At 39.0% G+C, this 60948-nt stretch overlaps 3 protein-coding genes and 1 pseudogene across 3 annotated transcripts; all 4 read right to left on the bottom strand.

Moving 5' to 3' along the window:
• Positions 1–9268: 9268 nt before the first annotated feature.
• Positions 9269–10216, bottom strand: LOC136174922 (olfactory receptor 56A3-like). Its single transcript, XM_065945187.1, has one exon. It carries the CDS (start codon positions 10214–10216, stop codon positions 9269–9271), a length of 948 nt encoding a protein of 315 aa, XP_065801259.1.
• A 15715-nt stretch (positions 10217–25931) lies between these two features.
• Positions 25932–26879, bottom strand: LOC136174925 (olfactory receptor 56A3-like). Its single transcript, XM_065945191.1, has one exon. The coding sequence runs from the start codon at positions 26877–26879 to the stop codon at positions 25932–25934; it is 948 nt and encodes a 315-aa protein (XP_065801263.1).
• Positions 26880–40735: 13856 nt separating this feature from the next.
• On the bottom strand, positions 40736–41695 carry LOC136175887 (olfactory receptor 56A3-like; annotated as a pseudogene).
• An 11242-nt stretch (positions 41696–52937) lies between these two features.
• Positions 52938–53885, bottom strand: LOC136174926 (olfactory receptor 56A3-like). Its single transcript, XM_065945192.1, has one exon. The coding sequence runs from the start codon at positions 53883–53885 to the stop codon at positions 52938–52940; it is 948 nt and encodes a 315-aa protein (XP_065801264.1).
• Positions 53886–60948: the final 7063 nt, after the last annotated feature.

The raw sequence follows: 60948 nt of genomic DNA, 5'->3' as shown, positions 1-60948 counted from the left end.
CCTACACTGCCTTAGAAGTATAGAAGCCTCACCTTCTCCCACTCTACTCTTTCCATCTTTTTTTTTTTTTTTTCAATCAAAACTTGCCAAAGGCAGCACTAGGGCTGAGGACCTGGGGCTAATGGTTACTGGCTCCAGCCAGGGGTAGGAAGAAGCCAGGAAAGTTGAAGGTCCAAGATTAAAGTGCAGACCTAGCCACCCAAGCTTTTTCCCAAGCTGCAGCACCACTGCAGTTCTGTTTGAGAAGTGGAAGAGTTGTCAGGGATCACCTAATTCTATGAAACTCAGGCAGAGTTGTAAGCCATCTCTCCAAACTGCAGTTATAGGCATTATTGAGGGTATCCAGTGATATATCTCATTCATTTTCAGATATAATTTTCTGGTTTTGGCAGTCATGTGAAAGTGAAAGTCGCTCAGTCGTGTTTGACTCTTTGCGACCCCGTGAACTATACAGCCCATGGAATTCTCCAGGCCAGAATACTGGTGTGGGTAGCCTTTCCCTTCACCAGGGGATATTCCCAATCCAGGGATCGAACCCAGGTCTCCTGCATTGCAGGCAAATTCTTTTTTTTTTTTTTCTCATTATTTTATTTATTTATTTATTTATTTTTCCATTTATTTTTATTAGTTGGAGGCTAATGACTTTACAATATTGTAGTGGTTTTTGCCATACATTGACATGAATCAGCCATGGATTTACATGTATTCCCCATCCCGATCCCCCCTCCCACCTCCCTCTCCATCCGATCCCTCTGGGTCTTCCCAGTTCACCAGCCCCTAGCACTTGTCTCATACATCCAACCTGGGCTGGTGATCTGTTTCACCCTTGATAATATACATTTCGATGCTGTTCTCGCGAAACATCCCACCCTCGCCTTCTCCCACAGAGTCCAAAAGTCTGTTCTGTACATCTGTGTCTCTTTTTCTGTTTTGCATATAGGGTTATCATTACCATCTTTCTAAATTCCATATATATGCATTAGTAAACTGTATTAGTCTTTATCTTTCTGACTTACTTCACTCTGAATAATGGGCTCCAGTTTCATCCATCTCATTAGAACGGATTCAAATGAATTCTTTTTAATGGCTGAGTAATATTCCATGGTGTATATGTACCACAGCTTCCTTATCCATTCGTCTGCTGATGGGCAACTAGGTTGCTTCCATGTCCTGGCTATTATAAACAGTGTGCAGGTGAATTCTTTACCAACTGAGCCACAAGGGAAGCCCATAGCTTTTAAAAATTATTTAGATTGACTCAAAATCTGAGGAACTTGTTTTTGACACCTCCCCCTGCTCATTCCCAAATTGTGGTCTCTGTCTTCATTGTGTCAAGTTATTTATAATGGATTTAATTCCTACACCATGATTCCAGCATTTGTGGCAAACACTTTGCCTCCAGTTTCCATATTTTTGTTGAAATCTCCAGTTTTTCATAATTGGACTCTAATGATGTCCAGCTCCTCCCCACACCACTCATTAATCTTCCATTCACAAACTCCATTTTTTCTGCATCTCTGTAACCATCAAGCAAAACACCAGAGAAGATAAAAGGAGGGTGAAGGATAGAATAAGTTCCTAAACAACAGGCTTTCACCTGTGCCTACTCACCTGAGACCAAATGTTTATCCAATACCCTATTTTCAGGTTACTTCAGCAATACTGACTCAGGAATGGAAAAGAACACAGATCTGAACTGAAGAAGTAAGTCTCTCCTTTCTTCTGGTTTTAGTCTTGGAATAGTTGCGTCTCAGCACTATTCACCCACACTCACTTACAGATGTGAAAATACAGTCTGGTTTCACTGGTATTGGAACCTTGAATATTTCCCAAGTACCTGGGGTAGCTCTAACTCTAGAGCTAAGGGACTCTGCCCTCTGAGAGCTTCTCCATAGCTGCTCCCTTTGGACAAACAGGCCATTTTGGAACAGGAAGGCAGGAAGATAGGAGAAGTGATGGTTTTCTTTCTCTGTAAAAGAGAGGACTTCTGGGAATTGGAATCCAAACTTCCACTGATATGTGCTCTGTAGATAGTTTCCAGGCTATGGGTCTTACATTCATCCTTACATGATCATACCATTTTGCATATACACTCCTGTCACTTTTCATAGATTCTATAAACTCACTCAGAAGTTCTCAAGGAATTCCTGAAACATGTTTAATATACAGGGACTTCCAAAATCATGCTATTGAATGGACTGATGTAAATTTATCATGACTTTTATCATGGCATAATAATGATAAAAATGCAAAGGAAAATTAAGAAAATATTATCAAGAAAACACAATGTATTTTTCAGAGAAAAAATACAACAATAATGTTTGGTGCATAAAATATACTTAAAAGGGATTTGTATACAACTGGTTATTAGGAAGCATGATTTGTTCCTTTATTTTTATTTTCATTTTTAACCTCACCTATATTATTCATGCTTTTCAAATTATGGGAGCAAGCATCATCCATTTCCTTAAGATACTTCTTTTGTTTTATTTTTATATCACTTTCTACTGCATATCTCAATATCCTATTTCTTTTCCATTCTGAAAAGTGAAATTTCCATTTAACTTAAAATGTGTCTTATTAATTAATCTCCAGTAAGTTTATTTAGGGCTTCCCAGGTGGCTCAATGGGGTATCTCATCTCCAATGCTCCTGTGTCATGCAGCCGCCGCTTCTGTGCCACGCAGCTGCCTGTGAAACTGCTGCACTCAATATGACAGAAAATTTGGAAAACTCAGCAGTAGCCACAAAACTGGAAAAGGTCAGTTTTCATTCCAATCCCAAAGAAAGACAATGCCAAAGAATGCTCCAACTACTGAACAATTGCACTCATCTCACACACTAGTAGAGTAATGCTCAAAATTCTCCAAGTCAGGCTTCAGCAATACGTGAACTGTGAACTTCCAGATGTTCAAGCTGGTTTCAGAAAGGTAGAGGAACCAGAGATCAAATTGCCATCATCTGCTGGATCATCAAAAAAGCAAGAGAGTTCAAAAAAAATCTATTTCTGCTTTACTGACTATGCCAAAGCCTTTGACTGTGTGGGTCACAATAAACTGTGGAAAATTCTGAAAGAGATGGGAATACCACCTAACCTGCCTCTTGAGAAATCTGTATGCAGGTCAGGAAGCAACAGTTAAAACTGGACATAGAACAACAGACTGGTTCCAAATAGGGAAAGGAGTACATCAAGGCTATATATTGTCACCCTGCTTATTTAACTTATATGCAGAGTATATCATGAGAAACACTGGGCTGGAAGAAGCACAGGCTGGAATCAAGATTGCTGCGAGAAACATCAATAACCTCAGATATGCAGATGACATCACTCTTAAGCAGAAAGTGAAGAAGAACTAAAGAGCCTCTTGATGAAAGTGAAAGAGGAGAATGAAAAAGTTGGCTTAAAGCTCAGCATTCAGAAAACAAAGATCATGGCATCCAGTCTCATCACTTCATGGCAAATAGACGGGGAAACAGTGGGAACAGTGACTGACTTTATTTTTCTGGGCTCCAAAATCACTGCAGATGGTGATTGCAGCCATGAAATTAAAAGACACTTGCTCCTTGGAAGGAAAGTTATGACCAACCTGGATAGCATATTAAAAAGCAGAGACATTACATTGTCAACAAAGGTCTGTCTAGTCAAGGCTATGGTTTTTCCAGTAGTCATGTATGGATGTGAGAGTTGGACTATAAAGAAAGCTGAGCGCTGAAGAATTGATGCTTTTGAATAGTGGTGTTGGAGAAGACTCTTGAGAGTCTCTTGGACTGCAAGGAGATCCAACCAGTCTGTCTTAAAGGAGATCAGTCCTTTGTGTTCATTGGAAGGACTGATGGTGAAGCTGAAACTCCAATACTTTGGCCACCTGATGGGAAAAACTGACTCATTTGAAAAAACCCTGATGCTGGAAAAGATTGAAGGCAGGAGGAGAAAAGGACAACAGAGGATGAGATGGTTGGATGGCATCACTGACCCAATGGACATGAGTTTGGGTAAACTCCAGGAGTTGGTGATGGACAGGGAGGCCTGGCATGCTGTAGTTCATGGGGTCCCAAAGAGTCGGACAGCACTGAGCGACTGAACTGAACTGAACTGAGGTGGCTCAGTGGTAAAGAATTTGCCTGCCAATACAACAGACTCAGGAGATGCAGGTTTGATCCCCAAGTTGGGAAGATCCCCTGGAGGAGGAAATGTCAACCCTTTCTAGCATTCTTGCCTGGAAATTCCCTGGACAGAAGAGCAGTCCATGGGGTCACAAAGAGTCAGGCACCACCTAGCATGCGAACACACACACCTCACTTCATGTATCTAAAAAAACATAAGTGCTGGAATTTTTTTTAGTTATGGCTTATAAACATACTTAAAAATTTTTTTAATGGGCCTAAAGTTGATTTGCAATAATATGCAAGTTTTAGGTGACCCACTTAGTGATTCACAATTTTTAAATGTTATACCCTGTTTTAGTTTGTTATCTATATCTATCGGTCTGTTGCTATTTTGTTATATTCACTAGTTTTACTTTTTAGGTTTCACATACACATGATATCACATGATATTTGTCTTGCTCTATCTCAATTATTTTTCTATGCATAATACCCTACCAAGTCCATTTAATTTTGTTGCTATCTAACTATCTATCTATATATCACATCTTCTTTATCCATTCATCTGTTTTTGATTGGTCTAACAATAAAATATAAATGGATATTGTTATTTATATTAACAAAGTAGAGGGAAAATATATAACTATCTTAATTAAATCAGAAAAACATTTAAAAAAATTCAATATCCTTTCATAATGTGTGTGCTGTGTGTGTACCCTTTGCAGCTAACATTGTACTGGATTTCCTAAGCAGTGCAATAAATGAGAGGAAAAAAGCATATAGTTTGGGGAGAATGAAGCAAAATTGCCTTATTTAAAGAAGACCATATCAAGTATGAGGAAAGTCTTTCAAATTTAATTTTTAAAACTGCAAAAATCTCAGAATACAAGATCAACAAATAAAAATCAGTATTTTTATGTACTAGAAGCAAACCATTGGAAAATGAATTTGAAAAATTGAAAATAGTATTACAGTATAATACTTAGGAAAACTTTTAAAAAATATATGTGAGATCTGCACACAGGACTAAAAATATTGCTGTGATAAATTAAGAAAATGTAAAAAAGTACGAATTCATGAGTTCTAAGTAGCTTCAATGTGTCCAGCTCTTTGCAGCCCTTTGGACTGTAGCTCACCAGGTCCTCTGTCCATGGGATTCTCCAGGCAAGAATACTGGAGTGAGTTGCCATGCCTGCCTCAGGGATTAAACCCCTGTCTGTTATGTCTCCTGTGTTGAGAGGCAGGTTCTTTAGCACTATTACCACCTGGAAACCCTTAAAAAATGTAAATATATGATATTTGCATGAGTTTGAAGGTGCAATATTTTCAGGACATTAATGTTCATCAAACTGATCTGTAGATTCGATGTAATCCTAAATAAAAATCATAGCAGGCTTTTTGTAGAAATTGGAAAGTTTTTTCTAAAATTTCTATAAAAAAAAGGACATAGAAGAGTAAGGACAATTTTAACAAGGAACAACTTCGGAGCACTCACTTTATCTCATTTCATTACATAAAATGTGCTAAAGTAATCAAGACGTTATGTTTCCATGTAAGTATACATAGACTGGAATAATTGAAAAGAATGGAGGGTCCAGAAATAGACCTATACATTAATGAATTATTGCCTTTTGACTAAGGGCCTAAGGTAATTCAATGGGAGAAATTATAGTCTTTTCAGCAAATGCTGCTGGAACGATGTATTTCCATTTGAAAAAAAAAAAGCAGCAGTCATTATCCAATACCACATGCAAACCTTAGGCTATAGACTTACACCTAAAATCTTAAAGTAAAAATTATTAGAAACTGTTGGAGAAGTCTTTATAAACTTGAGATAGGTCACGTGTGCGTGCCCAGTCATGTCTGCCTCTCTGCGACTCTGTGGACTGGAGCCTGCCGAGTTCCTCTGTCCGGAATTTCCCAGGTGAGAATACTGGAGCAGTTGTTCTTTCCTTCTCCAGGAAATCTTCTGACCCAGGGATCTTGCATCTTCTGCACTGACGGATGGATTCTTTACCACTGAGTCACCTGGGAAACCCGAAGACTGGTCATATTTCTTAATTAAGGACAAAAGGTGCATCAAAAGACTTAAGGCTGCTGCTGCTGCTGCTGCTAAGTCGCTTCAGTCGTGTCCGTCTCTGCACGACCCCATAGATGGCAGCCCACCAGGCATACCCGTCCCTGGGATTCTCCAGGCAAGAACACCGGACTGGGTTGCCATTTCCTTCTCCAATGCATGAAAGTGAAAAGTGAAAGTGAAGCTGCTCAGTCGGTCCGACTCTCAGCGACCCCACGGACTGCAGCCCACCAGGCTCCTCCGTCCATGGGATCTTCCAGGCAAGAGTACTGGAGTGGGTTTCCATTGCCTTCTCCTAAAGACTTAATAATGATGTTATAGTTCATCAAAATTTAAAACAACAGCTCTTTAAAAAAATAAAACATGGGAAAATGAGAAAGCAAGCAAACCATAGGTTGTGAGAAATTTTCATGATGGATATTTCTACAAAGTATTCTTTTCTAGAATTTATAATGCTATTATTTATGTATAAAATAAATAACCCAATTTAAAAATAAAAGACTTCAATAGACTGTTTTCAAAACAAGCCATTTAAACAGCCAACTAGAACAACACAACTAGATTTTTGAGCAAACTCCAGGGGATGGTGAAGGACAGGGAAGCCTCACGTGCTGCAGTCCATGGGGTCTCAAAGAGTCAGACAGGACGGTGCTACTGAACAACAACAAAGAGATGCCGCTGCACAGCTACCTGAATGGTTGAATTTTAAAGAGACTGACAACACCAAGTGTTGGCCTGGATGTGGAGGAAGTAAGAACTGGTTTCTCACTGTTGGTGGGAAAGTAAAATGGAACAAAGATATTCAAAGCAGTTTGGCAATCTGCTAGAAATTTAATCATACCCTTACTATACAGTCTTGCAATCTACTTGTAACACCAAGGAGACATAAAACAAATATCCACACAAAGTCTTGACTTCCATGTTCATAACAATTTCATTCATAATAGGTAAAATCTTATATTTAAGTTAGATGATATTATATCTATATTTGTAAGACCTTCACCTTGGTATCCAGTTATACAATTTTAAACCATGACAGTTTTTAATATTGAAATCTTTGAATGAATGAGTTTTGTGGGAGATCTTCGAGTAATAATGAAAAAGGCTATCTACAGTATGAACCAAGTAGTATCTTGACAGATTGCTTTCTACTTTTGAGAATGCATTTTCACCAATAAAATACTGATATATGCTTATACTTATTGCTTCTTATGTAAGTGCACGGTTGTTTTTAAAATATTTTCTCCTCGTGCTAAAGAGGAGCAGAGAAATCAAATAGTGATTTTTTCTTTTTCATTATGAGAGAAAGAAGAAAAAGAAATCGATAGATGTTTACAGGATGAAAGTTTAAGTAGGTCAAGAGATGTATTCTGATGCTTTTAGTGGTGATTGAAAGAACCAGACTTTGGGGATAGTGCTAAACTTTGTGAGATTTTCCTTCCATGGTGAAAATGATATAACACAATTACATGTTGCCACTGAGGCACAACTCTTATATGTAGAAAGGATCTCCTAAACAAATTATTCAGTATTTTCAAGTAATAGAGTAACATGAAACACAGTGAGACCAACTCATTTGTTCCCAGGAAATTAATTTGTGTGTGTGTGTTGTTGTGCAAAGCTTACAACTCATACCTTCTAACTCTGTCCGGTGTTTTCCTGTGTTGCCCAGCACCTTAATGCCCATAGAAGCACATGATTCCATTCTTCAGCCTCTTCATTTGAGAAGAATATATTTCTGGAATTATTATTTATATTCTTCCTAGTCCAACTTTGAACTCCCAAAAGCAATACTAATGTTTGATTTATCTTTTTGTCTTAATAGTTAACAGAATTCCCAGGACATAAATGTACTTGGAAACTGTAAAATTAATAAGAAATAATTTCCATATAATTTGTTATATCGGTAAGTATTATTACTGAGTCATATATTATAGTGCTTAACAATTCTTTAGCTCATTCACATACCTGTGTTTGCATATCATTCACATAGCTGTCTTTGCATATCTTTTGGATTCAAAAGATACATGTCCAAAGCACAGACATTTTGGGGGAAAAATTTAGTAGTCTCTTAAATCTGCTAAACTTTATGATAATTGTCACACACAAGAGCATTCAGAAAAAAACAAACAAACTGTGCCCTCTTGCAATGCACACTGCTGGAGAAGAGAAGGGGAGAGATAATAAGGCAGTGAGAAGGAAGCTTGTGATACGGTTGGAGATTGATAGGAAAAAACCCATTTACATACCAGTTAGAGTAGGAAGTGGCAACCTACTCCAGTATTCTTGCCAGGATAATTCCATGGACAGAAAAGCCTGTGGGCTACAGTCTATGGAGTCGGGAAGAGTTGGACATGACTGAAGTGACTGAATAAGCACACAGAGACCAATAGCAACCTTCCACTATTCAGGGCTGTAGTTTCAGCTCCTATATCTTTTAGAGAGAAATATGTTATATTTAGTGGAAATAAGAATAAGAACACTTTATAAATTATATAATATAGCCCACAGAGCATCCACAATTGTTTACACAAGAATATGAAATATATGGCATATTAAAAGTTGTTTTTCAGGACTTCCCTGGTGGCTCAGATGGTGAAGAATCTGCCTGCAATGCTAGAGACCTGGGTTCAACCCCTGAATCAGGTAGATCTCCTGAAGGAGGGCATGGCTACACACTCCAGTATTTTTGCCTGGAGAATCCCATGAACAGAAGAGCTTGGCAGGCTATAGTCCATGCAGCTGCAAAGAGTGGGACATGAATGCAAAGAGTGGGGCATGAGTGATTAACACTTTCACTTCCATTCAGGAACATAAATCTCTCCCTTTAGAATCTGCTTAAGGACGTTTATTATTTTGCACATTCAGATAAAAAGTGTGGGTAAAGGGGAGAAATGATCATGAAGATTCATTTTTGAGGAGTGGGAGAAAGAGAAACTCTATAAGAAACTAAAGCTTTATTAAAGGAAAAACAAAGACAATTTGTACAGTTTGAGATTAAAATTCATAGATACAAATTTCAATCCACTCATTCACTATTGACTCAAAGCCATCTTATTTTAGGAATGCAGAGATCCACTTATCCTAGTTACCAACCTTTCTTCAGTAACCTCTGGATTCCTTGCTTGATCTCCTGAGTTCGCACCCCATAGACAATGGGGTTGAGGGCTGGAGGGATAACATGGTGGAGGATATTGAGCAAGACGGGCACGTCAGAGGACACTTCCTTTTCTACCACAAGAGTGAAGACAAAAACCAGAAGGACAGTGCTAAAGAAGAGGATCAGGATGACGTGGGAGCCACATGTGCTTAGGGCCTTGGCCACAGCTCCTTCTGACTTGAGTTTCAGAACAGCCCTTAGTATGAGGGTGCAGGAGAGGAAGATGAGGATGAGGTCAAATCCCAGCAGAGTCCATCCACAAGCAAATTGGTAGAGACGATTGATGATAATATCACCACAGGAGAGCCTGGAGACTGACATATTGGCACAGAGGCAGTTCTCAATGACATTTTCCCGACAATAATGGAGACGTCCTGAAAGAATGGGGATGGGTACTGTCAAAAAGATGCTTCTGGCCAAAATAAAAATGACTGCTTTGACTACAAATTGGTCAGTAATGATGGACAGGTATTGTAGAGGATGGCAAATGGCCACATAGCGGTCATAGGCCATGACCATGAATGTGCAGGACTCCATGGCAAAGATACTATTCATGGTGAACATCTGGAGGAAGCAGGTGAAGAAGCTGATGGACCTGAGATCAAACCAGAAGATGGCCAGGACCTTGGGGATGACAGTGAGGCAGAGCGCCATGTCCAGCAGGGAGAGGAGGCTGAGCAGGTAGTACATGGGCTCATGTAGAGAGGCCTCCAGCTGGATGGTGATCAGGAGGGTGGCGTTGGCCCCCATGGCCAGGAGGAAGAGGAGACTAAGGGGCAGGGACAGCCAGAGCTGCCAGCTGGGGGACCTGACAAAACAGTTCAGGAGGAAGTCTGAAATCTCAGCGGAGATGCTGCCATTTTGGTGTGCTGTCATATTTGACAAAATATTCCTACACCTTCCTTTTAGTGATCTGTAAAATCGGGATAAAAATTAGCTACTGATTCAAGATACATAAAGATAGAACAAATTGCTTTACTTAAGTGACTTATGCATCCTGGCAGATTATCCATCACTAAGTGAATTTTTGTGTTTGTCTTATGTAGCCAGTATGATATTCATATTACTTTAAGCAATTCAGAAGGCCGAGGTGCTGTGATTTCTTTGTAGTGTTTGATTTGTTCAAGGTTTATTTATAATATTTTAATAGAGTATATACTTGCTTTATAATATTTGTTAGTTTCTTCTGTACATTAAAATGAGTCAGCTGTTTGTACACATATATCTCCTCCCTCTTGAATCTCCTTCCCTCTCACCACCCCTACTGCTGTCTTACCTAAGTCATCACAGAGCACTGAGCTGAGCTTCCTGGACTATATTGCAGGTTCCCACTAGCTATCTCTTTTACACATGGTAGAGTATATATGTCAACCTCAATCTCCCAATTCATCCACCCACAGCACTCTTGTATCCACATGTCTCTTCTCTCTGACTAGATCTTTATTCATGCCATGCAAATAGGTTCAGCTCTACTGTTTCACCAAGTTTCACACATATGTATTAATACATGATATTTGTGTTTCTCTTTCTGACTCACTTCATTCTGTATTTTTAATAGAGCTGTTAAATCTTTATAGAAAGTAAGAGGAGAAAATTATTTAGGAAGCTTCTTTATAACAGGTGAGTCTAAATTCATACTCATGTTTCTTCACTATTTAAAAATGATTACATGGACTACAATATCTACAGTTTAACTTGAACAATACATGCTAGTAAGCAGCAGAACCTGGCACAACTGAGGGACTCAGATAAATGTCTGTAGACCACTAGCTACCATAATTTGACCTTTCAGCTGTATTTATTATGCTTTAATTAGAGATTTTAAAAATTATGCACTGAAAATAATGTTTGTGAATTTGCATGTGTCTAAAAAGTCATTTTGATTTGGATTATTTGTAAAAAATTGTTTCTTATTTATTCTACTTCTTAGGTTTTTATATTAGTAGGATTCCTAAATTCTGGAAGAAACAACTTTAAAAGGAGAATGAACAATTCCACCCAGCTCTGCTGGACTAATACCTAATAGTAAACAGGAGGAAACTTGATTCTTCTGATTGCATTAGTGTGAGGTTGATGAGATCTACCTTTAAAATCCTTCTATCTCCTTTCCGTTTCCCTTTTTCATCTTCAGTGCAATAATCCAGGTAAACATTCCCTCTTTCCTCCAGCTAGTTCAATGTTGCCACTGTTGTCTCATCATTTAAAGTTTCTCCTTGGCATGCTGTTAGATACTAGGGTCACCAAATTGAGTTAGAAACCATCTCTATTCTGAAGTAGGGAAAACTAAAACCATTCTGGGCCAACAGTAATAGTAATAAGTGCTATGAGCAATGACAGGGTCTTGCGTAAACTATTATGAGAGAGTAGGGGAGGGCTGCTTGGAGAAGGGATTTAGGTTACCTACTCCAGTATTCTTGGGCTTCCCTGGTGGCTCAGGTGGTAAAGAGTCCGCCTGCAATGTAGGACACCTGGGTTCAATCCCTGGGTTGGGAAGATCTCCTGGAGGAGGGCATAGCAACCCACTCCAGTGCTCTTGCCTGGAGAATCCCCATGGACAGAGGAGCCTGGCAGGCTACAGTCCACAGGGCTGGACACGACTATGTGACTGAGCACAGCGGAGCACAGGGGAGTGCTGACCGCCAGGCATGGGGAGTGGGCTGGAGAAAGAGAATGTGAGTAAAGTGATGGGTGCCCTCATGGCACTAGTGATAAAGATCCCGCCTGCCAATGGAGGAGATATAAGTGACATGGGTTTGATCCCTGGGTTGGGAAAATCCCCTGGAGGAGGACACAGCAAGTCACTCCAGACAGAGGAGCACGGAGGACCACAGTCCATGGGGTCTCTAAGAACTGGATAAAACTGAAACAGTTCAGCACCCATCCTCATTTACATTACAGAGGAGGAATTCTAAGGTTCTCCTCCACCTGAATTGTGACAGAGAATCAAAAGAAGTCTGTAACTTGGCAAAATGTATAGGTCAGGACTTTCTGGTGGCCTTCAAATCATGCAGTCCATTGTAGTCAAATCTGTCTTCATAAACAGAGTCTCATATAAAGAGTTATCACATGGGTTTACAAACTTCTTTCCAGGAGTTTTTAAAATTCTCTCTTGATTTCTCACTAGGTTTACTAACATAATATAAATTTTCATACTGTTTAGCTGTTGAACTCTTGTCACTTGCTGAGAATGGAGCTCCAATATCTAGGACTTCATCTCATTTTATCTTTCACTCTCTTGTGAAATATGTTTTATTATCATCACATTACAAACAAGGGAAATGATTCCCAAAATCTTAACCATCTACCCAGTATTAGGCTAATCCTCTTCCTATCTAATCCTTATCAAGTGTGTTAGATTCAAACAACTTCCAGTTTCTCTCTGACCCTAAAAACCAATTCTATGATAATGTACTTAGCTCATCAATACTATAAAAGAGTAATCAAAAACCACCAATGATACAATTAGTAGTTCTGAAAACAGAACTGATAGACGAGAAATAGCTTTGGGATAGGGGGCAAAGTAGCAAGGGAAAGGAAGCTTTAATCAAACTGTGAACCCAGAACTAGACAGTATTTTCATATCAATGGAAACCAACTTTTGATTCTGTAGTGTTTCAAGTTGTGTTCTTGTTTCCAGTTATGAATTCTAATCTCCAAATGCAGTTTCAGTCCTCCTCAGCTCCCAAATTCTCCTCACCAGAGACTCCCTGTTAGTGACCAGGGTGGACTTGCAGAGGAAGGAGGAGGGCTGTTCCTTCCTAGTCTCCTCTCTTCCCTCCTCTTGGTTCTCTGCTTCCCCAGACAAAGGGTCCTGTCTAGCTGTGACATGCCAGGCATGGCCTTTCCACCTGATACATAGATGAGATTAAATGATCTTCCAAATTTTTTCCTCTTGTTAATAACAGAATACATTAGTAGTGATATTGACAATTTGGGGATGAATTGTACACATATCATGTCATATAATGTTAGCCATACTCTGAAGAAAGTGCGTCAAGTTGACTATCTTAATAATTTACGTCTTCAAATGGAAAAATTTTTTCAGTGGTATTATATGTCTTTTGCTCAGTTTAATTGCTAGGGTTTGGATGTGAAAGAAACAAACGTCAGGCCATGCCATTGAATATATGTATACAGCTGTGTCCTGTGTCATCACAGCGAGGTAGAAATGCATATCTTATTTGCCATGTTATTTTATATATTTGAGTGTTAAGGTTGTTAGGGTTCACCTAACTCCACAGAACTCAGACAGACCTTTAAGACATCTTGAAGTGTAGTTACAGACATTATTGATGATATCCAGTAGCAGATACTTTGGGCATCATTTTCTGGTTTTGGCAGCTGTAGTTTTTAGATATTATTCAGATTGAACTGACATCTGAGGAGCTACTTTCTGACACCCTCTGACCCCCAAGTGTGATCTCTGTTCTCACCTTAAGTTATATAGAATAAATTTAATTCCTACTCCATGATTCCAATACTTTTGCATGAATACTTTGTGCCCAGTGTCCATACTCCTTGTTGACACGTTTGAAATTTTCATAAGTGGGGTCCAGATGATGTACTTTCAAGCTCCCCACCACTCGTCTCCTATGGACAAACTTCACCTCCTCTGCATCTCTGTCATCACCAAGAAAAAAATCATAGAAAAGAAGGGCAAAGGAGAGAACAAGGTTCCAGCACAGAGCTTTCACTTGCACTTACTCACCTGACACCGGAGGCACTATCAAATACTGGTTTTCAGGCTACTTCAGCAGCACTGTCCCAGGAATGGAAACGAACACAGACCCCTGATGAAGAGATAAGTCTTTCCTGTCTTCTGGTTAATGCTGGTCTATCTTTCTTCACTCAGACTCAGGGATGACATTAAGCGTGGGCTCTGGTTCCACTGATACTGAAGCCTTGGAGCGTTCCCAAGTACCTGGGGTAGGTATACCTCTGGAGCGTTAGGGACTCTGCCTTCTGGGAACTCTCCATTCTGCTCCCTTTGGCCCTTTGGCCCTTAAGGCCATTCTGGGAAAGGAAGGCAGGCAGATGAGAGAAGAAATTACTTTCTTTCCCTGTAAAAGAAAGGACCTCTGGGAATCCAGTCCTACACTGCCATGTCTCTCTTGGCAGTTAGTCAGTCTCCTAAATATAACTGTCTTACATACATCTTTACATGTCTATTTGTGTTTGTATATAAATTTTTGATGTCTTCTATCGATCCTTTAAACTCACTCAGATACTCACATGGAATTCCTGAACATGCTTAACAGATGATAGTGACATCCAAAATTGTGTTACTGAATGAATTGATGTTAATATATCATCACTTTTATCACGGCATAATAATGATAAAAGTGCAAGTGGAAGTGAAGAAAATATTGAGAAAACACAATATATTTTTCAGAGAGAAAAGCAACAGTCATTTTTGCTGATTCAAATTTTTTAAAACGGGATTTATATGCTAGGAAAGAAAATTTGTTCCTTTATTTTTTATTCATTTTAAACCTCATATGAATTATTCATACCTTTCAAGTTATGGGCACAAGCATCATCCATTTTTCTCAGGTCCTTCTTTTGTTTCAATTTTATTTCACTTTTTTTTTTCATATCTCAATATTCTTCCTAGTTCTCCTCCCTTCGAAAAAGTGAAATCTCTAGTGTATTTAATATATGTGCTCCTAATTAATTTCCAGTATGCTTATTTAGCTATATATTTGTGTAAGGAATACAGTTGGATATTGAATTTTCATAAATGTCATTGTGTCATAAATATGATGCTAGTTTTAATTTTTCTCACACTAAATCTTAAAAATATGTCATATGTTGCTTTGGGTGATTTGACTTTATTATTTTTGAGTGGGGCTCATTTTCCATTGTGCCCATTATCCCCTTTGGCTCACATCCATATGATCTGTAATAATTATTCAAATCAGTTGTTTCGTCATGTCCGACATTTTTCACCCCCTTGGACTGCAACATGCCAGGCTTCCCTGTCCATCACCAACTCCTGGAGCTTACTCAAACTCATGGCATTCGAGTTGGTGATGCCATCCAACCATCTCATCCACTGTTCTCCACTTCTCCTTCTGCTTTCAATCTTTCCCAGCATCTAGGTCTTTTCAAATGAGTCAGTTACTCACATCAGGTGACCAAAGTATTGGAAATTCAGTTTCAGCATCAGTCCTTCCAATGAATATTCAGCAATGATTTCCTTTAGGTTGGACTTGTTTGATCTCCTAGCAGTCCAAGGGACTGTCAAGAGTCTTCTCCAACTCCACAGTTCAAAAGCATCAATTCTTCAGCACTCAGCTTTGTTTATAGTCCAACTCTCACATCCATACATGACTACTAGAAAAATCAAAGCTTTGACTAGATGGACCTTTTTCAGCAAAGTAATGTCCTGTTTTTTAATATGCTGTCTAGATTGGTCATAGCTTTTCTTCCAAGGAGCAAGCATCTTTTAATTTCATGGGTGCAGGTATCATCTGCAGTGATTTTGGAGTCCCCCAAAATAAAGTATCTCATGGTTTCCATTGCTTGCCCATCTATTTGCCATGAAGTGTTGGGACCAGATGCCATGATGTTAGTTTTGTGAATGTTGAGTTTTAAGCCAGCTGTTTCACTCTCCTCTTTCACTTTCTTTCTTTTTTTTTTTTTTAAATTTTTTTATTAGTTGGAGGCTAATTACTTCACAACATTTCAGTGGGTTTTGTCATACATTGACATGAATCAGCCATAGAGTTACACGTATTCCCCATCCCGATCCCCCCTCCCACCTCCCTCTCCACCCGACTCCTCTGGGTCCTCCCAGTGCACCAGGCTCGAGCACTTGTCTCATGCAAAACAGAAAAAGAGACACAGAAGTAGAGAACAGACTTCTGAACTCTGTGGGAGAAGGTGAGGGTGGGATGTTTAGAAAGAACAGCATGTATATTATCCTCTTTCACTTTCATCAAGAGGCTTTTTAGTTAGTTCCTCTTCACTTTCTGCCATAAGGATGGTGTCATCTGCGTATCCTAGGTTATTGATATTTCTCCTAGCAATCTTGATTTCAGCTTGTGCTTCATCCAGCCTGGCATTTTGCATGATGTACTCTGCCCATAAGGTAAACAAACAGGGTAACAATATACAGCCTTGATGTACTCCTTTCCCATATTGGAACCAGTCCGTTGTTCCATGTTCGGTTCTAACTGTTGCTTCTTGACCTGCATACATATTTCTCAGGAGGCAGGTAAGGTGGTCTGGTAATCCCACTTATTGAAGAATTTTCCAGTTTGTTGATAGCCACACAGTCAAGGGATTTAGTGTAGTTAATAAAGCAGAAGTAGATGTTTTTCCGGAATTCCCTAGGTTTTTCTATGAACCAATGGATATTGGCAATTTAATCTCTGGTTTTCTGCCTTTTCTAAACCCACCTTGAACATCTGGAAGTTCTTGCGTCATGTACTGTTGAAGTCTCAGTTAAGTTCAGTTCAGTCACTCAGTCGTGTCCAACTCTTTGCAACTCCATGAATCCCGGCATGCCAGGCCTCCCTGTCCATCACCAACTCCCGGAGTTTACTCAAACTCATGCTCATCTAGTCAGTGATGCCATCCAGCCATTTCATCCTCTGTCGTCCCCTTCTCCTCCTGCCCCCAATCCCTCCCAGCATCAGGGTCTTTTCCAATGAGTCAACTCTTCCCACTGGCCAAAGTACTGGAGTTTCAGCTTCAGCATCAGTCCTTCCAATGAACACCCAGGACTGATCTCCTTTAGGATGGATTGGTTGGATCTCCTTGCAATCAAAGGGACTCTCAAGAGTCTTCTCCAAAATCACAGTTCAAAAGTATCAATTCTTCAGCACTCAGCTTTTTTCACAGTCCAGCTCTCACATTCATACATGACCACTGGAAAAACTTGACTAGACAGACCTTTGTTGGCAAAGTAATGTGTATGCTTTTTAATATGCTATCTAGATTGGTCATAACTTTTCTTCCAAGGAGTGAGCGTCTTTTAATTTTATGGCTGCAATCACCATCTGCAGTGATTTTGGAGCCCTCCAAAATAAAGTCTGACACTGCTTCTACTGTTTCCCCATATATTTCCCATGAAGTGATGGGAACAGATGCCATGATCTTAATTTTCTGAATGTTGAGCTTTAAGCCAACCTTTGCACTCTCCTCCTTCCCTTTCATCAAGAGGCTTTTTAGTTCCTCTTCCCTTTCTGCCATAAGGCTGGTGTCATCTACATATCTGAGGTTATTGATATTTCTCCTGGCAATCTTGATTCCAGCTTGTGCTTCTTCCAGCTCAGCGTTTCTCATGATGTACTCTGCATAGAAGTTAAATAAGCAGGGTGACAATTTACAGCCTTGACGTACTCCTTTTCCTATTTGGAACAAGTCTCTTGTTCCATGTTCAGTTCTAACTGTTGCTTCCTGACCTGCATATAGGTTTCTCAAGAGGTGGATCAAGTGGTCTGGTATTCCCATCTCTTTCAGAATTTTCCACAGTTTATTGTGATCCACACAGTCAAAGACTTTGGCATAGTCAATAAAGCAGAAATAGATGTTTTTCTGGAACTCTTGCTTTTTCGATGATCCAGAGGATGTTGGCAATTTGATCTCTGGTTCCTCTGCCTTTTCTAAAACCAGCTTGATACTCTGGTTTCTCTTCAGATCATATAAATCTTTCACCTTTTAAAATCAGCTTGAACATCTGGAAGTTCACGGTTCATATTGCTGAAGCCTGGCTTAGAGAATTTTGATCATTACTTTACCAGCATGTGGAATGAGTGCAATTGTGCAGTAGTTTGAGCATTCTTTGGGATTGTCTTTCTTTGGGATTGGAATGAAAACTGACCTTTTCCAGTCCCTGGCCACTGTTGAGTTTTCCAAATTTGCTGGTATATGGAGTGCAGCACTTTCACAGCATCATCTTTCAGGATATGAAATAGCTCAACTGGAATTCCATCACCTCCACTAGCTTTGTTCTTAGTGATGCTTTCTAAGGCCCACCTGACTTCACATTCCAGGATGTATGGCTCTAGGTGAGTGTGAGTGATCACACCATTATGATTATCTGGGTTATGAAGATCTTTTTTGTACAGTTCTTCTGTATTGAAGCCTAGCTTAGAGTATTTCAAACACTACTTTTTAGCATGTGAAATGAGTGCAATTGTGTGGCAGTTTGAGCATTCTTTGGCATTGCCTTTCTTTGGGATTGGATTGAAAACTGACCTTTTCCAGTCCTGTGGCCACTGTTGAGTTTTCCAAACTTGATGGCATATTAGTGCAGCACTTTAGCAGCAATGTCTTTTAGGATATGAAATAGTTCAGCTGGAATTCCATCACTTCCACTAACTTTGTTTGTAGTAATGCTTCCTAAGGCCCATATAACTTCGCATTCCAGGATGTCTGGCTCTAGGTGAACGATCACACCATCGTGGTTATCTGGGTCATGAAGATCTTTTTCATCTAGTTCTTCTGTGTATTTTGGCCACCTTTTCCTAATATCTTCTGCTTCTGTCGGTCCACACCATTTCTGTCTTTTATTGGGCCCATGTGTGCATGTAATATTCTCTTGGTATCTCTAATTTTCTTGAAGAGATCTCTAGTCTTTCCCATTCTATTGTTTTCCTCTATTTCTTTGCATTGATCACTGAGGAAAGCTTTTCTCTCCTTGTTATTCTTTGGAATTCTCTGTATTCAGATGGGTATATCTTTTCTTTCCTCCTTTGCCTTTAGCTTCTCTTCTTTTCTTGGTTATTTGTAAGGTCTCCTCAGGCAACCATTATCCTTTTTCATTTCTTTTTCTTGGGGATGGTCTTGAGTACCGCCTCCTGTACAATGTCATGAACCTCCATTCATAGTTCTTCAGGCACTCTGTCTATCAGATCTAATCCCTTGAATCTATTTGTAACTTTCACTGTATAATCATAAAGGATTTGATTCAGATCGTACCTGAATGGTCTAATGGTTTTTCCTACTTTCTTCAAAATAAGTCTGAATTTTTCAACAAGAAGTTCGTGATCTGTGCCACAGTCAGCTCTTGGTTTTGCTTTTGCTGACTATATAGAACTTCTCCATCTTCAGTTGCAAAGAATATAAACAATCTGATACAAATGTTGACCGTCTTGTGGTGTCCTTGTGTAGAGTCTTCTCTTGTGTTGTTGAAAGAGGGTGTTTGCTATGACCGGTGCATTCTCTTGGCAAAACTTTGTTAGCCTTTGCCCTGCTTCATTTTGTACTTGAAGGGCAAACTTGCCTGTTACTACAGGTATCTTTTGACTTCCTATTTTTGCATCCTAGTCCCCTATAATGAAAAGGACATCTTTTTCTGGTGTTAGTTCTAGAAGGTGTTGTAGGTCTTCATAGAATGGTTCAACTTCAGCTTCTTTGGCAATAATTGTTACCAAGTAGTAAAAGAATCTGCCTGCCAATGCAAGAGACTCAGATAGGAGATATGGGTTTGATCCCTTGTTGAGGAGCTCTGCAGGAGGAGGATATGGAAAACAGCTCTGATATTCTTGCCCGGAAAGCCCCATGAATAGAGGAGCCTGATGGGCTACAGTCCATGGGCTTGCAAAGAGTGGACACAAAATAGTGCCTGAACACACACACACACACACACACACACACACACACACACACACACACAAATACTACTACTGTTTATTTCCTTGTACACATTTCTTTTCTTCAAGGCTTCCCTTGTGGCTCAGCTGGTAAAGAATCTGCCTGCAATACGGGAGACCTTGGTTTGATCCCTGGGTTGGGAAGATCCCCTGGAGAAGGGAAAGGCTACCCATTCCAGAATTCTGGCATAGAGAATTCCATGGACTATATAGTCCAGGGGTTTGCAAAGAGTTGGACACGAGAGATTGACTTGCACTTTCACACACTTCTTTGAGGGTCTAGAAAAAATAGAATTTTTTTTTAAAATTATGGCTTAAAAACTTATTTTAAAATTTTTCATGGTTGTTGTAGGTTTAGGTGATTCTTATAGCAATTCTCAATTTTTAAAATAAAGGTTTTACTCTATCTATAGTTTGTTATCTATGAATATGAGTTTGTTAATTGTTTGCTATATTTACTAGCTTGTTTTATTTTTGAGATTTCACATAGACTTGATAACCACAATATTTATCTTGCTCAGTCTGACTTATTTCTCCAAGCGTAATGCCCTACAAGTCCATCCAATGTTGTTGCCATATATAAATATACACATATATACACATACACACATATGCACAGACACACACACACACACACACACATATACACCACATGTTCTTTATCCATTCATCTGTTGTAAGTTGACTTAATAATAAAATATAAATCGACCTTGTTATTTATATCAACAATATAGAGTGAAAAATATATAACTATCTCAATCAAATCAGAAAAATATTTAACAAAATTCCATATCATTCATGATAATACTAAAGAAAAAAAGATAAAAAGGAAACTTTTTCAAATTGATGCTGAAGAGCTGAAATAGTACTTAATGATATTTTTCTCAGTGTAAGACAAAAGATAAGGATGTCCCCTCTCACTCATCATTTCCAGTTAACATTGCACTGTATTTCCTAAGCAGTGCAATAAATTAAAGGAATAAAAAAAAATAGTTTGGGAAGAATGAAGGAGCAAAATTGTCTTTATTTAAAGAAAACTGTATCAAGTATGTGCAATGTCTTACAAATTCAATTTTTAAAACTGCACTAACTAACTTGTCAATATCTCAGAATATAAGATCAACAGATAAAAATTAATATTTTTTATATTATAAATAAGCCATTGGAAAATGAAGTGGAAAAATGTTGAAAATAGTATTAAAGTATGTAGGAATACTTTTTAAAAATATGAGGAAGATCTATACATGGAAATGAGAAGTATTGCTGAGATAAATTAAGAAAATGTAAAAAATGTAAAATTTGCACATGTTTGAAGGGGTAATATTATTGAAACGTTGGTGGTGGTAGTTTAGTCGCTAAATTATGTCTGACACTTGTAATCCCATGGACTGTAGCCTTCCAGGTTCCTGTGTCCATGGGATTCTTCAGGCAAGAATACTAGAGTGGGTTGCCATTTCCTTCTCCAGGAGATCTTCCCAATCCAGGGATAGATCCCATGTGTCTCGCATTAGCAGACAGATCCACCAGGGAAGCCTTTCAGGACATTAATTCTCATTGAATTGATCTGTAGATTCAATGGCATCCTAATTAAAATCCCGGCAGTCTTTTCTGGAGAAATTGACAAACTGCTTCTAAAATTTATATGAAAATGAAAGGGATGTAAAGAGTAAGGGCAACTTTAAGAAGGAACACCGTTGGAGCACTCACATTGTCTCACTTCATTACATGAAATATGATAAAGTGATCAAGACATTGCACTTTCTGTGTATGTATACATAGACTGGTGTCATGGAAAAGAATAGAGGGCCCAGAAACAGACCTACACATGAACAAACATTGCATTTTGACTAAGGACCCAAAGTAATTCAATGGGAGAAATGATAGTCTTTTCAGCAAATGCTGCTGGAAACTTCCAACTTGATTTCTACTTGGAAAACAACAATAACAACAAACTCTAGCAATTATCCAATACCACAAACATACCTTAGGGTATAGACATATCTAAAATCGAAAATTAAAAATTCTTAAAAGTTGTTGGAAAAAATATTTATAAGCTTAAGACAGGTCGGCATTTCTTAATTAGCGCAAAAAGAGTATGCCTCAAAGGACTTAATAATGATGTTATATTTCATGAAAATTTAAAATCACTTCTCTTTAAAAAATTAAAATGGAAAAATGAGAATGCAAGCAAGACACGGATTATGAGAAATTTTCATGATGCATATTTCTGCAGAGTACTAGAATATATAATGCTATCACTTAACTATAAAATAAGTAACTCAGTTACAAAAATAAAAGAACGAACAATTTTTTTAAAAAAAGAGCCATTTAAATGACCAATTGAAGCAATGCAAATTAAAATTATAATGAGATGCCACTGCACAGCTAGAAGAACGGCTGACATTTAAAAAATGACAGCAAGTGTGGCATGGATGTGGAGGAAGAAAGAACTGGAATTCTTACTGCTGGAAGGAAAGTAAAATAGGGTAAGCACTGTTCAAACCATGATATTTTGCCAGAAATTTAAGCATACCCATACTCTACAATCTTGTGATCTACTTCTAACATTTACCAAGGAGAATTTACAACATATATTCACACAAATTCTTGACCTGCTTGTTCATAACAGTTTCATTCATAATAGATAAAAACTTATATTATATTTGTGTTAGATGGCTATTATATCTGTATTTGTAAGACCTTCACATTAGTATCCAGTTATACAATTTTATGCAGTTTTAGACCAAGACATTTTATTTATATTGAAATCTTTAAGTGAATAAGCTTTTCGGGAGACTTCTTCAAGTAATAAAGAAAACTGTTATTTATGGTGTGAACCAAGCCATCTGAACAGATTCCTTTTTACTTTAGACAAGTGCATTTTCTCAATGAAATATTGATATACACTTTTACTTATTTCTTTTTATGTGAGTGCATGCTTATTTTTCAAATAGTAGTTCATAGTGCTATACAGGAGTAGAGAAATCAAATAGTAATTTATGTATTCTTTTTCACTGTGAGTGGCAGAAGGAAAAGAAATGGATAGATCTTTGCAGGATGAAAGCTTAAGTAAGGCAAGAGATGTATTCCTGATGCTTTCAGTAAAGACTGAAAGAACAAGACTTGGAGAAGGGTATGGAGAAGGAAATGGCAACCCACTCCAGTATTCTTGCCTGGAAAATTCCATGGACACAGCAGCCTGATAGGGCTACAGTCCATGGGGTCGCAAAGAGTCGGACACGACTGAGCGACTTCACTTCACTTCTTCATTGACTTTTGGTAGATATTTCCTTTCATGGTGAAAATAACATAACACACTTATATGTTGTCACTGAAGCACAGGTCTTATGTGTAGAAGGGATCTCCTAAACAAATTGTTTACTATTTTCAGGTAACAGAGTAACATGAAACACAACAATACCAACTCACTTGTTTCCAGAAAATGAATTTGTGTGTGTGTGTGGTTGTGCAAGGCTTACAACTCAGACCTTCTAACTCCATCTGATGCCTTTCTATGTTTCTCAGCATCTTAGTGCCTGTAGAGACACATTGTTTAATTTCTCAGCTTCTTCATATGAGAATAATATATTTTTGAAATTATCATGGAAAGGTTGTTTGTATTAGCCATAAACAATGCCAGGATTCTTGGCCTCCGGAGGAGAGAAATTCGATCCGGGGCCATGACGAGGCTTGATTGCTTAGAGCTTTTGTGTAGTAAAGTTTTATTAAAGTGTAAAAGAGAGAAAGCTTCTGACATAGACATCAGAAAGTGGCAGAAAGAGTTCCTCTTACTAGTTTATAGCAAGAAGTTATACACCTATTAGCAAGCTGCTAATTAGAGAAAGGGAATGTCTCAAAATGGGAGAGTTGCACCAGGCCCCTCACCCACAATGTGCATTTTGAGATAGCATTTGTACAAGGTGAGTCATCCCAGACCATAAAACAATTGACATGAATCTTGAAGAAAGGCAGGTTTCCAAGCAAATACATAATTTCTTTAACACAGCTTAAGATAACATTTCCATGAGTAAAACATACTGATTTGTTTAGCCATTTTCGGTCCTCAGTCTTAGGTGGAACCAATTTGAAGAAAGGCAGATTCTAAAGTAAATACACAGTTCATTTAAATAGCTTAAGAAAAACATTCCCATAGAAAAACACATTGGTTTCCTCAAGGGTTGATAAAAGTTCAGTTCAGGCAGACTCAGATGTTGTCATCGTAACACAAAGTTTTAAAAGAAACCTCCTTTTTATTTTGTACAGAGAAGGAAAAAAATGTGACTTTTGTAGTTTCTTTCCTCCTGCCTCTTAAGAGAGAGAGAAAAAAGTCTGACACTTGCAGTCTATTTCCTCCACTTGGGGACCCCAACCTTCCTGCCTGATATCGTCTCATTATTTATATTCTTCCTAATCCAACTTTTGGAAAAGAGAATGGCAACCCACTCCAGTATTCTTGCCTGGAGAATCCCACGGGCAGAGGAGCCTGGTGGCCTACAGTCCATGGGGTTGCAAGACTTGGATATGACTGAATGACTAACACACATACTTTCTAAACCAACTTTGAGCTCCTGAAAGCAGTGGTGGCAGTATTTTAGTGGCTCAGTTGTGTCCAACTCTTGTAACTCCAAGGACTGCAGCCCGCCAGGCTCCTCTGTCCATGGATTTCCCAGGCAAGAATACTGGGGTGGGTTGCCATTTCCTTCTCCAGGCAATCTTCCTGACCCAGGGATTGAATCTACATCTCCTGCATTGCAGGCAGTTTCTTTACTGACTGAGCCACCAGGGAAACCTGAAAGCAATTCTAATGTTCTATTTATTTTTGTACCTTAATAGCTAATGGAATCTGCAGAACCCAAGTGTGCTTAGAAACTAAAATTAATAAGAAATAACGTTCATATAGTCTATTGTATCTTTGAGGATTATTACTGAATCGTATATTATGTTGCTTAATTTCTTTAACTCATTAGCATACCATGTGTTTGCATATCATTCACCATGGAGCCCTGGATCCAAAAGATATGTGTTCAATGCACAGACACTTTGGGTCATACAGTCGATAGTCCCTTAAATCTACTGAAACTTTATGATAATTGTTACACACGTGAGCATTCAGGGAAAAAACCTGCCCCTTTCTAATAATGCACATTGATGGAGAAGTGAAGAGAAGAAAAGAGAGACAGAGAGACAGTGAGTTGAATAATGCCTGTGACATCATTGAAAGTTGAGAGAAAAAGACAATTCCAGACTATTAGTAACTTTCCAGCATTCAGAATTGAAGTTTCAACTCCTATTATCTTTGGGCTTCCATGGTGGCTCAGCTAGTAAAGTATCTGCCTGCAATTCAGGAGAAGCAGTTTCAATCTGTGGGTGGGAAGATTCCACTAAAGAAGGGAATGGCAACCCACTCCAAGAGATTCTTGCCTGGAGAATCCCATGGACAGAGGAGCCTGGTGGGCTAGAGTCCATAGGGTCACAAAGAGTCAGACACAACTCTGTGCCTGACACTACTACTACTATCTTAGTCTCCAATATACTCCCTTCAGTGGAAATCAGAATTAGAACACATTACAAATTACACAACCCAGCCCACCAAATAGACACAGTTGTATCCCCAAGATAAGAAATGTATGATATATTAATAGTTGTCTGTTCAGGAGCATAAATCTCTCACTTTAGAACTTGTTTAAGGAATTTTAGTATTTTGAACAAAATAGGATAAGAAGTGTGGGAAAATGGGACAAATGGATCAGGGAGATTCCCTTTTCATAGTTTTAATTTTTTAAAAGGAGATTGCTTTTGAAGTGTGAGAGAAAGAGGAACTCTGGATGAGACTGAAGCTTTATTAAAGGGAACACAAAAACGTTTACACAGTTTGAGATTAAAATTCATCAATATGAACTTCAGTCCACTCATTGATTCAATAATCGATTGAATAATCCATTCAAATACCATCCAATTTTAGGAAAGAAGAGATCCAGTTGTTCTAGTTACCATTCCTTCTTCAGTAACCTCTGGATGCCTTGCTTGATCTCCTGGGTTCGCACCCCATAGACAATGGGGTTGAGGGCTGGAGGGATGACATGGTGGAGGATATTGAGCAGGATGGGCACGTCAGATGACATTTTCTTTTCTACCACAAGTGTGAAGACAAAAACCAGAAGGACAGTGCTGAAGAAGAGGATCAGGATGAAGTGGGAGCCACATGTGCTTAGGGCCTTGGCCACAGCTCCCTGTGCCTTGAGTCTCAGCACAGCCCTCAGTATGAAGGTGTAGGAGAGAAAGATGAGGAAGAGGTCAGATCCCAGCAGAGTCCAGCCTGCAGTAAATTGGTAGAGACGATTGATGGTAATATCATTACAGGAGAGCCTGGAGACAGACATATTGGCACAGATGCAGTTCTCAATGACGTTTCTCCCACAATAATGCAGACGTCCTGAGAGAATGGGGATGGGCAGTGTCAAAAAGACACTTCTGGCCGAAATGAAAATGGCTGCCTTGGCTATAAATTGGTTAGTGACGATGGATGGGTACCTCAGAGGATGGCAGATGGCCACATAGCGGTCATAGGCCATGAACATGAATGTGCAGGACTCCATGGCAAAGAAACTATTCATGATGAACATCTGAAGGAAGCAGGCGAAGAAGCTGATGGACCTGAGGTCAAACCAAAAGATGGCCAGGACCTTGGGGATGACAGTGAGACAGATCACTGTGTCCAGCGAGGAGAGCAGGCTGAGCAGGTAGTACATGGGCTCGTGCAGAGAAGACTCCAGCCAGATGGTGATCAGGAGAGTGGTGTTGGTCCCAAGGGCCAGGAGCAAGAGGAAGCTAAGGGGCAGGGACAGCCAGTGCTGCCAGCTGGGGGACCTGACAAAACAGTTCAGGAGGAAGTCTGAAATCTCAGTGGAGATGCTGCCATTTTGGTGTGCTGTCATAGTTTGTCATATAGTTCCACAGCTTCCTTTTGGTGATCTATAATTTTAGGGTAAAATTAGTTACTAATTCAAGATATATAGCGACAGAAGAAATTGCTTTACTTAAGGGACTTGTGGATTCTGGCAATTTATCCAAGCATAGTGAATTTACATGTGCATCTTTTGTGCTCTGCTGGGAATAGTCACATTACTTTAAACAATACAGAAGAGTGAGATGATGTGATTTCTTTGTAAATGTTTGATTTGTTCAAAGCTTATTTTTAATTTCTTTGGGGGTGCTGTTGTTTCACAATATTGTGTTAGTTTCTGCTGTACAACAGAATTAATCATCCCTATGTAAACATATGCCATCGCTTGAGCCCTCCTTTGACTCTACCCCCGCATACTACCCCTCCAAATCATTACAGAGCACTGTGCTGAGATCCCTGTGTGATATTGCAGGCTCCCATTAGTTATCTATTTCACACAAGTTAGTGTATATATGTCAGTCCCAAACTATTATTTCCTCTCCCCCACACCACTCTTATTTCAAAGTCTGTTCTCTACATCTTGTCTCTATTCCTGACTTAGAAATGGTTCATCTGTACCATTTCCCCATATTCCACACGTATGAATTAATATATAATAATTATTTTTCACTTTCTGACTTACTTCACTCTTTTTAAAGTTCTTTTTTTTTTTTTTTTGGCTGTGTTGGTTCTTGTTGCTGCATGGGCTTATCTCTGGTTGCAGCAAACAGGGACTACCCCAGTTGTGGGCCATGGGTTTCTTATTGTGGTGACTTCTCTTATTGTGGAGTATGGGCTTTAGGGAACGTCAACTTCAGTAGTAGAGGCACATGATCTCAGTAGTTGTGGTTCCCGGGCTCTAGAGCACAAGCTGGGTAGGTGTGGTCCACAGGCTGAGTTGTTCCATGGCATGTAGGATCTTCCTGAATCAAGGATCAGCTCCATGTCCCCTGCATTGGCAGGCAGATTTTTTACCACTAAATCACCAGGAAAACCCCTTTGCTCTCTGTTTTTAATAGAACTGCTAATTTTTTGCAGAAACTAAAGAGAAGGGGAAAATTACTTAGAAAGCTACTTTATAACAAGCATCTAAATTTGCATTCATATTTCTTCTTCATTATTTAAAAATGATTACATATACTCTGGGTTTCCCTGGTGGCTCACACAGTAAAGAACATGCTGCAACGAGGCAGACCCAGGTTTGAATCCTTGGCCCAGAAGACCCCTGGTGAAGGGAATGGCTACACACTCCAATATTCTTGCCTGGAGAATTCCATGGACAAGGAGCCTTGTGGGCTACAGACCAGGCATCTCAAAGAATCAGATACGACTGAGAAATTAGCATTCACTTTTTCACTCTTCACATAGACTGATATCTGCAATTTAGCTGGAACAACACATGGAAATAAGTAGCAGAGCACAAACTAGAGACTCAGATAAATGACTGTAGACCTCCAACCACCAAAATCTGACCTTTCAGATGTATTTATTTAAAAAAGTACACTGAAAATAATGTTAGTGAATTTACATTTTTCTAAAGTCATTTTAATTTGGTACCTAGGGATTATTCCTAAAAATTGCCTTTTGTTCACTCTATTTCTTAGGTCTTCATATTGGTTGGAGTCCTAACTCCTTGATGAAACAACTTTAAAAGGAGAATGAGCAATTCCACCCAGTTCTGCAGGACTGATACTTAATAGTAAACAGGATGAAACTAGATTTTTCTGATTGCATTAGAGTGAGGGTGGTGAGATTCACCTTTATTCTTTCCATCTCTGATTTCACTTTCTTCGATACAATAATCTAGATATACATTCCCTCTTTCCTCCAGGCTAGTTCAAAGTTGCCATTGTCTTCTCATCATTTAAATTCCTCCTTGTCCTGGAAATACTAGGGTCACCAGTGTGGCACTAGGATCACAGAATTGAATTAGAAACCATCCCTACTCTGAAGCAGGGAAAACTAAAGCCATACTGGGGACAACAGATAATAAGTGCTATAAGAAATGACAGAGTCTTGAGCAAACTATCAGAAGAGAGTAGGGGAAGGCTGACTAATGGGCATGAGGAATAGATTGGAGAAAGAGAATTGTGAATAAAGTGATGTGATACCCTCATTTACATTACAGACAAATGATTTTAAGATTCTCCTCTCCTTGAATTGTGAAAGTGAAAGTCGCTCTCTCGTATCTGACTCTTTGCGAGTCCATGGACTGTATAGCCCATGGAATTCTCCAGACCAGAATATGGAGTGAGTAGCCTTTCCTTTCTTCAGGGTATCTTCTCAGCCCAGGGATTGAACCCAGGTCTCCTACATTGCAGATGGATTCTTTACCAGCTGAGCCACAAGGGAAGTCCAAGAATCCTGGAGTGGGTAGCCTATCCCTTCTCCAGCAGATCTTCCTGACCTAGGAATAGAACCAGAGAGTGAAAAGAAGTCTGTAACTTGGAAAAATGTGTAGGTCAGGACTTTCTGGAGACCTTCAAAGCAGTGCATTTAGGAATCGGGTGGAGAGGGAGGTGGGATGGGAGACCGGGATGGGGAATTCGTGTAACTTTATGGCTGATTCATATCAATGTATGACAAAACCCACTGAAAAATAAAAATTAAAAAAAAAAAAAATAAAGCTGTCTACATAGTCTCATATAGAAGGTTATCATGTGGGTTTAGAAAATTTTTATCAGGAGTTTATGAAATTTCCTCTGTATTTCTCATGAGGTTCATTAACATAATATAAAATTACATATTGTTTAGCTGTTGAACTCTTACCACTTGCTGGGAACAGTGCTCAAATATTTAGGGATTCATCTCATTTAATTCTTCACCTCCTGTGAGATATGTTTTATCACCACCACATTACCAAGGAGTGGCTGATTCTCATAATCTTAACCATTTGCACAGTATTAGGCTAATCCTATTCCTGTCTAATTCTAATCCAATGTTTTAGATTCAAATACTTTCTAGATTCCCTCTGGCCCTAATAAATAATCCTATGATAATGTAGAGGCCTCACCAACATTGTGGAAATGTAAGCAAACTTCACTGATGATACAATGAATAGTTCTGAAAACAGAACTGATACAACAGAAGGACATTTGGAGTGGGGGCAGGGTAGGAAGGGAAAGAGCATTTTAATCAAATTGTGAAGCCAGAAGTGAAAAGTATTTTCATACTATTAGAAACCTACTTTTGCTTCTATAGTGGTTCAAATACTGTTCTTGTTTCAAGTTATGAATTCAAGTTATGAATTCTAGTCTCCAAATGCAGTTCCAATCCTCCTCCTCCCAGGTTCTCCTCACCAGGGAGTCCCTCTTCATGACCAGGGCTGGTTTCCAGAGGAGGGAGGAGGGGTGTCCCTTCCCATGACTCCTCTCTTCACTCTTCCTTGTCCTCTGCTTCCCCTTACAAATGGTCTTGTCCAGCTGGGGTTTGCCAAGCATGTCCTTTCTACCTGATATGTAGAAGAAATCAAATGATCTTCCAATTCTTTTTCTCTTGCTAATAACAGTACATTAGTAGTGACGTTAACAATTTGGGGAAGAATTGTACACATGTCATGTCATATAATAGTAACCATACTCTGAAGTAAAGTGTGTCAAGGTGACTATCTTAGTAATTTACCTTTTTCAATGGACAAAGTTTTCAGCAGTATTATGTGTCTTTTCTGCTGCTTAACTGCTAGAGTTTAGATATAGATGAAACAAAAGTCAGATCCAAAGCTGTCGAATATATGCATATAGCCGTGTCCTGTGTCGCTGCAGTGAGGTAGAAATGCGGATCTCATTGGCTCTATCACTTTCATATTCTCATCTCTCTCCCTGATCTTAAGGGCACTTCCCCAGCCGTCTGGCATCTTCTTTTTCCTTTCAGTTGGAACTCTGACTCCTGCTTCCTACTGCTCATGGAGTCCCGTTTGGTTCTTAATAAGTATCATACTGTGACTCTTGTTATTGCTTTCCTGAGTCTGTCCTCTAAATGGCAGATACCTAAGGATTCAATAAAGATTCTAAAACAATTTCCAGAGCCATATCCTCTTTTTTGAAAAAATTTTCATAACCACACACTCTTCAGTTCTACTCAGTTCATCTTGTCTGGTACTCAAGGCTTTGCCTGATGGAGTTGCTCACAGGGAGAGAGAGATACTGGAAGTATAGGATGTCCTAAAGAGGAACGTCCTTATGAATATAACATCCAGTGTTGTTGTTGTTCAACAGCTCCGTTGTGTCCAACTCTTTGTGACCCCATGGACTGTTGCATGCTAGCCTGGGCTTCACTATCTCTGATTTGCTCAAACTCATGTTCATTGAGTCAATGATGCCATCAAACCATTTAATCCTATGTTGCCCCCTCCTCCTCCTGCCCTCAACCCTTCCCTGCATCAGAGTCTTTTCCAATGAGTTGGCGCTTTGGTTCAGGTGGCCAAAATATTGGCGCTTCAGTTTCAGCATCAGTTTTCTCAATGGATATTCAGGGTTGATTTCCTTTAGTATTGACTGGTATGATCAACTTGTTGTCTGAAGAACTCTCAAGAGTCTTCTCCAGCAACACAGTTCAAAAGCATCAGTTCTTTGGCACTCAGCCTTCTTTATGGTCCAACTCTCACATCTGTACATGGTGAGTTGTAACCAAAGGACCTTCTACATGTTCTGGGCACTACATTCAATCAACTCTACCTTTTGCTACCTCTTTTTCTTAGAATACACTCACTCACTTATAAGTGTGAGGCAAAAAGGAAAATCTAACAAGCATACCACTGTCACAATGATTGAGCTCCTATTAACTCTGCTTGTACCACACAATATAGAACTCCAGGCTGCCCAGTTCCAAATGTCCCCTCTAAATACCACCTCCATCCTTCAGATTCTGTCAACGGATCCTTTCTCCTTTCTTCCTCTGAAACAGTTTTACATTTAAGTTTTACAAGTCACAGCCCCAAATCTCACTATCTTCAGGATGCTTTTGTTAGGTAGGAATTTCAAAGTTCTTCCTTAAAGAATCAAGAAACCCATGCATGGAAGCAGAAAAAATGTTTAAATAGCCTTAAGAGGGTACAGCTAACTGGAACAACTGGTGATTCAGACATGAGTGTCCATGGGTACCTGAAGAAAGATGCATGGTTTATATTTTTTCTCAAGAGATTTGGAGTTATAATTTCTAGAAGTATGATGAAATTTCTAAGAAAGAAGCAAGATTAATTTGTCTCTTTACTCCACTCTCTGATCCTTATTTTCTCTGGAATATTTGTTCCTATGTGTTCTTCAATGCATATGTCACTCAAGAAACATTAAAAAACCCACTGAGCCTTAAGTATAAAGATGCATTAATTTCTGTTTTTGTTCTCTTTCAGACTTTGCCATTAGAACTTGCCAGTAAGAGCACCATAGCTGAGAACCAGGAGCTAATGGTTACTGGTTCCAGCCAGGGGTAGGAAGAAGCAAGGAAAGTAGAGTGTCCAAGTCTAAAGTGGATGTGAAGCTACCCAGGCTTTTCCCCAAGCTGTAGGAGAGGCCACAGATAACACTATGAAAGCCCTGTTTCATGAAGTGTTAAGGTTGTTAGCATTCACATAACTCCACAGAACTCAGACAGACCTGTAAGACGTGTCTCTGAAATATAGTTACAGACATTATTGACGATATCCAGTGGCAGATACCTCTTTGATCTTTGGGCATCATTTTCTTGTTTTGGCACCTGTAGTTTTAGATACTATTTAGATGGAACTGACATCTGAGGAGATACTTTCTGACACCACCCTGGCTCCCAATTGTGATCTCTGTTCTCACCTTCCTAAGTTATATAGAATAAGTTTCATTCCTCCCCCTTGATTCCAGTATTTTTGCATGAATACTTTGTGCCCAGTGTCCATACTCCCAATTTTCATAAGTGTGGTCCAGATGATGTACTTTCAAGCTCCCCACCACCCGTTAGTCTCCCCTGGACAAACTTCACCTCCTCTGCATCTCTATCATCACCCAGAAAAAAAAGATCATAGAGGCGAAGGGCAAAGGAGAGAACAAGGTCCCAGAGCAGAGCTTTCCCCTGCACCTACTCGCCTGACACAGGAAGCAGTGACTACTACCTGCTTTCAGATTGCTTCAGCAGCACCATCCCAGGGATGGACAGGAGCACAGACCTCCAGTGAAGAGATAGGTCTTTCCTATCTTCTGGTTTATGCTGGTATATCTTTCTTCACATGGACTCACTGAAGATGTAAGCACAGGGTCTGACTCCATTGATATTGGAGCCTTGTATAGTTCCCAAGTGCCTGGGGTAGGTATACCTCTTGGGACTCAGAGATTCTGCCCTCTGGGAACACCTCCATAGCTGCTCCCTTTGGGGCTTAAGGTCATTTTGAGACAGGAAGGCAGGGAGATGGTAGAAGAAATTCTTCCCTTTCTCTCTTGACGAAAAGACCTCTGGGAATCTAGCCGCACATTGACATGTGCTCCTTTGGCAGTTTGTCTCCTGGAAACATCCTTACCTGTTTATATGTATTTGCATATTCACATTTGACATATTCCATTGATCCTATAAACTCACTCAGAAGTTCTCATGGGAATCCTGCACATGCTTAATAGATAGGGACATCCAAAATTATGCTTCTAAATGGATAGGCATTACCTTATGATGATGTTTATCATGTTATTTAGAAAATTGCAAGACAAATTTGAAGAACATGTTACTGAGAAAATACCATGTGTTTTTCAGAGGGTTAATATGACAGTAACATTTCCTCCTGAGTTCTGTAATAATCTAAATAGGAAGGAATTTGAAAAAGAATAGATACATGTATATGTATAACTGAATCGAAATAGGAGGGAATGTGAAAAAGAATAGATCCATGTGTATGTATAACTGAATCGCTTTGCTGTACATGTGAAACTAACAGAACATTGTCAATAAACTATGCTCCAATATAAAATTTTAATAATCTGTTGCTCTGTGTGAGTTGAGTTCATTATTTTTCACTGTGGTTCAATTTCCATTGTACTCATTAAACTTTTTGATGTAAATGAACAACACTCACATGATATGCAATTAATTTACCAAATATCCTGCTACTGTCTACATCCTTGTACATCTCTCTTTCTGGACCTGGAAAGAATGTGTAGGTAGGAATGTCTTTTCACTTATGACATAGAGAAATATTTATTTTAAAATTTTTGTTCTTTCTAGGTATAGTTGATTTATAATTTTATGTAAGTTTCATTTGTACAATTAATGATTCACACATTTTAGAAGTTATAGTCCACTTATAATAAAATATTGGATATATTACCTGTGCTGTAAAATATATCCTTGTAGCTTATTTATTTTGTCCATAGAAGTTTGTATCTCTTAATTCTCTTCCATATTTCCCCTCCTCTTTCCCCTCTCCTCACTGGTAACCACTAGTTTGTTCTCTATGTTGGTTGGTCTGTTTCCTTTTTGTTATAATCGCCAGTTCCTTTTAGTTTTTAGTTTTCATATATAAGGGATATTATACAGTGTTTTTCTTCTTTCTCTGACTTATTTCACCCAGCACAATACCCTCTAAGTCGATTTATGTTGCTGCAAATGATAAAATTTCATTCTTTTTTAATAGTGAGTAATATTACATTTGTATATGCATTTTTATTTAATTAAGGTATCAATGATGTACAGTGCATTTCCCACAATATAGTGACTCAGAATTTTTAATTTAAAAATTTTTAATTTAAAAAGAATTTTTAGTTTAAAGAATACTTTATAGTTATTATACAATAATGACTATATTTTATGTGTTGTACAATACATCCTTGTAGCTTATTTTCTTTGTATATAGTAGATTGTACCTTTTAATCCCCTACTCCTATCTTGCTCCTCCTCACTGGCAACGAGTAGTTAGTTCTCTATATCAGCGAGTCTGTTTCTTTGTGATATTCAATAGTTTGCTGTATTTTTTACATTCCATATACAAGTGATAATATACAATATTTTTCTTTCTCTAACTTATCTCACTTAACATAATATTCTCCAAATGCACTCATGTTGCTTCAGATTAGAAATTTTCATTCTTTTTTATAGCTGAGTAGTATGCCAAGTTCGGAGAAGGCAATGGCACCCCACTCCAGTATTCTTGCCTGGAGAATCCCATGAATGGAGGAGCCTGGTAGGTTGCAGACCATGGGGTCGCTAAGAGTCAGAGAAGGCTGAGCGACTTCACTTTCACTTTTAACTTTCATGCATGGTAGAAGGAAATGGCAACCCACTCCAGTGTTCTTGCCTGGAGAATCCCAGGGGCGGTGGATCCTGTTGGGCTGCCGTCTATGGGGTCGCACAGAGTCGGACACGACTGAAGTGACTTAGCAGCAGCAGCAGCTGTATACCAAAGTACACATAGATACAGTTATTGATATAGTGAAGGACAGGGAGCCTGGTGTGCTGCAGTCCATGGGGTCGCAAAGAGTCAGACATGACTTAGTGGATGAACAACAATTATAGATAGATAGATAGATGATAGATAGATAGATAGATAGATAGATAAGTAGATAGATAGATAGAATAGGGCTTCCTTGGTAGCTCAACTGGTAAAGTATCTGCAATGTAGGAGACCACTGTTTGACTCTTGGGTTGGGAAGATCCCCCAGAGAAGGCATAGGCTACCCACTCCAGACATTCCAGTATACTTGGGCAACAGTAATATATATATATGATATCACACACACACACTCAAACATGTAAATCTTTCCAGATTGCACTAGTAGTAAAGATTCTGCCTGCAATGCAGGAAGGAGCTGCGAGAGACCTTGGCTTGATCCTTGGGTCAGGAAGATCTCCCAGAAGAGGACATGGCAGCGTACTCCAGTATTCTTCCTGGAGAAGCCCATGGACAGAGGAGCCTGGTGGGCTACTGTCCATGGGGTCGCAAAGAGTTGGACATGACTAAAGTGACTTAGCATAGCACAGCATACACACACACACACACACACACACACACACACACACACACACATCTTCTTTATGCATTTATCTGTTGAAGCACACTTGGGTGTCCAGGATCTTCTTTATTCATTTTCTGTTGATGGACCCTTGGATTGCTTCCATATCTTAGCTATTGTGAATAATGCTGCTGTGAACATTGGGGTGCATGTATCTTCTTGAATTAGTGTCTTCCTTTTATTTCTCCCAGATGTATACCTGGGGGTGGATTTGCTGGATTATATAGTAGTTCTGTTTTTTAGTGTTTCAGACACCTCCATGCTGTTTTCCACTGTGACTTCATACATTTACATTCCCTCCAACAGGGTACATGGATTCCTTTTCTCCACATCTTTGCCAACATTTGTAATTTGTGTTCTTTTTGATGATAGTCATTTTGGGAGGTGTGAAGCGATATTTCCTCACTGTGATTTATGATTTGCATTTCCCCTATGATAGCTGTATGAAGCATCTTTTCATGTTCTTGTTGACCGCTTGCATTTCCTCTTTTGAAAATTGTCTACTCAGTTCTTCTGTTCATTTTTAAAATTCAGTTTTTTTTGATGCTGTGTTGTATGAGTTGTTTATATATATTAGATATTAGTTCCTTTTTTATCACAGCATTTCAAATATTTTCTCCCATTCAGGGTGTTGTCTTTTAATTTTATTGATGGTTTCTTTTGCTGTGCAAAAGTATATTTGTTTATCTTTGCTTTTATTTCTTTTACTTTAGGAGACAAATCCAAACAACTATTGCTGTGATTTATGTCAGAGTGTTCTGGCTCTGTTTTCCCCTGGGAATTCTATAGTATCCAGTTTTATGGGATTTTCCAGGCAAGAGTACTGGAGTGGGGTGCCATTGCCTTCTCACTATACATAGCACTAAATGTGTACTTTAGAAATACAAAATTTCTAAATATAGAATTTCTATATTTGTGTATTTCTAAAGTACACATTTAGTGCTATGTATAGTGAGAAGGCAATGGCACCCCACTCCAGTACTCTTGCCTGGAAAATCCCATGGACGGAGGAGACTAGTAGACTACAGTCCATGGGGTCGCTAAGAGTCGGGGACGATTGAGCGACTTCACTTTCACTTTTCACTTTCGTGAATTGGAGAAGGAAATGGCAACCCACTCCAGTGTTCTTGCCTGGAGAATCCCAGGGACGGGGGAGCCTGGTGGGCTGCCGTCTATGGGGTCGCACAGAGTCGGACACGACTGAAGTGGCTTAGCAGCAGCAGCAGCAGCAGCATAGTGCTATGTATATATCTCCAACTATGACTTTAGTGGCATTTCAAAGATTTTGATATGTTGTATTTTAAACTTTTTGGTTAAAAATCAATTCTTTTTTCCACTTTGATTTCTTCTTCTCATGAATTAAGAGTGCATTGTTTAGTTTTCATATATTTTGTTATTTTTTCAGATATCACTTTGTTATTGGTATTAATTTAATTTCATTGTGATCGGAGAACATTCTTTGTACAGTCTGAATTCTTTTAATTATATGGTACTCATTTTATGGCCTAGAATATGGTTAACTATCATAAATGTTCAGTGTACACTTGAAGTGATGTGTATTCTGTTGTTGTTTTTGACTTTGAAACTATGTTTTCTGGGTATTAATATAACCATTCAATTTTTCTTTTGATTAGGGTTGATATAGAATATATTTCCATTTCTATACTTATAGCCTATTTGTGTTTACATTTGAAGTGTATTTCATGTAAGCAACATTTAATTGGGTCTTTCTTTTTATAATCCAATCTGATAAACTCTGAATTTTAATTGGATCTTTGGTCTGCTTATTTATAATTAATGTGACTATGGCTATGGTTGGGCTATTTTGTTTGGTTGGGCTTAAATCCATCATTTTCAACTTGTTCTCTGCTCCTTCTTCCCAATTGAACATTCAAAAAAGTTTATTCTATCTTTTTTGTGTCCAAGTGAGTTAATGCAATTTCATTTTGGGGGTTAGTTTAGAGATTATCCTACCCATTTCTTTTTTTTTTTCATTTATTTTTATTAGTTGGAGGCTAATTACTTTACAATATTGTAGTGGGTTTTGTCATACATTGACATGAATCAGTCATGGAGGTACATCCTACCCATTTCTAACTAATGGCAGTTTGCCTTCAGTTGATAGTATATCATTTTGAATGTAACAGAAGAACCTTACAATAATATGCTTTCATTTCTCCCTTTCTTATTTGCACTATTACTTGTATACATTTTACAAAACTCCATTGTTATTATTTCTGTTTAAAATCACAATTATTTAAAAATACATCAATATAATAAAAAAATATATTTACACATGTAGGAACAAATTTTGATGCTCTTGGTTCAATTGTGTAGATACATGTTTACATTTGACATCATTTTCTTCTGACTAAAGAAACTGTTTTTTTTAATTTATTTATTTTAATTGGAGGCTAATTACTTTACAATATTGTAGTGGGTTTTGCAATACATTGACATGAATCAGCCATGGGTATGCATATGTTCCCCATCCTGAAACCCCCCTCACCTCCCTCCCCATCCCATCCCTCAGGTTCATCCCAGTGCACCAGACCTGAGCAACTTGTCTCATGCATTGAACCTGGGCTGGTGATCTGTTTCACATATGATAATATACATGTTTCAGTGCTAGTCTCTCAAATCAACCCACCCATGCCTTCTTTCACAGAGTCCAAAAGACTGTTCTATACATCTGTGTCTCTCTTGCTGTCTTGCATATAGGCTCATTGTTACCATCTTTCTAAATTCCGTATAGATGCGTTAGTATACTATGTTGGTGTTTTTTGTTCTGACTTACTTCACTCTGTATAATAGGCTCCAGTCTGATTCAAATGCATTCTTTTTAATGGATGAGTAATATTCCATGTTGTATATGAACCACAGCTTCCTTATCTATTCATCTGCTGATGGGCATCTAGGTTGCTTCCATGTCCTGACTATTATAAACAGTGCTGTGATGAACATTGAGGTACACGTGTCTCTTTCAATTCTGGTTTCCTCGGTGTGTATGCCCAGGAGTGGGATTACTGGGTCGTATGGCAGTTCTATTTCCAGTTTTTTAAGGAATCTCCACACTGTTTTCCATAGTGGCTGTGGTAGTTTGCATTCCCACCAACAATGTAAGAGGGTTCCCTTTTCTCCACACCCTCTCCAGCATTTATTGTTTGTAGATTTTTGGATAGCAGCCATTCTGACCGGCGTGAGATGGTACCTCATTGTGGTTTTGATTTGCATTTCTCTGATAATGAGTGATGTTGAGCATCTTTCCATGTGTTTGTTAGCCATCTGTATATCTTCTTTGGAGAAATGTCTGTTTAGTTCTTTGGCCCATTTTTTGATTGGGTCATTTGTTTTTCTGGTATTGAGCTGCAGGTGTTGCTTGTATATTTTTGAGATTAATTAAGGAAAGTTCTTTTATAAAATAAATTTTGGTGAATGTAGGCTCATAAAACAAATAAATTGGCAAAATTTGTGGTCACTAGATAGTAATAAATGCTATGCAGAACAGTGATAACTTCTAAACAGAAAGGGATTAGAAAATTGTTTATGTTTGGGGGGAATTTTGTTGGATGCTGTTTTAAATATTGTGGTCAAGGAGATTGAATGGACCAGAGGGAAAGACCTATGTGGACAGAGCAAGAAAAAGTAAGAAATCCCAAAGGCAGGATGTAGGTTATGTTTTTAAGAAAGTGTTTGGGAGGCAATTTAGATGGTGTGGATTAAAAGAGGAGTTCAGGGAGGTGAATGAATTCCATCTAGAAGAATAAATGTCTCTCTCTTCTGGGCTACCAAAGTGTCTTAATCATGTGTTTCAATCAAACTGTTGTGACATTGCAGTACAATTAACTTTACATATTTTTGTGTTTTTCAGTAGGTCATGTGCTTTCAAAAAACAGGCTGATTTTTTTTTAGTTAGTTTTCTAGTTTCTAATACTATGTTGAATATAAAATAACTTTTATAAATATTTTTGAATGCCTAAGAAAAGACGTTAAAATGTAACAGTTATTTTAAACACTTTTAAGCAGTTGCTTTTTAATTTTATATTTACTCTTCCAAAGTCAAAGCACAGTCTTTAAAAGCTATTTTGCTTTGGCCACACATTTTTTTTTTTTTAATCTTATTTTATTTATTTATTTATTAGTTGGAGGCTAATTACTTTACAGTATTGTGTGGGTTTTTGCCATACATTGACATGAATGAGCTATGGATTTACATGTGTTCCCCATCCTGAACCCCACTTCCACCTTCCTCCCCATCCCATCCCTCTGGGTCATCCCAGTGCACCAGCCCTGAGCACTTGTCTCATGCATCCAACCTGGAGTGGTGATTTGTTTCACACTTGATAATATACATGTTTCGATGCTGTTCTCTCAGATCATCCCACCCTCGCCTTCTCCCATAGAGTCCAAAAGTCTGTTCTATACATCTGTGTCTCTTTTTCTGTCTTGCATATAGGGTTATCGTTACCATCTTTCTAAATTCCATATATATGCGTTAGTATACTCTATTGGTGTTTATCTGTCTGGCTTACTTCACTCTGTATAATGTGGTCACACATTTTTAAGTGAGCATAGATTTTTTTTATCTCCACTAGTTCTACTTGGGTGATAATTAGAAGCAGACAATTAGGTCTGATGTTTGACTCATCAAAATTCATGACCCCTGGTCTGGCTAGCATGATGAGAGATGATACATCTTTATCCTTTGTGTCTGCCAGGATACCATGGAATGATAAGAACTAGGATGTGACTCTGTGTAAGAGGAAACCACACAGTTCATATCAATAGGCAAGAACAGGAAGAAGATTAGAACTGTATTTCTATGACCCAATCCTTGCTTTTCAGTTGTGATTTTGAGTGTTCTTCATGGAGAGCAGCAAGAACATAATTACCTTCTGCTGTCACTACCCTTTCTCAATAATTTCCAAATCCCCTGCTTAATTTCCTGAGTTCGAACACCATAGACAATGGGGTTGAGAGCTGCAGGAATGACATGGTGGAGGACATTAAGTAAGACAGGAATATCAGGTGAAACCTTTTTCTTGGCCAAATGGGTAAAAACAAAAACCAGCAGGATGGTACTGAAGAAGAGGATAAGGATAAAGTGAGAGCCACAGGTGCTCAGAGTTTTAGCAGCTGCTCCTTTTGTATGGAGTCAAAGGACAGCTTGGAGGATGAAGATATAGGAGAGGAAGATGAGAATGAGGTCAGAGCCCAGCAGAGTCCAGGCTAAAATTAATTGGTAGATTTTGCTAAGGGTGAAGTTACCACAAGAGAGCTTGGACACGGAGAGGTTGGCACAGATACAGTTTTCAATTATATTTTTTCCACAATAATGGAGCCGCGCAGAGAGGATGGGAATAGGTGCAGTAAGAAATGTGTTTCGGGCCAAGATGAAGACAAGAGCTCTTGCCACAAATTGGTCCGTGATGATAGATGGGTAGTGCAGAGGCTTGCAGATGGCCACATAGCGGTCATAGGCCATGACTAAGAAGGTGCATGATTCCATGGGCAGGAAGCTATTCATGACGAACATCTGGAGGAAGCAGGCAGAGAAGCTGATGGGCCTGAGATCAAACCAGAAGATGGCCAGGACCCTGGGGATGACAGTGAGGCAGAGCACCATGTCCAGCAGGGAGAGCAGGCTGAGCAGGTAGTACATGGGCTCATGCAGAGAGGCCTCCAGCCGGATGGTGATCAGGAGGGTGGCGTTGGCCCCCATGGCCAGGAGGAAGAGGAGACTGAGGGGCAGGGACAGCCAGAGCTGCCAGCTGGGGGACCTGACAAAACAGTTCAGGAGGAACTCAGAGACTTCAGTAGAGAAGGAGATGTTCCTATAAGGCAGCATTGGCAGTGATTTCAGGGAGGAAGATGTCTTTAGGGAGCTGAAGAAGAGAGAAGGTGTTAATTCTCCCACAGACTCTCATGAGGGTGGATTTAGCCTATAAGATCCTTGAAGATATGGACACAGGCCACCTCTTCCACTCTCATTCCTTGTGTCTAGCACATTTTTGACACACAGAAGTGTCTAATAAATTTTCATTGAATATATAAATAAATGTTTCCTATGGTTCTTTCATCTATGTGTCATCTCCCATTGTCTCTTGTGTGAATGTTGGAGGGCACTCACACAAGTCTGTTTGCTCCGTTGATGTTTAATGGTTCAGAAATTAGTTAAGTATCAAAGAAAATCAAAGGCTGAGAAAACATTATAGTTTAAATTTTAAATGTGTATAAATGCGTTCTAAAGTGTAGGTGGCATCCACAATCAAATTTTTAAGGGCGTAAAAGATAAGAGTATGCAGAGGTATGAGGGACTGGGTACATAGCGCAACTCCCTGATAAAAATTAATAAAAACACTTTTAATATTATGTCTAAGTCACATCTCCATCAATGCCCATCATTCACCCCCACATCCATATCCTTACCAATACCTATACCCACAAATACCTGTGTCCATACGTGTATTTAAATGCCTTGAATGGATCCTGGAACAGACAGAAAATAAAGATTTGTCAGATTAAGGACCAAGTGAAATTCAGACATTGAAATAAAACATCGTTGTTGGCTTTCAACCGGAGGACACAGGTGGCATTTCATGAAGATCAGCACCAATTTTCTTACTTAATGGAGCTCGGGGACAGAAGATAAAATCCAGGTTCAAGCAGTGTGGGAATCTATTATGTTATCTCCCATATGGTAGGACTTTACAACACTACATCCTGAATGGTGTTATGCACTAGAAATAAATCCCCACCTTCATCTCCATTTCTCATCTGCACTGGGAAATTATAAGGAAATAAACTACTTCAAATCTTATTACTTGGGAAAAATTTTCCCTGTAAATTCTGATGTACAAGCTTGTCCTATGTGACTTTGCATCCTGAATTCACACCAGCTCTTTGGCTCGAAAGATATTTAAAGTTATTCTGGATTATGAGCAGTGGCATCAGAAAACAACAGGATCGAATTCAAATCCTTTTTGAGGAACAAATTTTTACCTCAGGCCTCAAAGAATTTCAATATAGATGTCTGAAGAAATTCTTTGCAGTAAAAATATTAATTTGAAAAGAAAAAAGATTAGGATAAAAGCCCAGAAACAGTATATCATAGAATTCGACCTACAAAATCTTGAGATATTCATTATTTGATGCGAATATTGAAACATTTTTTCCAATGACTTTTTAGAAAAAGAAATGAGAGATAATCTTGAAAATATAAACAAAAATAACATTTAAAAGAAGAATCAGTTATACCTCCTAGAAATAAAAATATAATAATTAAAATAAAAAATTTAAGAGATAAGCTTAATAGCATACACGCCACAATTTGAAGCATAATTAGTGAACTAGAAGATGGGGCTTCCCTTGTAGCTCAGTTGGTAAAGAATCTGCCTGCAATGCAGGAATCTGCCTGCAGTGTAGCAGACCTGGGTTTGATTCCTGGGTCCAGAAGATCTGCTGGAGAAGGAAATGGCAACCCACATCAGGATTGTTGCCTAGAAAATCCCATGGACAGAGGAACCTGGTGGGCTATAGTCCATGGGGTTGCAAGAGTCAGACACAATTTAACAACAAAACCCCAGAAGATAGAGCTGGATAAACTTTTTAAAGTGAAGCTTCAGTGATACATAGAGAATGCAAAAGTGTAGTAAAAGTAAGGACATGGGATTCTGATAGATGTAGTCAGTTTATGCTTATTGTCTTACTCCAATTAAGAAGACCAAATCTGGGAACTTCCCTGGCTGTCCAGTGGTTAAGAATCTGCCTTCTAAACTTTGTGCACTGCAACTCTGGGGTCCATGCTCCACAACAGGATAAGTCCCCAAGAGCCGCAATGAAGACACAGTGCAGCCAAAGTTAAAAAAGAAGAAGAAGATCAAATCCAGGGTTAATATTTTGTTCAGAGGTATAAAAAGTAACAAGGCTTATTTGAAAAATAATCAGACATATTTGAGAAACACAATATCAAAAATGAGAACTCAATTAATGCCTCTAGCACCAGATTAGAGACTGCTAAGGAGAGTCAGCAAATTGTCAGAGGGAATCAGAAGAATCAACTTAGAATGAAGATGAGGACAAAATGAAAACAGATGGAAAATGCTGAAGAAAGTGTAAGAGGAATTGAGGCTAGAGTAAGAAGGTCTAACAAATAAAATCCAAGATCCAGATTGAAGAAAAGAGAGAAAGGGGTAGAGGCTTTGAGTCTTTCAGAAATGATGATATATATCAATAACCAGATCCAAGAGGTCCACTAAATCAAATGGGATTAAAAAAAAAAGTACACCTAGATATATCAAGATATAACTAAAGGTAGACACCTAGATGACATGGTCTAACTTCTAACACCAGAGATGAAAGGATGATCATAATGGTGAGTATGACTATTTTGATCAGAAGAACCCATGAGTGTCAGGCCCCTAGAACTAGAAGTCCATCTTCCGAGTTGCACATTAACTCGAAGCTTCTTAGCCTATATTTTGAAGAGTATCTCTTCTCTACAGTGCCCTCATGCCTCTCCTCCTTAACTCTCTGTATTCATATCATTCATCCCTGTTTTCCCCAATTGTTAGGCTACATTGCATAGGTTAATCAGACTTCACTGCTCATTTTGTTGTTCCAACAAGCCTGTAGACAGCTTCCTTGGAGAAACAACTGTGATCTCTTAGGCCATTACGCCAGGGATGCTTCTTAATGATTTGTTTCATAAGATTATTGTTCTTGGTCTAGAGAGCCACACCTGTGGCTCTGACCTGTGCAGAGACTTTTATCAATAAATTTTGGGGTACTAAATTAAAGTATATAGAAAGTATAGGAATTTTCATTAATATTCAAAAAGTATTAAGTCTGTTATCACATTTTTTTCAAAGGGACCTGAGTGAAGCAAGAAAGAGGGATAAGGAGTAATAAATAATAATGATGAGAGCGAGAAGAGCATTGAGTGGAAATGGCACTCTAAGCTTGCTTCCCCTGGGGATCTATGTGGGTCTGGAGAAAGCTGTGCATAGTGAAGTGACTCTAATACAAATGAATGGAGGAGAGAGAGAGAGTAGAAGTGAGGGAGAACAGAAATATTATGTGCCCAAAAATATGGGAGGTGGAGAGAAGCTGCAGAAAGAGAATTCTAAAATTACAACAAAATAGGTTGAATTGAGAAGAAAGAAGACAAATGGAATCAGAGAAATAAAGGAGAGAGCAGAAATGGATCAGGTACTTTTATGAAATGAGAAAGGCAGTAAAAGGCAAACTACTGAAGATTCCTAAGTAATGATAATCAAGGGAGTGTGATAGGAAATGCTTTTTCCCTTTCAAATCTGCATTCTCCCTCATGTTCTCAGAAGAGTTCAACCAAAGATTGCAAAGCTCTCTCCAAAATAATACTCTGGTGCAAATTCATGAACTCCGACAAGGACCAAACCTCTCCCCAGCACACACAGACTCTGGGCTCAGCTTTGGCATCATCATCTTCATCTGGCTCAATGCCACTTCTCTTTCTCAGGTCCCTTCAAGTCCTGTCCTCAAACTCCTTTCCTAAAACTCACAGTTCTTCCAACTGCAAACCCAGTTTTATTCCCAGTGCAGTCCCTGCTTTAGCGAGGGGCCCACTATCACAGTGGTGACTTGGTACCTTCATTTCCTGCTGGAGCAGACTTACTGGATGGAGACAGTGATCTCTGTCAGAGAGGGAGAGTTCTGTCTCTGTCTGGCTCTTTTACACTCTGGCTTTCAGAAAGGAGAGTTTGTACTTGAGTTTCTACTTCCCCAGGGAAAGACTACCTTGTTGGCCCTTCAGAAAATCAAGAGCCCAGCATCTTCTTATCCCACTGGGAGAGAGATTTACTCTCATTTCTACAAGATCTGTTTTCCCTAAGCAGTCAATAATGCCCCAAAGACATAGCTGGAGTCTCAGAGTTAATTTTCCTGGACCAGTTAAATGGATAAAATGGGATACTTAGGAAATAAAGGCATGATTAATTTTAGAACACAAAACTCTAGGGCTAGAAGGGTCAAGACAAATAGCTTTGATATCAATGAATATCAAGTTCTGATTTTTCAGAAATGTATTGATAAAAATATCTATTTTTATCAGAAATATATATTTTTAATCAAAAAGTATTTTTCTTTTTCAGAAATGTATATTCCAACAATACAAGAGAAGACTCACACATGGACACAACTAGATGGTCAATATAAAAATCAGATTGATTATATTCTATGCAGCCAAAGATGGAGATATCTTCTGTCTATACAGTCAGCAAAAACAAGACAGGGAGCTGTTTGTAGTGCAGATCATGAACTCCTTATTGAAAAATTCAGACTTATATTAAAGAAAGTAGGGAAAAACAAAGAACATTCAAGTGTGGTCTAAATCAAATCCCTTATGATTATGCAGCAGAAGTGACAAATAGATTCAAGGGATTAGATCTGATAGAGAGAGTGCCTAAAGAACTATGGATGGAGGTTCGTGACACTGTACAGGAGTCAGTGATCAAGACCATCCCCAAGAAAAAGAAATGCAAAAAGGCAAAATGGTTGCCTGAGGAGACCTCCCAAATAGCTGAGAAAAGAAGTGAAAAGCAAAGGAGAAAAGGAAAGATATACCCATTTGAATGCAGAGTTCCAAAGAATAGCAAGGAGAGAAAAGAAATCCTTCCTAAGTGATTAAAACTGTTCATACTGTTCATGAGGTTCTCAAGGCAAGAATACTGAAATGGTTTGCCACTCCCTTCTCCAGTGGACCACATTCTGTCAGACCTCTCTACCATGACCCAGCCATCTTGGGTGGCCCCACACAGCATGGCTTAGTTTCATTGAGTTAGAAAAAGCTGTGGTCCTTGTGATCAGATTAGCTAGTTGTCTGTGATTGTAGTTTCAGTCTGTCTACCCTCTGATCCCCTCTCTCAGTGCCTACCATCTTACTTGGGTTTCTCTTACCCTGGACGTGGGGTCTCTCTTCATGGCTGCTCCAGCAAAGTGCAGCCGCTGCTCCTTACCTCTGATGCCCATGAACAGTATGAAAAGGCAAAAAGATAGGACATTGAAAGATGAACTCCCCAGGTCGGTAGGTGCCCAATATGCTACTGGAGATCATATGGAGAAATAACTCCAGAAAGAATAAGGGGATGGAGCCAAAGAAAAAACAACACCCGGTTGTGAATGGGACTGGTGATGGAAGCAGGGTTTGATGCTGTAAAGAGCAATATTGCATAGGAACCTGGAATGTTATGTTCCTGAATCAAGGCTAATTGGAAATGGTCCAACAGGAGATGACAAGAGTGAACATCGACATTCCAGGAATCAGCGAACTAAGATGGACTGGAATGGGTGAATTTAACTCAGATGATCTTTATATCTACTACTGTGGCCAGGAATCCCTTAGAAGAAATGGAGTAGCCATCATGGTCAACAAAAGAGTCTGAAATGCAGTACTTGGATGCGATCTCAAAAATGACAGAATGATCTCTATTCATTTCCAAGGCAAGCCATTCCATATTACAGTAATCCAAGTCTTTGCCCTGACCAGTAATGCTGAAAAAGCTGAAGTTGAACAGTTTTATGAAGATCTACAAGACTTTCTAGAACTAACACCCCCCAAAAGGTGTCCTTTTCATCATAGGGGATGGGAATCTAAAAGTAAGAAGTCAATAAACACCTGGAGTAATAGGCAAATTTGGCAGGGCAAAGGCTAATAGAGTTTTGCCAAGAGAATGCACTGGTCATAGCAAACACCCTCTTCCAACAACACAAGAGAAGACTCTACACATGGACATCACCAAATTGTCAGCACTGAAATCAGATTGATTATAATATTTGCAGCCAAAGATGGAGAAGCTCTATACAGTCAGCAGAAACAAGACTGGGAGCTAACTGTGGCTCGGATGATAAACTCATTATTGCCAAATTCAGACTGAAATTGAAGAAAGTGGAGAAAACCACTAGACCATTCTGGTATGACCTAAATCATATCCCTTATGACTATACAGTGGAAGTGAGGAATAGATTTAAGGGACTAAATCTGATAGACAGAGTGCCTGATGAACTATGGATGGAGGTTCATGGCGTTGTACAGGAGACAGGAGTCAAGATCATCCCCAAGAAAAAGAAATGCAAAAAAGCAAAATGGCTGTCTGATGAGGCCTTACAAATAGCTGTGAAAATAAGGGAAGTGAAAAGCAAAGGAGAAAAGGAAAGATATACCCATTTGAATGCAGAATTCCAAAGAATAGCAAGGAGAGATAGAAAGACTTCCTCAGTGATCAGTGCAAAGAAATAGAGGAAAACAACAGAATGGGAAAGACTAGAGGTCTCTTCAAGAAAGTTAGAGATACCAAGAGAACATTTCATGCAAAGATGGGTTCAATAAAGGACAGAAATGGTAGGGACCTAACAGAAGCAAAAGATATTAAGAAGAGGTGGCAAGAATACACAGAAAAACTATACAAAAAAGATCTTCATGACACAGATAACCATGAGAGTGTGATCACTCACACAGGGCCAGACATCCTGGAATGCAAAGTTAAGTGGGCCTTAGGAAGCATCACTATACAAAGCTAGTGGAGGTGATGGAGTTCCAATTTCTCTATTTCAAATCCTAAAAGATGGTACTGTGAAAGTGCTACACTCAATATGCCAGCAAATATGGAAAACTCAGTAGTGGCTGCAGGACTGGAAAAGGTCAGTTTTCATTCCAATCCCAAATAAGGGCAATTCCAAAGAATATTCAAACTACCGCACAATTGCCCTCATCTCACATGCTAGCAAAGTAAAGCTTAAAATTTTCCAAGCCAGGCTTCAGCAGTAAGTGAACTGTGAATTTCCATATGTTCAATCTGGCTTTAGAAAAGACAGAGGAACCAGAGGTCAAGTTGCCAACATTCGTTGGATCATCAAAAATGCAAGAGAATTCCAGAAAAACATCTACTTCTGCTTTATTGACTACACCAACGCCTTTGTGTTTATTACAACAAACTGTGGAAAATTCTTAAAGAGATGAGAATTCCAGGCCACCTCACTTGCCTCCTGGGAAATCTGTATGCAGGTCAAGAAGCAACAGCTAGAACTGAACATGGAAAAACGAACTGGTTCCAAATCGGGAAAGGAGTACATTAAGGCTGTATATTGTCACCCTGCTTATTTAACTTATATGCAGGGTACATCGTGTGAAATGCTAGGCTGGATGAAGCTCAAGCTGGAATCAAGATTGCCAATAGAAATATCAATAACCTCATAAATGTAGATGACACCACCCTTATGACAGAAAATGAAGAAGAACTAAAGAGCCTCTTGATGAAAGTGAAAGAGGAGAGTGAAAAGTTGGCTTAAAACTCAACATTCAGAAAACTAAGATCATGGGATCTGGTCCCATCACTTCATGGCAAATAGATAGGGAAACATTGGAAACAGTGAGAGATTTTATTTTGGGGGGCTCCAAAATTACTACAGATGGTGATTGCAGCCCTGAAATTAAAAGATGCTTGCTCCTTGGAAGAAAAGCTATGACCAACGTAGACAGCATATTACAAAACAGAGAGATTACTTTACCAACAATGGTCCATCTAGTCAAAGCTATAGTTTTTCCAGTAGTCATGTATGGATGTGAGAGTTGGACTATAAAGAAAGGTGAGCACTGAAGAATTGATGCTTTTGAACTGTGGTGTTGGAGACAACTCTTGAGAGTCCCTTGGACTGCAATATCAAACCAATCAATCCTAAAGGAAAACAGTCCTGAATTTTCATTGGAAGGACTGGTGCTGCAGCTGAAACTCCAATACTTTGGCCACCTGATGTGAAGAACTGACTCATTGGAAAAGACCCTAATGCTAGGAAAGTTTGAAGGTGGGAGGAGAAGGGGATGACAGAGGATGAGATGTTTGGATGGCATCACCGACTCAATGGACGTGAGTTTGAGTAGGCTCTGGGAGTGAGTTGGTGATGAACAGGGAAGCCTGGCGTGCTGCAGTCCATGGGGTCGCAAAGAGTCAGACACAACTTAGTGACTGAACTGACTTTCAATAGAAATATGCCTTGTGCTTATATTTAATCCTGTGCACTTCTATGTTGACAGTTTCTAGTGACTGTAAAACTCTCAAATCCACTCTCTAATCTTTTCATGTGTGTGACCAATAGTTCTACTTGAGTGAAGTTTTCAAGAAGCCCTACTCTTGTGACACTTTTAATGTAAAAAAGATAGTTTCTTTATCTAATTGCTTATTTAGCAATATACTGCAATTAGTGTGTGGCTGTTCAAAAGGGTGGTTCATCTTCTCTTACTGAATTTTTCTAACTATCTCCTGTTCCTGTGACCAAGTGTCCTGGCTGAAGGTTAGATAGAAGAAAATTCAGCTTCCAGCTCTTTCATGTGGCAAGTTTCTTAAATCATCTGTCTCATATTCCTAATTTGCATACTTGCTGTGAGGAATAAATGTGAGCATGTTAGGAGCACCTGACTATTATTACACTGTCATTATTATTACTACTATAAAATTTGGCTCTCTAGTATCTTTTGTACTGGAAAGCCATTAGTCAACATAAAACTTGAAAGAACTACTGCTTCTCACCTTGGAGCCTCTTTCACAGATTTCAGATTTGTGCCTACAATTTGGAGCACTTTCACTTACACTTGTTGCTTTGTGCTTATTTTCTTTTTTGTAGTTGTATTTGCTCATAGCATCTTAATAAACAGTGGTCTCACCAGAAGTTACATGTGCTTCTGACTGTAAGGCAGGGTCATCACTTTTGAATTACCACCTATCTCTTGGACTTTACCCTTTCATGCACCACCTCTTCCAGTCAATTTTTATAAGTCATACAGGTAGCTTTTAAAGTTGGACATTCCCAAATCTGTCCAGATCTTTTCATTTGATTGATAACCAAGATATACTTAATTTAATAATATTTAAGTGACAAAGGGCTCCTTTTAATCCTGTTGGGTTGTTAGAAGTGAGAGCACTTTTCATGCCAATAACAACTCTATCAAAGTCAGTTCCAGGAAAACAAATGACCACTTGCATTTCCCAAACTGTTTTATAATCATCATGTCCTTCACTTAAGACTCTTTCTTACGTAAATTGCAGTTTATGTGATTTAAAAACATTTATCATTGACACTCATAAAAGCAAGGTTAATTTAGTAATTTTGAGAGTTTTTGGATATCATTACCTGACATCTGGAAATTGCAAGATGTCAAGCCAGTCTTGCTAAGGACCAGTGAGTTAAAAAAAAAAAAAAAAGCTAACAGAGGTTTCCCTTTAAAGAAATACCTTGTATAAATGGCAAGCTGTTCCTTTTTAGACCCTTTCCACTGGAGATTCTTACTTGCTCTATAACATCAGAAAAACACTAAGAGGCTCAGTTTTATTATTTGTTAAGGAGGGGTAAAGAAGAGGCGGCATAAATAATGGCTCCTTCTACCAGCATTGTTGTTCAGTTGCTAAGTCATGTCCAACCATGGGACAGCATGAACTGCAGCACACCAGGCTTCTCTGCCCTTCACTGTCTCCTGGAGTTTGCTACAAACATTACTTGAATACTTTTAAAACTTAACTAGCATGCTCTTCTCTCTTTTTTTAATCTTCATAACAACACTATGAAATAGGTTATATGACCTGACCCATTAAATACTAATAGTCAAAAAGACTAAGTAAATTGTTCAACATTGAAAAACTCTTCATTTGAGAAGAATATGTTCCTGAAATTAATATTTATATTCCTCCAAATCAAACTTTGAGCGCCTGAAAGCAATAATAAAATTCTATTTACTTTTGTAGCTTAATAGTTAACAGAATTTCTAGACACAGGAGATGTGTGCTCAGAAGATATCCAAATCACAGGAAACAATAATCACATAATCTGTTTTATATTTCATCATTAATACTGAATCATATATTATAATGCTTATAAACCTTTAACTTATTAGCAAAGCTATATTTGCATACCTTACACTGTGACACTCTGAATCACAAAGATAAGTGGTCAAGTGTAGATTCATGGGGATAAAAAATTAGGCATCTCTTAATATAAGAAAGTTGTTAAGTCACTCAGTCGTGTCTGACTCTTTGCAATCCCATGGACTGTAGTCTGCCAGACTCCTCTGTCCATGGGATTCTCCAAGCAAGAATACTGGAGTGGATTGCCGTTCCCTTCTCCAGAGGATCTTACTGACTTAGGGATTGAACCTTGGTCTCCTGCATTGCAGGCAGATTTTTTACCATTTGAACTACATGGAAGTCCTATAAGAAAAATAAGAAAACTCTGATAATTGTTATGCACATGAACAATAGAGGCATAAATCTTGTCCTTTTGTAATGTGGTTTGGTTTAGTCTCTTTGCAATCCCATGGACTGTAGTCTGCCAGGTGTCTCTGTCCATGGAATTCTCCAGGCAAGAATACTGGAGTTGATTGCCATTTCCTTCTCCAGAGAATCTTCCTGATTCAGGGACTGAACCCTGGTCTCCTGCATTGCAGGCAGATTCTTTATCATTTGAGTTACAGGGAAGTCCTTTTTGCAATACACTTTGCAAAGAGAACCTTATCTACTAAAAGAGAAGAGACAGAATGAGAAAGGAAGCCAGCAATGTGCTTGCAGGTTGAGAGAGAACACTCAATTACAGAAAAGCCAGTAATGAGGTTGAAGATTCAGAGAAAATACCCAATCACAGACTAGCAATAACCTTCTAACATTAAGGCCTGAAATTCATGTCTTTGTCTCCAATATGGTTACTTCTGTGGATAAGAATAAGAACACAGTACACATTATACGTCACAGCTCACAAAGTATCCACAGTTTTATTCTCAAGAATATAAAAGTTATGTCATGTTAACAGTTATATGCTTATGAACATAAATTTCTCACTTTAGAACCTGCCTAAGAAAACTCAATATTTTGGGCAAAATAAGATAAGTGTGGGACAAAAAGAGAAGGACCAAGGAGATTTCTGATGAGGAGTGAGAGAAAGAGAAACTCTAAATGCAACTGCAGCTTTATTAAAGGGGACACAGCTCATCCAATTTGAGATTAAAATTTAAAGATATGAACTTCAGTCCACTCATTTATTACTGACTTAAAAACCATCCTACCTAGTTGTCTTAATTACCATCCTTTCTTCAGTAACCTCTGGATTCCTTGCTTGATCTCCTGGGTTCGCACCCCATAGACAATGGGGTTGAGGGCTGCAGGGATGACATGGTGGAGGACATTGAGCAACACTGGTACATCAGGGGACACCTTCTTCTTTGCCACGTGAGTGAGGACAAAGACCAGGAGGATGGTGCTGAAGAAGAGGATCAGGATGAAGTGGGAGCCACATGTGCTTAGGGCCTTGGCCACAGCTCCTTCTGACTTGAGTCTCAGCACAGCCCTTAGTATGAGGGTGTAGGAGAGGAAGATGAGGATGAGGTCAGATCCCAGCAGTGCCCAGCCAAATGCAAACTGATAGAGACGATTGATGGTAATATCATCACAAGACAGCCTGGACACAGACATATTGGCACAGATGCAGTTCTCAATGACATTTCTCCCACAATAATGGAGTCGTCCTGAGAGAATAGGAATGAGCAGAATAGTAAGGGAATTTCTTGCCAAAATAAAAATGACTGCCTTGACAACAAATTGGTCAGTGATGATGGATGGGTACCTCAGAGGATGGCAGATGGCCACATAGCGGTCATAGGCCATGACCATGAATGTGCAGGACTCCATGGCAAGGAAGGAATTCATGATGAACATCTGAAAGAAGCAGGCAAAGAAGCTGATGGACCTGAGGTCAAACCAGAAAATGGCCAGGACCTTGGGGATGACAGTGAGGCAGAGCACCATGTCCAGCAGGGAGAGCAGACTGAGCAGGTAGTACATGGGCTCATGTAGAGAGGCCTCCAGCCGGATGGTGATGAGGAGGGTGGCATTGGCCCCCATGGCCAGGAGGAAGAGGAGACTGAGGGGCAGGGACAGCCAGAGTTGCCAGCTTGGGGACCTAGCAAAACAATTGAGGAGGAAATCTGAAGCCTCAGTGGAGATATTGCCATTCTGGTGTATTGTCATGTTTTGTCATTTATTTCTATTGCTTTCTTTTAGTGATCTGTAAAATTAAGATTAAAAATTAGCTATTTATTTGAGGTATATGAAGATAGAACTTGCTTTACCTAGTGATTTGTGGATCCTAGCAGGCTATCTTGAATCAGGAGAATTTATCTGTTATCCTTTTTGATGTTCTACTTGATTATTCCTATTACTTTAGAGAATGTAAGGGGATGAAGTTATATGATTTGTTTATGAATGTTTGATTTGTTCAAGGTTATTTTTTAATTAATTACGTCTTTACAGAAACTAAAAGACATAGAAAATTACATGGAAAACTATTATATTTTGTCACAAATTATTGTTCAAGTTTGTACCTGCAAGTTTCTTCCTGTTTTTTAAAAGACCATACAGAATGTGTCACACCCACAGTTTAACTATGACAATGCATACAAAGAAATAGCAGAGACTGTCATAAATTAGGGACTCACATAAATAGGCATAAACTTCCATCCACCCCCATCTGACCTTCAGCCACTTTTATTTTGATTTATATATTTAAAAATATTATACTGCAAAAATAGAGTTAGTTAACTGGATTCTCCCTTAAAAATAATTTTAATTTGTTTCTTATGGATTCTTCCTAAAATTGCTTTTTTTCTATTTCTTAACCTTCCCATCAGTAGAATTCCTAACTTATTGAAGAAACAGTCTTAACATGAGATTGAGTAATTCCTCCAAGCTATGCTGGACTGATTGTTGCTGTTGTTGTTTAATCTCCAAGCCATCTCCAAGTCTTTCCAAACCCAGTGACTGTAGCCTGCCAGGACCCTCTGTCCATAGGATTTACCAGTCAGGAATACTGGAGTGGGTTGCCATTCCTTTCTCCAGGAGATCTTCCAGACCCAGATACTGAATCCAAGTCTTTACTCGGGTACTTTACTGCTGAGTCACCAGTGAAGCCCCAATGCTGGACTGATGAAAAGTGATTCTTCTGACTGCAATAATGTGAGGGTGATGATGTCCACCTTTAAAACCCTTCCATCTCCTTTGGATTTCCTCTTTCCACCTTCAATATAGTAATCTACATACAAGTCCCCATCCTCCCTGCCCCATCCCCATACACTTCTAGGCACTTGTTCAATGTTGATATTGTTTTCTTGTTATTTAAACATTCCCTCATCATGCTGTTAAGGACTAGTGTCACAAAACTTAATTAGGAAATGTCCTTAAGTTTGAAAGAGGGAAAACAAAAGCCATTCTAAGGACAATGGATAATACAAGAAAACAGTGCTATAAGCAATGACAGAGTCTTGCATAAACTATTATGACTGTATAGGGGAGGGCTGACTAACATACATGGGGAATAGGCTGGAGGAAAAAATTGTGAAAAAAGGTATCCTCTTTTACATTAGTGATAAAGATTCTAAGATTCTCCTTCTGAATTGTGACTGAGAGTGCAGAGAAGACTGTAGCTGGGCTAAATGTACAGGTCTGTTCTTTCTAGGATCCTTCAAATCATGTAGCCCATTGTATTAATTTTTTATTTTTAAAAATTTAATTTGCTTTATTCCAGCCTTTTTTTTTTTTTTAACACCAAAAGAGTTCAGCATGTAGAAAAGCAATATGTATGAATATATTTCTTAAAGCAATGTTTATAAGGAAACATTGGGAAAGAATTTAAATGTCTCATAGATGAATAGTTTAAAAAATTATGAGATTCAACTCAATGGCCATTTGAAATAGTTTAGCTCATTGCATTTAAATCTGTCAACACAGATAGATGTCTCTGTTAAAGTGTTATCTTGTGGGTTTAGAAACTTTATACCAGGAATTCAAGAACATCCCTCTTCATTTCTCACTAGGCTCACTAACATAAAACCACATATTATTTAGTTTTTAAGCTCATACCACTACTGGGAACTGTGATCAAATATCTAGGGTTTTGTCTCATTGAATCATTCACCCTCCTGTGAGATATACTTTACTATCACCACATTGCAAACAAGGAAACTGATTCTCAAAATCTTAATCATTCTCACAGTATTAGGCTAAACCTACTCTTGCCTAATCTTAGTCCAATGTGTTAGATTTTAATAATTTCTAGGTTACCCTTGGTCCTAATGAATAATTATGTGATAATGTACTTACCTCCTCAATATTGTTTAAAAAAATTCACCTGTGATAAAATTAACAGTTTTGAAACTAGAAATGATAGAGGAGAAATTGCTTTGGAGTAGGGGCAGGGTGGCAAGGGAAAGGAACATTTAACCAAACTGTGAACCTGGAACAGAACAATATTTTCATAAAGATAGAAGCATACTTTGTTTTTTAGTGGTTCGCATAGTGATTTTGCTTCCAGCTATTAATTCTAGTCTTCAAATGCAGTTCCAGTCCTCCTCAACTGTCTCCTCCTAGACTCTCCTCATCACAGAGTCCCTGTTAGTGACCAGGGCTGGCTCTCAGAGGAAGAAGGACGAACATCTTCTCCCGGGGTTCCTGTCTTCACTCCTCCTGGTCCTCTGCTTCCCCAGACAAAAGGTCCTGTCCAACAAGTGTCTGCCAGGCATGGCCTTCCCACTTAATATGTATATGAGATTAAGTGATCTTTCAATTCTTCTTTTGCTGATAACAGAAAACACTAGTAGCAACTCAGACAATTTTGGAATTAATTTTAAGCATATTATATCATTTACTAAATTAAAGTACATACATGATGACTTGGAATTAGTATTAATCTTGGAAAAGTATTGGTCTGTTGTCAATATTGTTCAACAAGATCTGGAGACAAGAAAGGGAGATAAGGAGAGACAAATAATAATGATAGGAGTGAGAAAAGCATTGAGTGGACATGGTGCTCTAAGCTTGCTTTCCCTGGGGATCTTTGTTGGTCTGGAGGAAGTTGCACATGGTGGAGTGACTTGGCCAAATGAATGGAAGAGGAAGAGCAGAAGTGGGGAGGGCACAAGCATATGTGCTCAGAAAATAGATGGTGGAGAGAAGATGCAAAAAGAGAATTCTGAAATTACAACAGAATAGATTGGATTGAGAAGAGAGAAGACAAAGAGAGTCTGATAAATAAAGGAGAGAGCAGAAAGTGGATCAGATACTTTTATGAAATGGGAATGGCAATAAAGGGTAAACTAGGGAAAATTTCTAAGTAATGATAACCAAAGGAGTTTGATAGGGAATCTTCTTTCTCTTCTAAATCTGTGTTGTTCCTCATGTTCCCAGAAGAGTTCAATGAAAGATGTTCAAGATCTCTTCAATATGATATTCTGCTGCAGATTCATGAACTCCCACATGGACCAAACGTTTCCCCAGCATGCACAGAATCTGGACCCAACTTTGGCATGCTCATCTTCATCTGGCCCTATGCCATTTTTTGCTCTCACATCCCTTCAACTCCTATTCTCAAACTTCAACCCTGCAGGTCTTCCATCTGCAAGCCCAGTTTTATTCCCAGTGCAGTCCCTGCTCTAGCAAGGGGTCCACTATCACAGTGGTGACTTGGTGCCTTGATTTTCTGCTGGAGCCAGACTTACTGGATGGAGACAGTGATCTCTGCCAGGGAGGGAGAGTTCTGTCTCTGTCTGGCTCTTCTACACTCTGGCTTTCAGAACGGAGAGTTTATGCTTGAGTTGCTACTTCCCCAGGGAAAGACTGCCTTGCTGCCCCTTCAGGGACCAAAGACTCAAGAGTCCAATATCTTTTTATCCCACTGGGAGAAAGACCTCCTATCAGTTCTTCAAAATCTGTTTTCCCTAAGGAGAGTCGATATTGCCCCAAAGGAGTCTCACAATCAATTGCTGGACCAGTTAAATGGGTAAAATGCAATGTGTAATATGCTTAGTTGTGTTTGACTCTTTGTGACCCCATGGACTGCAGCCTGCCAGACTCCTCTGTCCATGGGGATTCTCCAGAATACTGGAGTGAGTTGCCATGCCCTCCTTCAAGATATCTTCCCAACCCAGGAATTGAACCCAAGGCTCCTGCATTGCGGGCAGATTCTTTACCAGCTCAGCTGCTAGGGTGTCAGGGAATGCTTAACAGTAGGATTCCTGCGTGCTGTTTCCTGTCTCTCTTGAGCCCTCTGTTCCTTAACAGTTACTGACAGGAGTGAGCAGAGCGGCAAGCAGCTCCCAGGACTGAGACCAAAGAGATGGGATGCTTGCGTAGGATTTCCTTCATTAGCTTTTCCATTTGGTGAAAGGGATTATTTACGGCCCTCTTTTGATATGGATTGCCTTTTGGCTTTATGACCTCTATTGCTCCTTGTTTCCTAGGTAACTTGTAAATTCTGGTCTCCTGATCTTTATCTGAAGAAGCTACCTTGTAATATGGTATGTATATATACTCACACAGAGTTCAACAAAGCATCCTGTTCCACCAGAGACTTGGGTCCCCGTGTCTCTCTCTCTCTCTTTCTGTCTCTCCTGGAGCGCGGAAGCCTGCCAAGCTTTTTCCTGCCCGGACTTTCGAGACCTCTCAAGACTTCTTGAGAGGGCGCCCTGCACCTATGTGAGCGGTACAAGCCCTGTCCAAGGGTTTTATTGGTTTTCTGCATAACCCAGGGAATGTTAGCCTCTTTCCTTCTTTCACTTTCTTATCGTCAACTCAGGACCACCAGGTTCCGGTCCATTAAAGGACCCCAGCACTAGGGAAAATGCAATACTTAAGAAATAAAAACATGATTAAATCTAGGCTTCACTTTCACTTTTCACTTTCATGCATTGGAGAAGGAAATGGCAACCCACTCCAGTGTTCTTGCCTGGAGAATCCAAGACAGGGGAGCCTGGTGGGCTGCCATCTGTGGGGTTGCACAGAGTCGGACATGGCTGACGCGACTTAGCAGCAGCAGAAGAGCAAGAAGGTTGAAGGCTATAAGCTTTGATACCAGTGAGTATCAAGTTCTGATTTTCCTTGATAAAACATATGCCTTGTGTGTAAATTCAATCTCGTTCACTTCTATGCTGACAGCTTATAGTAACTGTAAAACACACAGATCCACTCCCTAATCTTTTCAGGTAGAACCAGTAGTTCTACTTGATTGAAGTTTTCAAGAAGCCCTATTCTTGTGATACTTTTGATGTAAAATTTCAAGAAAACAGCTTATAGCTAATTGCTTACTTTGTAACTACTGCATTACTGCCTGGAAGGTCAAAAGTATGATTGATCTTCTATTATTCAATTTTTCTAACTATTCCCCATTCCTGTGACCAAGTGTCCTAGGCTAGAGTTTAGATACTAATAGAACAAAATTCACCTCTTGGCTTTGCCACTTGACAAGATGCTTAAATTATCTGTCTCTTATTCCTAATTTGTATATTTGCTGTGAGGAGTAAGTGTGAGCCTGTTAGGAACATTTGACTGTTATTACATGGTTATTATTATTACTATTATTAATATTATAAAGTTTGGCTTCCTAGTTTTTTTTTTTTTTGAAAACAATTCACTAACACAAACATTGAAGTAAGTGCTGGTTCTCACCCAGCATCTTAATAAACATGGTTGTCTCACTGGGAGTCATGTGCACCTGGACTGTTACTCAGGGCCCTCTCTGGTAGATTACTACCTATCTCCTGGAAATTACCTTCTCACACACCACTTTCCCCAGTCAATTTTTATATGCTGTATACCTAGATTTTTTAATCCAGACATTCCAAAATTTGTTCAGACCTTTTCATTTGGTTCATAACCATAGCTTAATTTAGCAATATTTAAGCCACATAGGCCTCCTTTTATCCTGTTGTATTGATTAATGTTGGTTGTTCTGAGATAGAGTTCTTTTAGGCCAATAACCCCCAGTAAAGGCCAGATTCAGGTAAATAATGACTACTTGCACGTAAATCATTTTATAATCAGCATGTTCTTCATTTAACACTCTTTCTTACACATTCAGTTTCAAAGTTTATGTGATTTTAAAATATTTATCATTGATACTCACTTTAAAGCAAGGTCAATTGAGTATCTTTTGAGAGTTTTTGAATGGAGAAAGGCATTACCTGGCATCTGGAAATTGCAAGATGTCAAGCCAATCTTGTTACAAACCAGTGAGTTATAAAGGTAGCAGAGTATTTCTTATGGAAATACCTCTTATAACCTGTAAACTGCTCCTTTTAGACCCTTCCCACTGTAGATTCCCATTTGCTTATAACATCAGAAAAACATTCGGAGGCTCAGTTTTACTATTTGTTAAGGGGAGGTAAAAGAGAGTTAGCAAAAACAATGTTTCTTTCTACCAACATTTATTGAATAATTTTAATGTGACTTGCATTTTTTCTCTTTTAATTTTCATAAAACACTATGAAATAGGTTATATTGCATGACCGATTTTACAGATTTGGATACTAATGCTCAAAGGAGTTAAGCAAATTTTTAACATCAGAAAGCTAAAATTGGAAAAGACAGGGTTAGAAAGCAGATCAATGAGATTCCAGAGCAGAGCTCTCTGCAGTAACATTATATCATCTTAGTATTAGTTTTTTTTGCTGTTGTTGAGTCACTAAGCTGTATCTGACTCTTGCAACCCCATGGACTGCAGACCGTCAGGTTCCTCTGTCATGGGATTTCCCAGGCAAGAATACTGGAGTGGCTTGCTGTTTTCTTCACCAGGGAATCTTCCCAACTCAGGGATCAAACTCATGTCTCCTGACCATCTCCTGCATTACAGGCAGGTTCTTCATGGCTTCATAGAGTTACCAGTAAAGCACAAATTGCCTTATATATGGTCCTTTGTAAACACTATTATCTGTCACTATTATTAAGGAGTCCTATTGTGTAAAGGAAATCATAGGCACTATATTCAAGTGTGGTTATTCTCAAAGAAAGGTACTTTGAGGGTTATAAAAGCCAGTAATAGTGGAGCTCAACTATTAGTTAGTCTAATAGTTTTGAAGGTCATGTAAAAGCAACTTAAGTAAACCTAGAGATTGAACAAGAAAGAGAAGTAGGAACCAGCTAAGCAAAGAGGATGAAAGAGTATCTCAGAAAGTGACAGCTGCACATAGAGAGGCTGTGTGTCATGTCCTAGACATCCAGGAAAGGAAAATAAAGCTCAGTAAAAACTGAGATATATTGCATTATT

Source organism: Muntiacus reevesi, chromosome 9 (assembly GCF_963930625.1).
Source record: "Muntiacus reevesi chromosome 9, mMunRee1.1, whole genome shotgun sequence".
NCBI classification, from domain to species: Eukaryota; Metazoa; Chordata; class Mammalia; order Artiodactyla; family Cervidae; genus Muntiacus; species Muntiacus reevesi.
Note: the sequence above shows the minus strand (reverse complement) of the source record. Positions and strands in the feature narration are given on the sequence as shown.

Excerpts from the sequence above, each read along its gene's own strand:
- LOC136174922 (XM_065945187.1), bottom strand. The coding sequence starts at position 10,216 with ATGACAGCACACCAAAATGGCAGCATCTCCGCTGAGATTTCAGACTTC.
- LOC136174925 (XM_065945191.1), bottom strand. The coding sequence starts at position 26,879 with ATGACAGCACACCAAAATGGCAGCATCTCCACTGAGATTTCAGACTTC.
- LOC136174926 (XM_065945192.1), bottom strand. The coding sequence starts at position 53,885 with ATGACAATACACCAGAATGGCAATATCTCCACTGAGGCTTCAGATTTC.